This window comes from Strix uralensis, chromosome Z, assembly GCF_047716275.1.
Source record: "Strix uralensis isolate ZFMK-TIS-50842 chromosome Z, bStrUra1, whole genome shotgun sequence".
NCBI classification, from domain to species: Eukaryota; Metazoa; Chordata; class Aves; order Strigiformes; family Strigidae; genus Strix; species Strix uralensis.
Genome location: NC_134012.1, coordinates 58105677 through 58177765, shown reverse-complemented (window position 1 = coordinate 58177765; position 72089 = coordinate 58105677). Strand labels below are relative to the sequence as shown.

Below are 72089 nucleotides of genomic sequence, written 5' to 3'. Positions count from 1 at the left end.
TCAAAAAACATGCAGCTCTCAAAAATCAGTCTCCTCTGTACCTCAGATTCTTTCTATTTTCAACATCTTGGAGTTTTTGCCTTAGTCAATGCTGCAGGGTAATAGATTATAGGCCTTGAGTCTAACTTCATGTCATCTTTATGTCCTAACAGAACCTTTATTAGCTGCTCCTACTGTCACAAAACCTCAACTCTCTTACAGTCTTCCCTCTCCTTGAGGGAAATCTCCACAGCACAGCCAATGATAATCATGTAGTTATTAAGACAAGTCTTGTAATGCCCTGAGAGAGCTCTGTGTGCATGTGACCTAAGTGTGCTCATGTGATGTCCTTGTCTATGTACGTATACATATATAGGGACACATGTAAAGACAACTTCTGAATACGATGCTGAGAAAGCAGCAGAGTGGTTCATCTCACCAAAACCACACAGCTTCTGACCACTGGGCTGAGAAAGCATATATGAATTTTTGAAAGAACCTAACCACTGCAACAGCCTGATGAAACTCACATGGAGCTGCTGTCCAGCCTTTCAGTACAGAAGAACGTTCAAAATCTGAATTTGCCTTCATTCACTGTGAAAAATGACTCAACAAAACCTACAGCTTTTGAACTAAGGATGTGTGGAGGACAGCACTGTTAGCTCCTTCACCATTGAAAGAGAAGTCTACCCTCTATCTTGGTGGTAGATGCCTCATCCCTGAGAACATTCAAGGTCAGGTTGGACAGGGGTCTGAGAAACCTGATCTAGTGGATAATGTCCCTGCTTATTGCAGGGGAGTTGGACTAGATGACCTGGTCCTTTGCAACCCAAATTCTTCTATGATTCTATGAAAAAACTGTGGGGTTTGCACCCAGCAATAACTGAGTAAAGGTAGACAATTTAGCTTCATATATTTTATTAAAGCCTAAGGCCTGGAGAGGTCTTGATTTTTTGTGCTATGAGGACCTCAAAGCAATGTTTAGGAGTCTGTAAGGCCCTTCCTCTTTTTTTTTTTTTTTTTTTTTTACAGCAGGTCATGCTGTAACAACTGCCATTTTCATTTGAGAGAATGACAGTGAGAATTGTCATTTGTCAGCAAGACATGCTATGGAAGCATACCACCAAGACATTTCCTATGGGTTCTAGATTTGAGGGAGTTATAGCAGGTTTTTTTTTTTCCCTGAAGATATATATTGACTAGTCTGCGTTTTAAAAAGGAGACGTCATACCCAGGGACAGAAGACTTTCAGGTACAGTTACACTGTTACACTGTTCTTAGCATCTCATCTGTTCTATGCTACTGCCAAATAAAATTAATACATTTATTTTTTCTTCCTTGTAAAATATAGAGGTATTTTTATATTATTCATAGGAGGGTGTCATAAAGTGTTTGTTTAGCAGAACATATGAAAAATTGCGTGAACCTATGAAATTTATGTAAGGTCATACCAACAGCTGAAAAAAGCAGTTATCTGAGTCCAGAAATTGAGCTTAAGAGAATTTTTCTCTTTGCTTCTCACAATGCACTTGTTTCCCAGTGTGATAAGAGAAACACCAGTTCTCTTTGATCTCTTCAGAGATCTGACTCTAGTGTGCTCCCAGAGCTGATACTGAGACAGACCAAAACAAAGTAGAGGATGTGTTGGAAAAGATCTAGATGTTTGATAGCCTTGCCTAGGCTCTTCACAGCATTGATATGAGTTTCAGTTGTCAAAAATATAGAAGTCTGAACTCCTTGGATGGAAGATGCCATGCCATTACAAAGCATTATTCAGTTCCTTGCTGTAAGTATCAGGATTTTGCCTCTTAGTGTTTACATACTTAGAACCTTGTAATTCAAGACTTGTAATGTTTCAGAGCATGACATTCAGCATAGCAGATATTGAATTCAAATTAATTTGAAATACTTTTAAAGTTTGGTCTGAGAGTTGACTTATCAAGAGATAAACGATTCATTGTTATATTCTCCAGAAGCCCATGATGCTGGTGCCATGGCAATCTGTGCTGCACCCCGATGATGATTGGTATTTCCTTTAGCTGTACTTTTTGTTAGTTTGATCAGATGTTGAACTGTATTGAGTTTTGATTATGGCATGAGTTATAAGCATGATTCAAAGAATTAAAACCTTTCACAAGCACAACATGTAATTGGTAAGAGCCTTTTCACTATTTTTAGTTTGACTGTCTCATAGCCTTTTTGCAAAAAGATTATCTTACTCGTTTCTATTTTACTATTTTGTTTTCTGAATTTGTCATGATGACACTATGTCCCAGCTACGCACATGTTATGTTGCATGAACATTTCTTAAGCTATCCTGAAGACATTAATTCCCGCTTCCTTGCACCCTCACAGCTGTTCATCAGCACGGTGATATGGGTCATAGACGACAGAACTCATCCCAGTTCAACACTTCATTTTTCACAGACCTCCCTCAAAATTGATTTCTTAATCAGTTCACTATAAACTCTTGGAAGAAATGTCTTTAGAGGTTTGTGTGGTGGTTTTTTATTGGGTTTGGGGTTTTGGGGTTTTTTCAATATAACTTCAAGGCCTTCTTTGAATCTTTCAGGTAACTTGCTTGTTTCTGCCTGAAGTGAAAATTTTCCCTGCTTCTTCCCACATATTTCCTCAGATTTTCTGCAGAAGAAATTTACTTTCTCTCTTACAATATTAATTGAGCAGACTTGTCCTGCTGTGTTAGCCTCTGTATTTCATTAAGTAACCACTTTCACTGTGTTGTGAAATCAGTAATTAAAATATTAATCTTTAATTTTGTGTTTGTAGTTCTGACTAGTTCTTTTAAGATAATGCAAATGAAATGTTGTTCAGGCTTGCACAGAGTAGGAAAAATCATAGACCTGATATGTTGCTTCCTCCTCCTCATTTCTAGAAAGGAAGTGGTTTCTACCTGACTTTTTCTTTTCCAGGCTGCATGATGTGCATTAGAATAGCTTTTCTCTTGTTACTCTCCGTGATATGAAATTGCATTATCTGTTCTGACGTTTTGTATGATTTTGCACTTGAGTTTCCACAGAAACCATATACTGCATAAACATGATGTTGATGGTTGACTTGGAAACTGGGTTATCTCATTTTCTCTTTTCTTGAAATCTGGACCCTTTTTTGTCTGCTTCTCAAGTAACTACATTGATTATGGTCTACTAATCAAGCTAACTTTAAAATCAGCTGTCTAGGAACTATTAACATATGATCAGGAGTACCCATCTACAGGGACGATGTTCAGAAGGAAAAGCGGGGGAACCAAGACTTTACATTTGTTGATCTTATCATCAAACAGGCTTCAAACACCAACTACAGATTTATGCCCAGAACTGCTATTGCTTCTAAACTTACACTAAATATTACCTCAATTTTTCCATTTGAAAAGTAGTTCCCACCATAACCATTACTCTGGAGTAGTCTACAAATACCACTAAGCCCTCAGTGAGAATAATGTAAAGTTCTGTAAGTAAAGATGACCTTTGCTGGCCAGCAAACATGTTCACATAACCATTTTATTCTTTCTTTCACAGACCATGGATTACTGTACATAGTTTTTTACTGCACTGCTATGAATGTCTCTGTTGTTCTGCTTTCAGCAAAAGAAGTCAACAATTAAGCAGACCAAGGACTAGAGCATTAAGTGATAAAATGAACAGTCAGCTCACAGAAATTAAGGTTCACATAAATCCAAGGCTTGAAGAGCATAAGGATGCTCTCAGTATTTCCTGTTGCTGAAATATGGCTATACTATGGTTATATGGTCCTAAAAAAGCACAGCTCTGTCAGTCTAGCATTGTGCCTATCCTAACAAGCATCCCAAAAAGTGACATGGTGGTGTTGTTTCTAGAAGTCTGCTGGAAGTCTGCATGGAGTCACACAGCTTTTCACAGGATTGGTTTTCTGGCTCTTACCTCCAATAACTTTGAGATCTCCACACCAAATCAATGTGAGCAGCAGCATATTCATTGCTGCTTGGCTATAAACAGTCATGTCCAATGTAGTGTGTTTCTTTTCATGAAATAAGAGTTTTCAAAAGTGCTTGTTTCCTTCCTATTTAATTTTAATGCCAGAAGATGCAAAATGGTGAAAGAATCAAAATTCTAAAAAAACTTTTTAAAGTGTCATGTAGTTCTTCAGTAGATTTGGAGATTTAAGCAGAGTATTATTGTTTTAAGAATGTTTTCTCATGATTTAACCAGCATAAAAATTTGCTTGCCTCCCTTTCTTTACTTTATACATATTTTTTCACCTTTTTTCATCAGCAGCCTCTCTGCTTTTTCTTAACATCTTGCAGTTGCTCTCTCCATCCCAGTTGGATGGGCAGTACTACCGTCCTAATGTTATTCCCTTCCCTTCAGGCATGGCGTTTCAATCCACTGGGATACATTATTACCAGTCTGACATACCTCTCTCCGGTGTGTTTCTTAACATTATGAAAAGCATCTGCTCCAAGAGTATGGTGCAGTCTGCTGGCTCTGGGCAGTCTGGGACCTACCTTTATGATTTAATGATGACTCCACTCTTTACTCAGAGCTTCTGAGATGCCAGTTTTGTCCATATCCCCTTCTAAAACTACACACTGTGGTTCACTGAGAAGACAACTAACAGATCAGATTGTAGATAAAGCAGAAAGTCTGGGCAAGTTATAATAGGCTACTTACTGAATGATTTACTTCTCATGAATTTTCATAGTATTGAGGAAATGCTCTAGCAATGGGATACTTCAGTTGTTCCTGTGTCACTGTATGAACAACTGAAATATCACATTAGATTATGATGCAGGGACTGAAATTTTAGCCACCATAACTTGTTACTTCTTGAATCAACTTGTTAGAGAATGCACAAGAAGTGAAAAAGTTGGATTAGCTATAAAAAATCCAATCAATGTGACTCAATATATGTCTTAGACTCCCATAGAACTTACCACAGGATGTTCAAGTGCAGTATTCTTACAGGAGGGGAAAAAAATCTGCTGAATTAACATTTTATTTAAATGGACTGAGTGTGGGTTCATTGATAACATAAAATTAATAAAACTTGTTAGAGGGAAATTGAAATAACAGGTCAAATTATAAGACACTTGCAACCATCATGGATGTATGTTATTTACTAAACCAAGTAAATGTGTATGGCAGATCAAGAAGGACTCTAAAGTCAACACATGCACACACAGAAGCAACTGGGTTCAACAGCCAAAGAACGGTTATCAGTTGTGAGACAAGGGATTTCTTTAACACAGGAATCAAGCCCAAATGAGAGGCATAGTCACCAGTGAACTCTTCAGAAATTAGCCACAAAAACTCTGTAAGGCAGACAAAGAGCAGAACAACCATCTAAAGACATGAAAAAACCCCCTAACAAATATTTTTCATTTATTCTGGAAATGAAAGTATGCCAAGGAAGCTGTGGAGTTAACAGACAAAAAAAAGACGTAAAGGAATGCTCTAGTGAAAAAAACCCACGGCAGTTAAGTATTGTGCCGTTGTCTAATACAGTTTCATACGCAAAAGCCATTTTTGGCAGAGGAAAAGTTTAAGAAAATAAAATTTCAGCTTTCTCAAAAAAATGCTTTGAATGAGAAACTGAACAGCAACAAACTGTCAGGTCCAGCTGGTATTCACCCAAGAGTTTGAAAGAATCAAGATGTGAAATAGCTGAGATAGCAGCAGCAGTGTGCAATTTCTGATCAAATAAGCCTGCACAGAAGGACTGGCAGGTGTCAAGCATGACACCAGATTCTCAAATGGGGCTACAGGAGTGGACCAAAAATCTAAATACCAGCGAGTCTAATTGCAGTGCCAGGTAAATTTGTAACTATAATAATAAAGAAGAGAATCTATGGATAGCAGAGATAAATGTTATACTCAGGAAGAAACAGCATGGCTTTTGTAAAATGGACCATGCCTCACCAGCATAGTATTTACTCTGAAGCAAGCATGTATGTAAGGTGAGTCAGTTCATATAGCACAGATTTACAAAAAGCTTTTAACAAGGTCTCCTGTGAAAGTCTCTTAAAGAAACTAAGTTGTCATGGGAGAGTAAGGTTGATTAACAACCAGCTAAATGTTGAGAAATAAATGCCAGGAATAAACTGTGAGGTTTCACAATAAAAGGACATTTTCAGCAAGATCCTTCAGGAATTCATGTTGGCCCTCTCAAATATGACCTAGAAGAAAGGGTTGAATGACGAGATGACAGCTTTTACAAATGGTATAATAATAATTGACATTTTTCAGAGCAACTTCTGGCATCTAGTCTTATGCTTGACTAAGGTTTGCACAGTATGGAGTGATAGAGTGCTAAAATGGCAGGTGCCATTCAATAGTGATAAACGAAACATAAGGTATATCTGAAGAAATTTCCCTACCTGTGTTTTCTAGGTTAGGTATAATTGTTCAGATCATAGATGTTAGAGCTGTTAGCTCAATATGCAGAAACATTCAAAAAGACAAATAAAATACTGGTACCCATTAAGAAGGCAAGGTTTATGCATAAAAATAATGTCTTCCAATAGGTCACCTGGTGTTGTTTGTTGCAATATTATTGCTACAGTTACATGAGTTGGAAAAGAACAATTGTGTAGATTCACGAACTGCATCATGAATACCAAGTTCAGTTCTGGTTCCCTCATCTGAAAAAAGACAGATGGGAAAAGAGCAGAGAATGGAGTCTCTGTGACAGGAGACTTAACAGCTCTTCCACCAGTAAGAGGCAACTGTGGAGGGTAATTCATAAAATTCCCAAGGGATGGGAAAAGGGGTGTCTAGGAAATGAATATGCACTGTTTCTTATAACAAAAGGGACATGAAACTCTCATGCATCAGATTTAAAACAGACAATGGAAGTGTTTTTTTACAAAACACATAGTCAAGCTGTGGCATAAATTGCCTCAGGAGCCATGGAAACCAAACATAGGAATGAACTCAGACAGGGCTTAGAGCAATTTGTGCAGGATAGGTCCACTGGGGCCTATTGAATGTCACTGACTGAATGAAGCCTCCATCTGAGGAAGTCCTTGAACCACTGACTGTCAGAAACAGGGTAGTAAGCTTAGGCAACATCCACTTTGTACATGATTTGTTTCTAGTACTCTTTTCCAAAGCATTAATTACTTGAGACAGGATAATAGAATCATTGCAGCATTATGGACCTCGATCTTGATCTTCTTTTCTTCTGGGTTTGTTTCAGGCCTATGCTGGGCAAAAGCACTCTCAGAGATTAGGCTTGGTCTTGGGCCCCTTGCTGCCATTCATGAGATGTTGGAGGTTGGTAGTAAGTCTTTCGACAAGACCATAGTCTAGCTCATGATGGATGTAGAGAAATTTTTTTGGGGGGTCTCACTGCTGTTTTTCCATCTCCACAACTTCCCTGGAGCTCTTCCCATTACAGGAATTTGCCCTCCCCAGCTTCTCCAGCTTGGCAGGTACGTGACTCAGCTAAGATAGGACCAGGCCATCCACTCTCTCCAAAAGTCCATGAATCCCAGGATTTTTCCACTGGGAAGCACAAAGCCTGACTGACACTGTGCTCAGAAGGGTGTACAACTCATGGAGCACCTTCCTGAAATGGGGATTTGCCCTGCTACACAAAATGAACTCTTAAAGCAACAACAGGCATGAGGAGACACAAAAGGGTTGGTCCAAGTAAGAAGTAAAGCAGCTCTCAGCACAGCCAGACCTCCAAGACCATGGGAGTAAGCTCAAAATTCAGGTATGTCTCTATATGGATTCAGTCCATTCCATAAGTGAATTATATACCATAATTTAAAAGTGTATGATCATAACTCACAAGAGTGTCAGCATCATAGAGCCTTATCTTCACACATAACATCTCTTGACCATTCTGCTGCCCACAGTCCCTACTGTTTGGATTTGTTATACTAAACACTATCTTTCTCCTCAGACATTCACGGACATTTATATATGTCTTTCTCGTACTTTCCAATTCTGGAGGCATTTTCCTCCAATATTAAAGTTTCTTACACTTCCATTTTAATGATGGAATTATTTTGTGTTTGAAGATTAAAATGTCAAATCAAACACACATTTTTAAAATAAGAGAAAAAAACCCCAAGATTTGGAAGAGAAAAATGTGGCTCATTTCTAAAGCAAAGAGAAACATTTATGAAATTTGTGAAATCCCCAAAATTTTTTTCTTTTTTTCTAAGGAATTGAAACAGCTCTCTTCTAACATCCTTTGCACTGGAGGCAAGGAAAGTAATAAACATAATACTTATTTTTAAATATCCCTGGAAATTAACTTCCCTTTTTTAGCCTCTGGCTCTATCTTCACTTCATTTCAATTAAATTAAACATCTAGCCACAGTTTAACTTTTATTTTTAGGACTGAAGAAAACAAATGCTATTAAACCAGCATGATTCAGTAATGCAAGACTACAGGAAAAAGAAAAAGCAAACAGCATAATGCAATGTCTAAACTCAGATGTCATTTTCAAAGACAAATGAAACTGATAATCTCTCAGCTGCAAAGCTGAGTCTAGTTTCTGTTAAAGAAAAATTTTGACCACAAATGGTCAGAAGTCTAACTGACCTTTAAAAGTAGGTTGAACAAATTTTGGTTGTTCAATCCAAATACAAGAACCCTGAGGGGAAATAACATCCCTCAAGAGTATAGAAAACATCTGCAAAGAGCAAAGAAGTGGTGTGTTCTCTTTTTCCCAAGTGGGGAAGATAACGTTTAATGGCTTTAAACTATGCTACAGGTGGCATAGCACAGACATTAGAAAACATCATTTGAATAGTAGCACTACAGAAGCTTGTCTTGAACAGTCATTTATTTTCATAACTTGATGTAATCAAGCACCTGCTGACAGGCCTTCTGTCAGAAATAGTGTAGATATAGTTGATTGTGCCTTGAGGAAGGGTTTAAAAGATTATCTCTTGACAGATGTTCTAGCTGTATGTATTTTTATGAATAATGAAGTGTTGCCATTGTTTATATTCCCTTCTTAAGTACTAGGTATGTGCTTCTTTCCCTCATTTACTAACTGCTAATAGATTTGTAGAAACAGCTCCCTTTGCATGTTGTAATCCCTGCCAATTGTAATTCATTTGGAACCTCACCCATTAAGATTTAATTGTTAAAAATAATCTTATTCCTCTATACTTGGCCTTAGTTATGATAAGTATCAGCTCCAGAGAGACCAAGGCAGAGTTCTTGCTGTAAGTAGTACCATCAAAAGAGGGAAGATAACCACACTACTGTCCTTACTTGCCATTGATTTTTCCTCTCCAGACAGCTTCTATCCCAGCTCCTACATTAAAATCTTCTTTGACAAAAGCTAACTGTCTTTTTTCTAGGTAAATGTTTTATTCTCTGCCAGGATTCAGCAATGGGGGAAAAGGCTTTCTCAGAATGGGACAGCAGTCTCAAGGGATTTCTCTGAAAATCACTCTTGTAATATGACAAATTTTTACAGAGGGAGACTATCACGAGCCCCCTACTTACTAGCTTTCTAGATTTGATTTTTTTTTTTTTTTGAATGCTGAAGATCAGAGATTTGCAGACAGTTCATGTTAAAGTTGTATTAAATATGGCTTTGGCCTGTTCAGGGTTTTCCTCTGTTCCCCACATATGGGCTTATCCCCCACTGCAAAACAGGATTCCCTGCAGGCAAGGTGGTGTTGCCTTGGGGAGGTACATGAGACAGTGATTATTGGAAAATCTGTGGTATTCGATCTGTGGTTTTCTCTTTGTTGCTCATCTTCTCTTAATATATAGTCAATAATGATCTCAGACACTACATGAGGTAGCCTGTCTTCTCTCCTTTTTGTACTCATTCACCACTACATCGAAAAATTGGGAGATTAGGGTTGAATAAAAACATCTGAGAGTGTATGGCTGAAGCTTGTATGACATTTCTCTTTGTAGGCTAAAATGGTTATACAGAAATTAATTTGTGGTTAAAGAATGAAGAAATTTTCCCCCACGTTTAACTCTGATTCACCATATTACTCAGATTTATTTTCTTCTATGCTTAATTAGGAGACTGAAAATTGATGTTTCTGTTGATGGGCAAATCTCTCAGTTTTCATTTTGATACTGATCTAATCAGATTTACCAAAATTACTTCACTAAATGAAACAAGCACAAGTATGAACACTCTCATTTATGTGCTCATTCTATGTAGCCTTGATAACAATAACTTCATAATGGGTGCTTAAAAATCTTAAAAATGTACTCATTGGGGGCTACTTTTCCTCCTGTTCTTAACAAATGACAGCTTGAGTATGATTTGCTTTCTTTTGTAACGTCTTCCCAAGAAATTTTTTAAGACCTAAATCTCCTTCCAAATAGCTGATTTATTTGTAGTGCAGTGTTAGCAAGAGGGGTTGAACACAGTCTTTTGAGTGATTTAGTGGCTGAGCTGTAAGATACCTTGTTATTTCTATATGTATGATGTCATCAACATTTTCTTTCCCCTTCTGTGCAACTACAAAGTAAAAATGTCATAAGAACCTTATCTGGAATTATTAGTAAAAATGTAACTAAGTCCTCTTCACTGAAGTAGAGTAATTCCCCATTAGATTTGATCCTTGCAAGCTAAAAAATACAAGTCTCCTTCAGAAATTGTAGGATGCACAATTTAAATATTAGATCTCAGAAGTTCAAACTGCTCATCTCAATTTCTTTGAAAAACCTCATGAAACAACATTGTATCATAGTCTTCACAACCTCACAGATCATCTGCCCTGTCTAGCTCTAGGAGTTGTGGTACTCATAATCTTATTTCTGATAAAAGTAGCCATGTCTGGAAACTGATGGAAGGCAATGTCTAGACTTTTTAAATTTCTTATTTATTTCCAGTATTTGGCATGATATACTTGGATGTCTGTTGCAACATGGGAATGTGTAAAATCTTAACATGTGCTTTCTCTCCCATATAGCTGCATTCAGGCCAGTGGTTGCTAAGGCACACACTTTTTTCTTCAAAGTTAAAAGCTAAAGGAAGGATGAGAAATTATACTTTCAGTTAACTGAATTTAATTCTTAAAAGCTAAGTGTGGAAAATTGTTCTGGAAAATATTTTTTCATTCTATCCAATTTATCTGAACCATTTCTGTTATCAGTGACACATCAAAATAATGTATATATTTTTTTTTAATTTGCTATGATAATTAGTGTCTCACTGTATAAACATAACCTGCATACACTTAAAGTGGTTTTGCCAGCTTTTATCAAATTTAACAAAGCATTTACCAAAACCACAACAAATACTGTCTCTGTCAGAAAGATACGATCTATAATTGAGTCCTTTCTAAAGACCGATGGAGGTTTATAATCATTGGAAACAGATTGGGATCTTCTATATCAGGAATTAATTTTACTCTTTAATTTCCTGTGAATTTCTCACTCAACTTACTTTAAAATATTTGAAAAGGCTCAAAAAGTCAAGCTTAAAAAGTTCACTTTAGTAATCAGACAGCAAACTCAGGTAGCACTGTTATATGCCCACCCCTAAGAGAATAATTTGACTGCCTGGGATTAAGTATTAACTAAAGGCAGTTAATGAAATCAAGCTCCCTATTTTGAAGCTCAGATTCCCTTACATGTTTAATGCTGGCTTGGAGGTGTGCTCAGAAGCATGACACTGGGGAAGCTGGGGTTAGAACCTGCCACCAGTCCAAAACTGGAAAGAGGAATCAAAATTCTCCACTGTTCTTGGGATGGCCTGATTTACTAGTCTCACTCAAAATGCAGTTGAACAGAGCTTGCTAATCAGGCCAGCATTCATGCCGGAGGAGTGCAAAGCAGGAAGCAGATGGTGTTTGAATGTGCTATTCAGGTGGGAGGACCTGAGTGATTTACCCTATTCATTCTGAAAGAGGTTGGGCACTTTGGTCGCCCGCAACTAGGACATTGTCTTAGCCCTAAGGTTTAGGTAGGACTTGTTCCTTAAAGATGTTTGTCTCATTATTGACAACCTAGGTGGGCAGCTGAAGCACTTTTGATTTCTCTGTCAGAGTGAAGCATGAGATTTTTAGGTCTGTGTTGTAATCAGGACTAAGATGACAACTATCGAAATCAACCAAAAACTCATAAACTAGTATGTCACAAACTCAAATAAAGTCACTATTTTCAGGGTGTGCAGAGTTTCAAAATCACAGAATCACAGAATTGTTGAAGCTGGAAGGGACCTCCAGATGCCATCTAGTCCAAGCTCCCTGCTTCAGCATGGCCACCTAATGCCTACTGCCCAGGACTGTCTCTAGATGCCTTTTGAATATCTTCAGGTATCTGCTGCCTCCCTAGGGCCCAGGTTTAACATGTGATGAGAAAACTTCATACCCTGGTACAGCCCTTGGATTATTAGCCATTGTTGATTTTTCATGTAGGCAGCAATGAAGTTGCAATAAGAAGTCCAAGGACAATCAAGAGGGACTTCAGGGCCTTGGGATGACTGGTTAAGGAAACAGGAGCACAAGTAGTGTTCTCCTCTATCCTTACAGTTGCAGGGAATGGTGAGGAAAGAAACAGGAAGACTCAGCAGATCAATACTTGGCTCCATGGCTGGTGTCACCAACAGAGTTTTAGGTTTTGGGACCATGGGTTGGACTACACAATACCAGGCCTATTGGCAACAGAGAGGGTACACCTGTCTTAAAGAGGACAAAGGGGGTTTGCACAGAAGTTAACAGGGCTCATTGCAAGAGCTTTAAACTAAATTTGGAAGGAAAAAGGAATAAAACCAGGCTCACTAGAGATAAGCCCGGGGTGGCACACCAATGTTAAAGGGACAGTTTTAGCAAGGTCCTTCAACCTGCTCCACAGTGTGCTGAGTACACTGGAGCACATTTGAAATGTACTAATGCACACAACACCCTAGCCATCTTAGTGGAGGTAGGGGTTGGAGATCCACACAGCAGCAAAGACAAAAGACTTGTTGATGCATTAGAAAGCATAGAAACACCTGAAAACAGTTGCATAGCAATTAGGACTTCTCCCTCATAAAAGGTGGCAGGATCAATAGCCCAACTGAAGTGCATCTACACCAATACACACAGCATGTGCAACAAACAGGAGGAGTTGGAAACCATTGTGCAGCTGGGAAACTATGATGTAATTGCAATCATGGAAACATGGTGGGATGACTCATACAACTGGAGTGCTGCAATGGATGGCTATAAACTCTTCAGAAGGGGTAGGCAAGGAAGGAGAGGCAATGGGGTAGCCGTGTATGTTAGGGAGTGTTTTGACTGTCTAGAGTCTGATAATGGTGATGAAAGGGTTGAGTGTTTATGGGTAAGAGTCAGGGGAAAGGCCAACAAGGCAGATATCATGGTGGGAGTCTCTTATAGACCACTCAACCAGGATGAAGAGACAGATGAAATATTCTGTAAGCAGCTGGAAAAAGTGTCACAAATGCTAGCCCTTGTTCACATGGGGGACTTAGCAAATGTCTGCTGGAAATACAATACAGCAGAGCAGAAACAGTCTAGGAGGTTCCCGAAGTGTGTGGAAGATAACTTCCTGACACAGTTGGTGAGGGACACAACTAGGCAAGGTGCCCCACTGGACCTGTAGCTTAGCAAACACTTGTGGGTGATGTATGGTTGGAGGCTGTCTTGAGCACAGTGATCATGAAATGATAGAGTTTTCAATTCCTGGAGAAGTAAGGAGTGAGTTTAGCAGAACTGTTACCTTGGATTTCTGGAGGACAGACTTTGGCCTGCTTAGGGGCCTGGTTGACAAAGTCCCTTGGGAGGTAGTCCTGAAGGGCAAAGGAGTCCAAGAAGGCTGGACATTCTTCAATAAGGAAATCTTAAAGGCACAAGAGCAGGCTGTCCCCACGTGCTGGCAGGGAAGAAGATCGGCCTGTCTGAACAGAGAGATTTGGCCAGAACTCAGGAAAATAAAGAATCTATGAACTTTGGGAGAAGGAGCAGGCAACTCAGGAGGACTACAAGGATATTGTGATGTTATGCAGGGAGAAAATTAGAAGGACTAAAGCCCAATCAGAGCTTGATTTGTTTACTGCTGTTAAAGACAGTACAAAATGTTTCTATAAATACAACAACAAAAGAAGGGCTATGGAGAATCTCCACCATTTATTGGATGCAGGGAGAAATATAGTGACAAAGGATGAGGAAAAGACTGAGATACTTAGTGCCTTCTTTTCCTCAGTCTTTAATAGTAAGACCAATTATTGTTGGAGGACAGGGACACAGACCAGAATGAAACCCCCATAATCCAGCAGGAAATGATTAGCCTATTGCTACCACCACTTAGACACACAAAAGTCTATGGGGCCAGATGGGATCCACCCAAGGGTACTGAGGGAGCTGGCAGAAATGCTCACCAAGCCACTTCCAATCATTTATCAGCAGTCCTGTCTAACTGGGGAGGTTCCACTTGACTGGAGGTCAGCAAGTGTGACACCCATTTACAAGAAAGACCAGAAGGAGGATCTGGGGAACTACAGGCCTGACCTCAGTGCTGGACAAGGTTATGGAGTAGATCATCTTGAATGCAATCACATGGCATGCACAGGAAAACTAGGTGATCAGCCAGTATGGGTTTATGAAAGGCAAGTCCTGCTTGACTAACCTGATCTTCTATGACAAGATGATTCACCACTTAATGAATGAGAGAATGGCTGTGGATGTTGTCTACCTGGACTTTAGTAAAGCCTTTGACACCGTTTCCCACAGCATTCTCCTAGAGAAACTGGCTGTTCATGGCTTGGATGGTTGTATTCTTTGCTGAGTAAAACACTGGCTGGATGACCAGGCCCAAGGAGATGTGGTGAATGGAGTTAAATCCAGCTGGCATCTGGTCACAAGTGTCATTCTCCAGGGCTCAATACTGGGACCAGTTTTGTTTAATATCTTTATCAATAATCTGGATGAGGGGACCAAGTGCACCCTCAGTAAATTGGCAGATGACACCAAAGTGGGCGGGAGTGTTGATCTGCTTGAGAGTAGGAAGGCTCTACAGTGGCATCTGGACAGGCTGGATCAATGGGCTGACCCTAATTGTGTGAAGTTCAAAAAGGCTAAGTGCTAGGTCCTGCAGCTGGGTCACAACAACCCCATGCAGTGCTACAGGCTTGGGGAAGAGTGGCAGGAAAGTTGCCCAGCAGAAAAGGACATGGGGGTGTTGGTCAACAGCTGGCTGATTATGAGCTGACAGTGTGCCCAGGTGGCCAAGAAGGCCAATAGCATCCTGTCTTATATCAGAAATAGCGTGGCCAGCAGGACTAGGTAAGTGATCATCCCCCTGTACCCTGCACTGGTGAGGCCGCACCTTGAATACTGTGTTCAGTTTGGGGCCTCTCGCTGCAAGAAACACATTGAGGTGCTGGAGCGTGTCCAAAGAATGGCAACGAAACTGGTGAAGGGTCTGGAGAACATGTCTTATATGAGGCAGCTGAGGGAACTGGGGATGTTTCATCTGGAAAAAAGGAGGCTCAAGGGGAGATCTTATTGCCCTCTACAACTATGTGAAAGGGGGTTATAGTGACATGGGTGTCGGTCTCTTCTCCCAGGTAGCAAGTGATACGACAACAGGAAATCTCCCCAAGTTGCACCAGAAGAGGTTTAGATTGGATATTAGGAAAAATTTCTTCATCGAAAGGGTCATCAAGCATTGGAACAGGCTGTCCAGGGAGGTGGTTGAGTCACCATCCCTGGAGGTATTTAAAAGACATGTAGACATGGTGCTTCAGGACATGGTTTAGTGGTGTTAGTCAGTGTTAGGTTTACAATTGGAGTCGATGATCTTAAGGGTCTTTTCCAACATAAATGATTCTACAATTCTAAGTATAGAAACTCCACAAGCTCTCTGGGCAATCTGTGTCAGTGCTCAGTCATCCTCACAGTGAAAAATTCTCTCCAGATGTTCAGAGGGGACCTCTGGTCCTGTCACTGGGCATGACTGAAAAGAGCCTGGCTCTGTCCTCTTTGCACCCTCCCTTCAGGCATTTATATATGTTGACGAGATACCCCTGAGCCTTCTATTGTCCAGGCTGAGCAGTCCCAGCTCACTCAGCCTGTCCTCCTAGGAAGGATGCTCCCGTCCCTTCATCACCTTCATGGCCTTTCACTGGACTCTCTCCAGTCCATATCTGTCTTGTACTGGGGAACTTAGCACTGGACACAGTACTCCAGGTGTGACCTCAACAGTGCTGAGAAGAGGGGAAGGATCACCTCCCCTAACCTGCTAGCAACATTCATTCTAATACACACCAGGATATTATTTTCTGCCTGTGCTACAAGGGCACATTTGTGGTAGAGAGTGTTTGACATGTTTCACTAACATGTTAATGTCTTTGTTCAGTTTGTGTCCTAGAAACAAACCAGGCAGATATTTCATACTTCCTTCAGAACTTCAAGAAAGCCCACATGAAGGAGTTTTTAAAACACTGGGGATGTCCAGACAATAAAGCTATGTGTTAATGAACTGCCAAAACTTTAGCAAGACTAACAGTGACACTTACGTTAAGAACATGAGAAATGTCTTGGGATCCATGAGCCATCTGACTTCTCCAAGGGCTAACTGGAGAATGAAGATAAATCTAATTACATATCATAGCTGAGGGTATAAGGAAACCTGTGTTTCTGTTTTTTCCAGATTTCAGTAAATATTTCAGAGAAAACTGTCACTTGCAAAGTATGATGCTGAGATAGATCAGTAACAAAATCCCTTTGGAGGGCTATATGACCTGTCATGGAACATAAAGCTTTTCCTCCTATCAGCCAGGAAGAGAAAAGTACCTTCCAACACATGTGATGGAAGATGGCTGGTCTGAACCCTGAGAATTCTGGTTTGTATTCAAAACATGGGCATAAAAGGGAGATTTTGTTCTTGTCCATGGCTTTGCTGGAGCTTCAGAAACGTTAGATGTGGTTTGGAAGTCTGGGAACCATGCAGACATAGGAAGAGTAGTTTAGATAAATGCAATGCTGACCAGAAAAGGCCACAAGAAAAGATGAGCAAACTTGAGAAGATGATGTAAAAAAGCACTCTAAACCAGGAACATCAAACCAGCAAAATGGTTTGGAAAAGATTTAAAATGGTTTGAAAAACAGGTTTTTGAAAATGACCTCCCAACAGCTCTTATGAGATATTCCCCATGACTGCACATTTGTATCTGTTCATAATGGGAAAGTTGTGTGCAAAACCTGGCCCTCTGGAATTTGTACAAAATGACAGAGTTTATGCTACTTGAGCTAATACCTGTCTGGACTTAAATACAGTTAATAGATAATGTATTAAATACCAGGAAAGTTTTTTTATAAATAAAGTATACAGCTATTTTCTCTGCAACTATAAGTGAATTAAATAGTTTAGAAGCTGATTCACACTGAGAAAATTGTTCTAATGCTGAAGACAAAGTATGATATCATCAGCACTCAGCAGGGAAAGGGTGAAGTATTTAAAACCCACTTTACAACTTCTGTTTTGGGGAGCTTTAGCTATCAACATTCTTGTGTACTTGAACCAGATTGTCATTAATTTTCTGAGTGTTTCTGGCAATTGGAAAATATTGAGGAGAAAAAAAGATCATAAATTGTTCTATAAGGGAGGATAATAAAGGAGAGAAGGACTAACAAAAGATTTCAATATCTATGAGAATGGTTCCAAAATAAAATCTGCTGTGCAAGTAATGAGGAGAGGATGTATGTCTATTAATAAAAAGAAGATTGAAGCTATGCATGACTTGACAGCTTTCCATGCACTCCTGAAATAGAATTTTTATAGGGACCCATTCATAATGTTTGCTCCTGCTGCAAAACCTTAGCACAGAGTCTCAATAGCTGCTTTAATGGCTCAAAACTACTTCTGATTTTATAATTTCAAAACCTGAAAATAGTCTTCTTAATTACCCTTAGATTAATACTTGCATTTCTAAAGGAAATTGAGCAGGATGAAATTATTTTCAAAGTTTCAAGTTGGTAGAAATAACTTACCAGGATATAAAATATAAATCTGCACACAGTTATGTTTCCAAGAAATTCCAGATCTACAAACAACTAGGAATGTCAATATTATATTTTAACAGAAAGAAGGATGGATAGAGTTGGTATAAGGTATGATATTACAATGACTGTATAGCCATTTCTGCTACAGAGCTGGTTCTTAGTGCAAATCCAGTAGGGAGACCTGCCTGAGCACCTTTCTCTGATGTTCTAGAGAAGAAAAAGGAAGTTCTGAGACAGCTGGAACCCTAATGGGTTCAAGCTCCTGCTCTGACGTCTATCATAAGGTAAGAACAGAGGCACAAGCTCTTCTTTACTTCTTTCTACACCTTCTTTCCACAGCCTCCAGGAAAAAGAGATTGCACATACATTCCTTGGAACTAAATAGAACTGCACAAAAGGAGTAATTTATTCGTGCCATCTGTTTCTTCTCCTAAGGGAAACAAATATTACCATTCAGGCAGTTGCTATTATATAAATGAGAAATATTACATTTCAATATGTGAAATATCTGTTTTAAATATTTCTGGGCAGTTAACATCTAAATGTTTTCATCTAAATAGAAGTTATATACTGTTCAGCTTCAGCACAAAGATAGTAACTTGTAAACTGAGAAATTAGAAAATACTCTTCGATAATGATGGCTTGTCCTTCAAAAAACTTAACTTTTTAAAGAATGTTTCTATCTGAAAAAGTTACCACATCTAAATTCCCTAATGCCTCCTAGTTTTTTATTCTTGAAGTTACATATATCACCATATTTTACTGGAAACAATGTACTTAAATTTATACTCTGCAGTCTATTTTTCCCAGTGAAATATGTTACTTTCTGGACATCATTTGTTACCATTTGTAGTATCTTTTGCTTTGAAGTTAAGCTATTAAATCTATATGCTGTACTTCTATTTATTAATGTTTCCTTTGTGCTATTTCACCTTATACAACATTGCATTAATCTTTCCAAAGGCTATTGTCATGAATATTTCTGCCTAGTTTTCAGTAGCTCTCTATTTTGAGACCATGTGTGCATATAAATATAACAAGATCAGGGTGAATTTCAGTTTCTATTTTCTTTTTTTTTTCTTTTTTTCTTTTTCTTCTTTTTCTTCTTTTTTTTTTTTTTAATAGTAAAAGTATATTTTGAACTGAAAAAGAAAAAAGACCTGTTGTCAATTAATCTCTGACTGAGTTATTCTTGTGTGAATGGTTGTGTGGCACACATGAAGGCTGGCACACAGCATGTTAAGTACCTGCTTGATGTGGAGTCTCAGACAGCAGAGTCCCCTCCACTTCCACAAATCATGGCTTTGCTGTTTCTTCATCTTCTTCCCACAACTGGAAAATCAGAGTGCAGCTCTTTTAAAACAATGCTGGAGTTGAAAGCAGCAGCTTTGAGTTATTTCATGCTGCGTAACACACAGTGAATCAAGACTCACAAGACCAGGAAAAAGGTTAGCCCAATCTTTCATATCATAAGCCACAGAAATGGCTGGGTTTACACAAATGTCAATGCCAGAGGGCCATACGTTCTGTTCAGAATGGCCCTTAAAAGTGTGATTAAAAAATTGGTTGACAACTTACAAATAGTTATAGCTTTAAAATGCCAAAGTGAGGTGGTTCCAGTTGCTCATAATTTTTGTTGAGACATTAAACAGACATCCACTTACATGAGTAAGCAGGCATTTCCCAGTAGCAACCTTTCTGAACCTGCTCATCTAGACTGTAAGAAAAATGTCTCCCAGTTTAGTTTAACCTATCAGACCCTACTGCCGTCTGCAGCAGGAACTGGCTCCCAATTTCCTCTTAGTCTCCACTGCCCATGAGGTGTCACAGAGCAGCTGCAGTCAAACAAATATTTGGTTTTTAATTCCCTGCAGGTCAGGGCCCTACCACCAAAGAGCAATTCCCAGTAAGGCATCCCACATCTCCTGTGCCATGGGGAAGGAGACAGAAAAAATCCCCATCATTTTTCTTTCCTCCACCTACGACCTCCCTCTTTCCCACTTCATTCTGAGTGAAACAGCACCCTCACTGTGACAGCAGAGGATGTAAGTTTACTCAGCAGTTAGTTACTTAGGGGCGTTTGTTACATGGCCATCCTTCAGGCTGCATTGCAGTCAGTCAGTACTGTGCTGTCGTTTGGCTCCTGTCATGCTTCCCATGGGATGAGGTTTCTGTCTCCTGAAGGGAAGAACCTTCCCTTTAGCACTGCTTAAACACAAATCTAAATTCAAAGTCTCATTTTCCTGTCCATCCCACTTACTTCACACCCTGCTTTGAATGCTGGGCACCTCTGCCCTGCAGCTCTCAAGACTATGCACACACCTCAGCTCTTCTTTGCCTGAGCTCAGTGTTCACCCCCTCTGCCAAATTAAACTTGTCTTGTGTTCAAGCTCTGTTTCGATGCCTCTACCACATGCTATGTTTCCTAATCACACAGAACTCATGTGAGAAGTGTTTTGCTTCAGTCAAGTCATGACTGCAACTGACCCACACCAGCAGCAGGTCTGAACTGGTGCTTCTGGCTTGGGAACGGGTGTGAAAACCCTTATTACTTTTCTGCTCATGCCATCTGTTAGCACTAGCCCTCTGTCCTTCACCCAGCCTGGCTTGTGTTAACAGATAGCATGAGCAGAAAAGTAAGAGGAACATTAAAGATAGAGAGATGGAAGACATTTGGATTATCTGAAAGCAGGCTTTTGGAGGGAGTAAGAAGGGGTGGCAGCAGGGTTGAGAGAGCACATGGCTGCCTGTGGCCAGGCTGGGACTTGGGGAGTAGCTTGGGGCCGTCAGGCAGGTACTGCATGGAGATGTGGTGCATACCCAGGGATCAACAGGGACATGAAACTTCAAACAGGATGTAATATGTGAAAAACATGAAAGGGATATATGCACATTTCACCTCGACTCCAGCTTTGTTAACCTCACACAAGCTACAGGTTACCTTATCCAATGTAATATTCTGGTGGGGTGGTTCTGGCAGGAGGCAAAAGCTCAATTTCCAGGCTCCATCTCCCCCAGGAGTGATGCCAAAGAAGCCGTCATGTCTGAAGAGGAAGCAGCAGCTCCTTGCATCATTGCCCTGTGCTCCAGGGTGCGTGGGAAATGCTGATGCCCTCCCCAGGTGCAGAACAAGCAGCCTGCCTCTCTCTGCTGTTGGGCTGGCGAGGGAGGGAAGGAGCCATGAACGCAAGAACAAATAAATGAACAGATATGCTTTCAGTGCAGGTATTCCTCCAGCTCTTTCAGGCTGACAAGTAGGGCAGCCCAAAACAGTGTCCTGTAAGGTGCTGACATGTGTTGTAGCTTTCCTGGGCTGTCTTGAGACCAAGGGTCATTTGCAGCAATTTGATGCAAACCCAAGGCCATGAGATGCAAGGAGTCCTTGACATTATTTCAGATGTTATTAAGGAAGACTTCTGGGTGGAGGGCTTCCTATAGGAAGTGAGTATGCCTGGGATATGCAACAACTGAGCAGCAACACTGAGGATTACAGTTCTGGGTGAAGATACTTTAAACCATGAGTAAAGTGAGAGTTAGACATCCCCTTGGTTCTAGTTAGCAGGAATTTCCATTTGTTTTCCATGGGGCTGTATTACATCTGTCCCTTACTCGACAATCTTTCCTGGAAAAATATAACTCAGCATTATTTACATAGAGCAGATTTCTGGCACAATGCTCTTTTTGAGAGTAGGGGGAGAGAAAATTCAGCTAAATGCCAGGTTCCTTTAATAAAAAATAAAGCATATTGTAGCTGGGTACAAAACTGATCAGGCAATTATGAAGAAGCTTAATTTTGTTCATTTCTGCAGCCCTAGAAATACAACAGATTAATCCTGTTTTGATCTGAACCTTCCAGTACTGGCTATTTCTGCTTCAAATTTTTACCGAATCAGCCCAAAGGCACAAGCTTGTCAACACTGCACTTCAGTCAGAAACACCAAGACAAGAAGACGTTTTGTAGCAAGCTGTTTGTAACATTAAAGTTATGTTCCTCCTAATAGTGAGTATGATATCTCAGTATTATTACTGCTTAATTTAGAGCTTCTCATTCAGTCATGTGTGATTTAAATCAATTACTAACTTTACTAATACTTGTGAGAAAAAAATCTTAATAATGTCTTTTTTTCTTTAGAGTACCCTTTAATTACACTGATAATGTTAAATTCATAGCAGTGTTTGTCTCGTTATATTCCTGTTAAACAGTGTGCAACTGAAATGTTCAGAAGCGTTTTATAAAATTGTCATTGCATAAAGTTAAACCAAGCCACAAAGTGCATGGAAGAGGAAATATAGGAGAAGGAACAGGCTACTGTTGTTTTTTTAAAGACTATCAGTTGTGTATCAGAAAAATGAAATGTTATTTAGCAATCAAAGTTTCCAGTTGGATATATATCATTCTTCAGCTTCTCCAGAAGCTGTGGATTCAGTGACTGATCAAGGACAAGGATGTCCTTTCAGTTTCACTGCTTTCAACAGTGGTGAGACTGACTTTCTCAAGAATTCAGAGTTTTTGATTCACCTTGTTGAATAAGGGCCTCAGGGTTTCTCCCTTGATAAACCATGTGAATAATCCAACTAGGTTTCTACTGAAATAATTCTTGGATGAGACAAACATCAGATATTTGGTAAAATATTTCAAACATAGGGAACTGATGTTTCCTGATCTTTGCTAGCTGGAAAATCTTTGAACAACCTAGCTAAATGTGGTGGATTCGAAGCTAGAGTTTGAAGGAAAAATGACTGAGTAAAAGGTCGGTTGAGTTTCCTAACTCTGCTTTGGTGATTTAAAAAAGTTTTTCTGATATGGTCAGGCATAACCAGTTGTAATGACAGCCAGTGGATATCCAATGCTGATGTAAGGCGGTGTGCTGGGTTTGTCTGTGTGGTGGGAGTTTTTGGTAGTGAGGGAGGGGGCTACAGCAGTGGCCCCTTCTGAGAAGCTTCTCAAAGCTCCCCCAGCTCCAAGTCAGACCCACCTCTGGCCAAAGCCAAGCCAATTAGCAATGGTTGCCATGCCTCTGCAATAATGTATTTAAGGAGGGGAATCTGGGAGGAGGAGGTCGAATTTTGAGGAGAAGTTTTGAGGAGGACACCTATGCAAAACTGAGGTCAGTGGAAGAAAAGGAGGAGGAAGCGGGGGAGATGTGGCTTTGCAGAGACTCCCTTACAGCCCATGGTGAGATGGTAGTGCACTCCCTTGCCACCCATGGAGGTCCACAGTGGAACAAATGCTGACCTGCAGCCTGTGGACATCCCCATGCTGGAGCAGGTGACTGTGCCTGAAGGAGGCTGGGACTCTATGAGAAGAAGCCCCCGGTGTTGTAGTTCAGCACTGGGAGGATTGTAACATGTGGGGGGAACCCATGCTGGAGCATCTCATGAAAAGCTGCAGCCCATGGGAAGGACTCATGCCAGAGAAATTTCATGGAGGACTGTCTCCTGTGAGAGGGACATCATGCTGGAGCAGGGGAAGAATGTGAGGAGTCCTCCTGCTGAGGAGGAATAAACAGTGGGACTGACTGCACCCTCCACTCCCTGCCCCCTGCACCGCTGGGAGTTGAGCAGGCAGTGAAATCAGGAGCAAAACTAAGCCTGGGAAGAAGGGAGGGCTAAGGGAATGTGTTTTTAAGATGTGGTAATGCTTCTAACTGTCCTACTCTGTCTATTAAGTGTTGTTGTTGTTAGTGTCTGAATTAAATTGATGTTCTTTTTCTTCCCCTAATGAGCCTGTCTTTTGCTCATGACCGTAATGGGTGAGCCACCCCTCCTTGTCCTCATCTTGCTTTCTGAGCCTTTTGCTTTATTTTCTCCTTCCCATTCCTGAGGGGGGAAGGGGTGAGTGAGCAGCTGCATGGTGCTCAGTTGTCCTCTGGACTCAAACCACTACAGGCAGGTTCATTATACTGCAGCAGCATGCCAAGAGTTATTTCATTACCAGTTTGAAGTGATGTCTTCCGTTTGCTCAGATTTTGCATGCACACTGGACTTGACTGAAGTATTTCCACATGCTTCTTTTCAATTTCTCCTCAAACACTACATTTCAAAGTGTAGGGACAATAAGTAACAGTATATTAAATTTGAGAGTGAAGAATAGCAGAGTTAAACTGGAGCACTACTGAAATAAAGGGGTAAAAAAGATGGCAGCACTCTTAAAATGACCATTCATTAACTCGGGAAAAGCAAGCTACACTTCAAAGAAAGTTAACATGTTAATAAGGTACAAACAGGCAAGACTAAAGTATCTGAACAACCTTAACTCAGATAAGATGAGAACCCCCCAAATCATGACATGGTTACAATTCTGGTATTTTCGCATTTGTGGACCAGAGTAGATGCAACTGAAGTCTTAAGACATTTGTTTATAACTTCTCATGGGATCTCAAAAGATGAGGAGTAGGAGAAAGCAAGGGAGGCATTTGACATCAGGTAGACTCTTCTCTAGCTAGGAAAGATAAAAGCTTACAAGTAAGCATTTAAGGGTGAATTTGGAAATGGTTGGAAATGGATAAGAACAGAAGGGTAAAAGACTTAGGGTCTGATATTGGAGATGTGGAAGCAGGAGATGCTTGTACAGGTGAAATGGAGATCGCAAGACAACAGGGGATGTCTAGTCAGCAGCTACCCAAATAAATACCATCATCACAGCCTATTAGATCAAAAGGATTAGATCTTTTTACAATAATGTGGACATACTCCTATGCTTTGCCGACAGGTCTTTTGATCTCTGGGGGAAGCTGAGAAGTATCAAAGGCAACAACTGCTACACTCTCTCAGAGCTGTTTTGTAAATTGCCAGTCACCAGCCAACCTCAGGCACTCCTGACAGCGATACACACACCTCTTCCAAGTGGCATGTGGAGGTCATCACCAGCATTCAGCTGCTGCTTTTGTTCAAGAAGGTAATCTAAACACACGTAGGGACAACTAGCCAGGCTTGTGTGTCTGGGATCAGGAAGAAAAGTGTCCAGACATCAGATGGGAATGTGGAAAAAAATGTGGCCAACACACTGAATTTCCATTATGTTGGAAATTATGATACTTCAAAAAAAATTTTACATCATTTTCTGAAATAAAATTGTTTTAACAAAAACATATGAAAAAATGTGAGGTCTTTGCACTTTTACCCCCATGCTCTATGTGGGGGTTTCTTGATGGTAGCATAGGGCATTTTTGCTTAGCTAGCTTGGTGCTAGCTTAGCTAGCTGGTCACCAGCAGTTAGATGGTGATGGGCACCACGGATGTGTGCAGTACCTTCTGCACCTGTGGAGCGGCCAGCAGGGAACTCTTCAGCCACAGCCTGATCCATGAAAACAGAAACCTGAGCAGTGTTTGCCCAGACAGATGGAGGATCTTCTGCATATGTGGCTGCTGGGAAGGGTGGGCACGTCACAGACAGGCTGCGTGCATCTGCCATGCCCCAGGGCAGCCTGTGCCGGGCACTGAGGCTGTGACATACACCATGCGTGTCCTCAACCACGGATTCACTTCCTTCCCACTTCCCCAGCTTCCCTCAGGTTATCACTGTCTCCCCCCACCTCTCCTTTCCAAGTACATAATTTCATAATTTAAGAAATTCCCAAATCCTACATATCCAACATATAATTATGTTAAACATCCTGGATATGACATCATTTCTGTAGCAGGGAGGTATTTTAGGAAGTAATATATTGCTCATGTGTACTAAAAAAAAGCGTAAGGTTTGCCTTTCAGCTGCATGTAGCAGGGTGTAACAATAAAAAATTGGCTCAGCGAATACAAGTCAAACTAACAAATTATAATGCCAGTAACATAATAATATTGATCAGAAATGTCTACGAAAGACAGTGACTTCTTGGCTTCAAACTCTTCCTCTCCCACTGAGGGCTGGCAGCAGTCCCACCCACACAGATACCATCTCAACCTGCAGCAAAATAGCAAAAGCTATTTCTCAATCCCATCTTTCTGCTGCTCAAGCACAGTCATAAATATGAGGCCTTCAAGACAAGAAGAAAGCAGGAATTAGGGAAGAAAGTAGAAGTGCTGGAAGTATAAAGCTCGATGAGAAAAAATGCCTCTTGTCACAAGTTATTTCTCTTAAAGGAAACTACTTTCAAATCCCTCAAATCTGGCCAACAGATCAGGTTCAAAAGCTACTGTCAGGAGTGAGGCCACAGCATTCTTATAGCTGCAGCAAATAAGAAAAGTTTTGAATTGCTATAGCTATAAAAATGGATAGATCTTTCAAAATTCCTCCCCCCTCCCCCCCCTCCCCCCCGACTTTCTGGTACATATGTCAGTAATTGAGCCTGTACCTCTGAAGAAGTTAAAGTAGAAAACAAACCTTAAAACTTATTCATAATAATTTTCCATTTCTGAGGTTACTGCTGGGTAGAAATTATAGACTGTTAAAATTGTTGACAGATACCATTTGTTCACAGAACTTTTCACACACAAGAAATGTGATTAAAAAAAAAAAAAAAGGAAGTGAATTCCTTTTTTCCTAACACTCATTTGAATTTACTTGCAAGCATGTTTTAAATGTCAAATTGTCTTCTATAGCCATATGCATTTCTGTTTCCTTTAAAAAACACCTGCTTCATTTGCTGATCTGATTATATCTCCACTGTCTGCTGCCACTTTGTCCTACTGCTAACTTCAGAGACACAACTTCAGAAATAAAAGCATGTGCATATTAACAGTGATGGAAAAGAATTTCAACCTAGTGTTATCTGCATTAAAACAAGTTGTAGCCTTTACCTATCTATACACAGGATTACTATGTCCTGTTTAGCAAGGACAAATAAACACTTTTATTTAACTATTCACAAGGTTGTTGTGTCCTGTTCAGTAAAGACAAATGAACAATGGAAAGTAAAAAATAACGTGTTCCTGCTCCTGTGTTACACTGAATTCATGGCAGGAACAGGTTTTTTGTCTGTTACGCTGCTCTTTTTCAGGAATACAATAAAACTCACCTGAAGTGACTTCCTTTATGCTAGGGTGCACCTCTGTTTATGCAGCTGTAAAACTAGAAACTGAAAAGTATGTGGAAGAATTGTATTTTTATTAACTTGCTAACTTTTATGAAGTCCATTAACAATTTCAGACAAAAAAAAAATCCAGAGAAAGATGAAGGCACACGGCTTTGCAAGTTAAGAAAACCTCAAGAGTTTCTGGAATATGAGAACAAGACGTCCTTTGGGAAACTGGGATTGTGGTGGTTGTTTGGCAACACTGTGCGAGTGATGAAGGGAAGCACCCTGATAAGACTCTCTCAAGTGCTAAGGGGTGCCCGAGCTCGGCTAAAGCTCAGCGCACCTGCTTTGCATCTGCATCTCAATTAGGGCAATAGGTTTTAAAGAATCGATTTTAAAACGTCGGGTTTGACTAGAGTTAGATTTATATCCACACACAGACAGGGTCAAAGGACTGATGCTACACTTTGAACCAGAGGCGAAGCCTGAGGAGCGCCGCACCCCGCCCCGTTCTGCACCTCCCCGGCCGGGGCCGGGCTGGGGCCTGGCACCTTCCGCCGTCCCGCTCCGAGCCCCGGGCCGGGCAGCAGGCAGCACCCGGCGAGGCTGCGAGGAGAAGGACAGGAAGACAGAAAGAAAGAAGGGAAATCCGGGAGGGGGGCGGGGGAGAACCCACTTAAACGGACAGGCACGCAGTATTGACTAATCTGCTTTGGCTCGTCCCCCGCGCGGCTGGCCAAAAAAGCCCTTTCTTTCGCGACGGTGGCAGTCCTCCTGGGTTTCCCTAATGACTCATGCCGGAGAAGGGTTCCCCGAAAACGAACGTGAACTTTCTCTGAAACTGAGCCGAGGCTGAGCTTAAAGTGTCCGCAGCCGTTCCCGCAACGGGACGAGAGGCACGGCTAGGTGCGGCTCAGCTGGGCTCGGCTCAGCAGTGCGAGCCCCGTGCAACCTGACCCGTCACGCCCCGAGGGCCGCGCCGCCCCGGTCGGGGCTTCCGCAAGCGGCTCCCGGGGCACTTTCCGTGAACGACTTTCGCGGGACCAGGGAACACCCGGTGGGGAGGGCGGCAGAGGCGTCGATGCCGGCCGGCTTGCGAGAAGGGGCTCCGGAGGCTCCTCGGGACGAGGGAGGCAGAGGGGTCATGCCGCCTCTCGCCGGCCTCCACCGCATCCCGCTCGCCAGTGCCAGGGGAAGCCTGGCCTCCGACGTCCTGAGCATCCCGGTCCCCAGTGTCCGGGACAGCCGGCTGCCCTCTCAGCTAGACAGACTGTCCCCACGGCAGAGCAAGTGCCCCTCGTCTGCACTCTATGCAGCCTGTGAAAGTGAAGGTGCTCTCCGGGGAAAGTAGTTTGTAAGGTAAAATGTTCATTTTTGAGAGAAAATAAAGTTGTAGGCGGCACAGGGAAATTACCATACTCTCCACCCGGTCCCGCGTTAGCGCGTTAAAACGATGCACTGGAGATGCCCCTGCGACCTCAGTGTGGAGGGTGTGAGCGTCCGTATCTGGGCAGTCCATCTGTAGGTGCCCTGAAGCTTTTTGTCTCGCCTTTGAAAGAAAAATGCGTGTTACTGCAATAGCCCACGATGGAGGTGGACCCCACGCACTCATGGGGAGGGCTATTCGCACTTGTTTCACGTAAAATTGGCTGTGTGGAGTTTTTTGTTTTCTTTTGTCTTGTGTTTGGATGCTGCGTTTGGTTATTATTCATTATTCCGGTTTTCTTTTCGAATCAGTGACATAACTTCAAGTCTGAATAATTATTATTTACAGTTCTGGAAAGAGGTTCATGAGACGTCCAAATGAGCCCCGGTTATGGAATTGGAAACCTTCATTTCCGTAGGCGTACAGGTACATATATGAAGCCAGCAACGATCTGAAGCCCAGCAGGAGAAAAACAACGTGTAACGAGACCATGGATAATCACAAGGGTAACCAACCAGTTTTTCTAGTGCTCCCGAAGCACCGTCATCCCTCTCTTCAGATCTGTCCTCCGTGCCTTGTCGGGTCACGTAGCGGTGCGGGAGAATTAACCTTTGGCTTTTTCTTACACAGTCTTTTGTGGCTTGATCATCTTTCTTCAGATCGCCGACTTACCGCGGGGATCCACCTACAATTTCAGCCTCTGTAACCACGACGAGATACAAGAGGATCTCCTAAACGTTTTGGATCCAAACATGACCGTTAAACAAGAGGTTGGTGGTTTCTCTGGTGGCATCGGAGGGAAACTGTCGGGACGGCACTGCCTCCACGATTTTACCCTTGACCGCCGGCAGCTACTTTCTGAAAATCTCGATTAGCAAACCGGGAGTTGGCTAGTTTAGGAAACCAGTGCCTGTGAAACAGGACGGGGAAGTTATGTCCTACTCTCCTCCGGCGACCTTCCTAAAATGTGCTTCGCTGAAGCTGGGACTGGCAGGGACGGAGAGCAGGAGCCCGGGCGGCTGCTGCCAGAGCGCTACCCGACTCTTCCCGGCGCCTTACAGACCCGTAGGACTGAAAGTCGCTTTGTGTAATGCTTCACCGACGCTGAAGATGGTGTCACGGTTGCAAAGGTGATAAGTGGTTCAGAAGCTACGCGGATGGTTCACACGCGCAGCCGACGCTTAGCGGAAAGATCAGCCGGCGGCTTTGGGGGCGGCGCACCGTGCGAGCAGCCCTGCCGCTCTCTCGGGCGGAGCAGCCCAGAGCCGGCTGCCCCGCACTGCCGCCCCCCAAGTCCCGCAGCCGCGCGGCCCCGGGATGGAAGGGAGCCGGGGGGCGGGAGGCAGCGCGCCGGAGCGGTAGGGACGTCTATAAGGGGGTGTCCGAGGCAGCCTGGCAGCCGGCGACGCCAGGGGCCATGGCTTTAATGAGCATCCCCTGTTGTTATTTCCCTCCAGGAGCTACAACTCGATTTTCACACCTGCGAGGACGCGCCCTCCCCGCCGGCGGGCCCGCAGCAGTCTGAGGTTCGCCCGGGTGCACGCATCCCCCGGCGGCTAGGTGGCATTCCCTTTCCATGAAAAAAAAAAAAAAAAAAAAAAAAAAAAAAAAAAAAAAAAGAAAAAAAAAAGAAGGGAGGGGGAGAAAGGGGAAAAAGGGGGAAAGAAGGGAAGGGGGGGAAGAGGGGAAAAGGAGGGAGAAGGGAAAAAAGGGGGGAAAAGGGAAAAAAGGGGGACAGCGGGGAGAAGGGAGCGGAGATGGGGAGTGCGGCGGGAGAAGGGGTGGATGGATAATCTTTTTTTAAGGATGCGCGGGGGCGCGCGGAAGGGAAAGGGGGTTGAGGGCTGACGGCTCCGGCGGGGCCGTGACCGGCCGTCTGCCCGCAGGGCTCCCGGCGGGCGGCGCGAGCGGGCCGGCTGCTGGAGTGCGTCCTGGAGAGAGCGTGGGGCTGCGGCCAGCGGCCACCGCTGTGGCGCAGCACCCTCTCCGTCCTGCAGCGGCACTGCCCCGGCTACCGGCCGCCACAGGTGGGTGCGGGACCGAGGCCGGGGCGTCGGGGCAGCCCTGCCGCGGGGAGCCCCGGGGGCAGCGCCGGGAGCTCCGCCGCGGCCGGCGGCGGGACGCCGACGCGTGTGCGGTGGCAGGCCGCTGCCGGGGAGGCGAGCCCAGCCCCGTGCGACGAGAGCAAGGCTCGGGAGCTGATGGCGGTGTGGAGAAGCTACATGAATTTGGGATAGGTGGCTTTTGGCGGGTGGCATATTTTTTTCCCACACCACCGGACTTTGCTGAATATTTATTGTCCGCCGTGTAGCCATCGCAACGAAATCATCCTGCGGGATATTTTTAAAATATATATAATTTATTAAAAAAAACCAAACCAAACAAACACCATCGGAAGTACAGAGGTTGTTCGCGCGAGTGGCCAGAACGCCCCGTGGTCCCACCCCCGCCGGGATGCGCCGCGGGAGGCCGGTTCGCCCAGCGCTCTGCTGCCTCGCCGCGCACGCGGCGGGGCTGCCCCACACCCGAGCCGAAGCCCGGCCTGGTGCTTGGTGAGGGGAAAGCGGGGTGGGGAGAAGAAGAATAAAAGGAAAAAACGAGCAATGGTGGCTGTGGGGAGTATTCGTAGGGGCGTTCGCGGGTGACGGCCCTCTGCGTGGTCTGGCGGCCGCCGCGGAGCCCGCCGGTTGGCGGCGCTGACACTTCCCTCCGCGCCTCGCCGGGCAAACCCGCGTCCGCAGCGTGGCGGCGGAGCAGCGTCGCCGCCGGCGGAGCGCGGTGCCGCCCCGGTAGCGGAACTGTGGCCGCCGCGGGGAGTGCCGGGAGGACTGGCCGGAAACGGGAGGGCGGAAGTTTCCGGCGGGCGCGCGTGGGAGAGATGGCGCGTGAGGGTGGCGGGCTCTTCGCCGGCTTCCGCGTGCTCGGCCGTTTCAGCGGCCACGTTCCACACGTCCTGCGCTACCACGGCCGCCACCGCGAGTTCTACCTGGCTGCCGCTGTCGGGCGCAGCGTCCACACGTACAACGTGAGTACGCGGCCCCTGGCCCCCCTCTCCTTTCCTCGGCCTCCTTCCCGCGCTGGGCGGCCGGGCCGCCCCGCCGCTGGCTGGTGTAGTGCCCGGGGGAGGCCGGGGCCCCGTGGGGCCACCCGTGCGGGCCCGAGGCCGGGCCGGGCCGCCGCCACTCTCCGCCCCCCAAGCCCCGGCCTTACTGTCCACAGGCGGTACGTGTGAGGAGGGCCGTGGCGCCCCGATAGCGGGCCTCGGCGGCAATCGGGGCTGCTCGCCGGCGGGTGGCTGGGAGGAAGGGAGACTGCTGGTCAAACAGGCCGGGACGGGCTTGTTTAGCCGTGTGGGGCAGCCCCGGTGGGTTTCTTTGTGCCCTGGCGGGTACAGTAAAGTCCATCTATCGAGTGGAGGAACAGCCAACTGCTGAAGCTTTTCCTTTGTTGCTAGATAAAGCAAAGCTCACCTGCAGTTTGGATAGCTGCAGTTTAACGTTTGAGGGCTACAATTTCTGGGGGCAGTCCATTAGGCCACGTTAAAAGTTCACCTGTACAGAAACAGGTGAGCATAATTCAGTTCTGTAAGATGAAAGCTTGTGATATTGAGTCACTTCTTCCCGTACAATGCAAGCACTTTCAGTGTACAGAAACAGTAACAAACCAGAACTGAATAGAGTGTTTATAGTGAACAGCAGAGTGCAGACAGCATAGATCTTCCAGTGCCTTTGTGGTGGTCTTTTAGTGTTCACTCTTGTCAATCTTCCCCACAGACATTGAACCAAACTAGTAATGATCATCACTGGGAAAAGATGACTGTTAATGAAGCAAATTCTCTGTGAACAAGGGTAGATAATAACATAGTGTGGTTGTAGTGGAAATAAAGTAGAAGCAGAGATAATGTGAAAACAAATTTGCTCAAGCTCTGCAAGGTATCTAAACGTGTGCTTAGTTTTCTGTGCGTTAGGGTAAAGTATATCAAGAAGCACAGCTTACTGTTGCTGAATGGTTGTCTTTTGGCAAATACACTGTCCCATTCCTTTTGACCTGCTATCTGTGGGTTTTCCTGTAAATGCTGTTATAAACTAAGATGAATAATTTTTCTGTCTTGTGAGGCATGCAAATCCATTATCTCATTTAGGTTGGTTCCTAGAATTTTTAATTTCTCTTTACAGCAAATTCATTGCAACCAATCACTAAAAATGCCTTTTTAACATTTTCATTGCAGGTGAAGAAGCTTGGTATTGTTGCTGTGAGTAAGTATGCACAGATTGTTCATTCCTGGTTGTTTGGTTTTTAACACATCTGACATTGGCACTTGATTCTTGACTCAGAAATAGAAAATTAATTGTTTGTACTGATATATATACTGAAATATGTTGAAAAGAGCGTCAGAAACATGGGATATCAATTTGGAAATAAGAGTGCTGTTGCAGCTGTAACTTAGTTCTCTTAGGGATATACCTTGTGAACCTTCTGTTTTTGTCATCTTGTTTTTCCAAGAACATCACTAGGCCTTAAGGAGTGAGCAGTGAATAAAGCTGTTAATTCCAGATCCCTCTTTTGGTTGTTTTTGTGATTACTAGAAGGCTGTGTTGTAGAAGGAAAATCATTACAGGGACAGAGCAGGTGTGGATGGGACTAAAAGTCTTCAGGGAGTGTTAAAAATTGGCGGACTGCTGGATATGAATCGATGGCTTGACATCCAGTTGGCAGTTGGTAACAAAGCGTAGCACCCTAGGTGTCGACAGCAAGGCCAGTGTTGTTCAACATCTTCACCAACAGCCTGGGTGATGAGGCGGTATGCACTCTTAGTAAAAATTTGCAGACAATACTATGTTAGGAGTAGTTGCTGACATCCAGAATGGCAGAGCTTCAGTCCAGGGAGGTGTTGCAAAATGTTAGGTGTGGGCCTAAAGGAACATTGCCAAGTTCAGCAAGGGCAAGTGCAGAATCCTGCACCTGGGACAGAACAAGCTGGGAACTGACTGACTGCATAGCATCCTGCTGAAAGGGAGCCGGGGCTGTGCTGGTGCCAGGTTGAACATGGACCAACAATGCAGTAACCGAATAAGGCAGGCCGTGTACTGAGCCACATTAGGAACACGGCCATCGGATCAGGGAAAGCTGTTATTCTCCTGTACTTCATGCTGGTGAGGTCATACCTGGACTGTGATACTACTCAGTGTGGTTCTTCCCCTCCCACTGCTCCCCTTTCAGGAGGGATACTGAGGAACTGGAGGGTGTCAGTGGCCAACAGCACACAGTATGAGAAGAGACATTGGAGTAACTGGATTTGTTTGGTCTGGCAAAGGGAAAAATACAGGGCGACCTAGAGGCAGCCTGTTACCTGAAGGGCAGTTACAAAGATGGCAGAGCTGAATTTGTGGTGGTATTGGTAAACAGAGTAACGAGGGGCAAAAGTCACAGGTTACAGCATGAAGGGGTTACAGTGGAGGTTAGGAAAAATGGTCTTGACTAAGAGGAGATTGTAGTTCAGTGTATAACTTGAGTGATCTTCTTCCCCAGAAGTTTTCAAGACTCAGCTGGGCACTCTAGCACTGGTGATAATCCACCTTTGGGAGCTGCTGAGTGGAGGGGCTGAACTAAATGATGCGGTCCAGAGGGACCTTGACAAGCTTGAGAGCTGGGCCCATGCAAACCTCATGAAGTTCAACGAGGCCAAGTGCAAGGTCCTGCACATAGGTTGGGGCAATCCCAAGCATAAATACAGGCTGGGCAATGAGTGGATTGAGAGCAGCCCTGAGGAGAAGGACTTGGGAGTAGTAGTGGATGGAAAACTGACTGTGAGCCAGCAATGTTCACTTGCATCCCAGAAAGCCAACTGTATCCCGGACTGCATCAAGAGAAGTGTGGCCAGCAGGTCGAGGGAGGTTATTCTCCCCTCCTACTCTGCTCTCATGAGACCCCACCTGCAGTACTGTGTCCAGCTCTGGGGCCCGCAACATAAGGACATAGACCTGCTCGAGCAGGTCCAGAGGAGGCCACAAAGATGATCAGGGCCCGAAGCACCTCCCTTATGAGGACAGGCTGAGAGAGTTGGGGTTGTTCAGCCTAGAAGAGAGGAGGCTCTGGGGAGACCTTATAGCAGCCTTCCAGTACTTAAAGGGGGCTACAGGAAAGATGGGGAGGGACTCTTTATCAGGGAGTGTAGTGATAGGACAGGGGTAATGGTTTTGAACTGAAAGAGGGTAGATTTAGATTAGCTATAAGGAAGAAATTCTTTATTGTGAGGCAGGTGAGACACTGGAACAGGTTGCCTAGAGAAGCTGTGGATGCTCTCTCCCTGGAAGTGTTGAAGGCCAGGTTGGACGGGGCTTTGAGCAACCTGGTCTAGTGGAAGGTTGTCCCTGCCTAAGGAGGGAGGTTAGAACTAAATGATCTTTAAGATCCCTTCCAACCCAAATCATTCTGATCCTGTGATTTCCGAAGGTGCGTTTCAGTCAACATTTAGATGATCCAGTGAAATGGACACTGTCTTGAAAAGTAGGTTTTTTGCTTCTGTATACCAAGTTTTTACACAGTCCTCATAAGCAAAATATTTCTCATTAACAGAGCACTTACAAACTTGAGAATAAGTAACTCAACACAACTGGGAATAGATTTCGAAGATCATCAGTGAACAGTTAAAGCTGTAGATGCATTAATGTAACTTCTGTTTTCAACTTACAAAATTGTAAAAACATTGCATATTCTGTGAAATCCTTTTCAGTGAGCTACATCTTCTTACAGACATAATAATTTAAGCTTTTTGAGAAATTGAGGTGTGTACATACAAAGTTGGGATTGAAAAAGGTAAACAATGTGCCTCTGTGCAGTGTTGCTGGTTTATTGATGTTATGTGGTTGGTGCTCTGAATTTTTTAATTGCGGTGTGCTTACAACTGTCTTGGCCTAAGCAGACTCGCTTACAGCTCATGTGGAATACTAGGTATCTGTAACCTGATTGTAGGCCTTAGTCACTTCAGAGGTGGTATGGGAAGATGTCTAATGTGTTCAAACAAATGAAACTTCTCATAAAGTGCAACCTTTTTTATTTCTTAGCTTAGTTCCTTGCATTGAAGCTGTGCTGCAGTACAGCAAAGGGTACAGGATTATTTGTGTTGGATAATTCAGAACACAAAGCAACATTGTAGAGAAGGCTGCTGTGTGATCATGTAAGTTTGTATCGTAGGCACGCTCCCACAGTGACTGATTTTTGATCTGATGTTTCTCTGTACAGTTGTTAAGTGCTGTGATTTGCATTTTTATTTTTCCCTAGACTGAGAATATTTTTCCCTAAAGTACTTTCTTAGTTTTCTGCCATTTGGGACCGCACCAGCAACTTCTCAGTGTGGTCTGGACCTTTCACTCTTTTACAATTGGAGCTAGTAAAGTAACAGATCACAATAGTAAATACTCTTTCTGAACCAGTCACAAGGTGGGGAGAGAGATGTATTCTTAGAGCAGTAAATTCCTGGTGTCTTTAGCTGTAATCAGGAAATGGGTGCGGGAGTCACTAGCTTCCAGATCTGCAGAATGGCTTAACCTAATAGGCATTGCTAATACTGAGACTGATTTATCATCATTTATCATCTGCATTTCCAGTCCAGTGGGCTGTGGGACTCTAGCAATCCACAGAAGTCTTATGTTGAGATAACTTCTTTATAAGCCCTCATGAAGCTAGTGTGTGCCTTAACTTACAGTGATAATTCAGTAATGTATTATTAAGTGTTTTTCAAAAGAACCACCTTGTAATCTGTCAATCTGATGTTACTTACATTATTGTTACTGGTGTGCTGTTACTTATGTTAATATTTGCATTCATCTAAAATGTGTGCATTTCTCTAAGAAATTCAACAGAACATTCAACAGGAGAGCTTTCTTGTGGGGCACCATGCTAAATCAATAGGCTTTCTCTTTTGTTATGAATCTGAAACTTGTTGAACTTTTCTTCTGTTTGATTAACAGGTAATGCTTTGCCACAAGACATTACATGTTTGGCAGCAGACCGCATGTTGATATTTGCTTCATACGACAATATTCTCCATGCTTTTGCCAGGAACAAAGAGGTTTTTATTAGTTTACTTATTGCTTAGTAATACAAAACAGTTGTGTAGTGTTTGTGTTTTCAAGACAGTTAATTTTCTACAAATGTCTGTTTCCGTAGATGTTTAGTACCTTCAGTTTTAAGGAAAAAAAAATGTAGAAGGAGAAATAAAAAGCTTAAAATAAGAGAATAAGTGCAAATTCTGTGATGGCTCACTTGTGGTTTCTGTATTAATAATTAAATAGTTAGATAAAGAGAAAAAAATATTTTTTAATTCATATAAATTAAATGAAGTAAAATTAAGATAAATAATTAAAAATATTTACTTAAAATATTTTTGCTAACACTTTTAAATATCAGAGAAAATTATGTATCTTCCACTTAAAGTTGTGTGGCCTTTCCATGTATTTTATTTAAACTTGTTGCTGACGTGTTAGCTGTCCTCAAGTGTTATGTTAACGTGATATGCTACTTGAGTTGCTTATATTGAAAACATTTCTATTTTGAAATTATAGGTGGTTCATACGTATGGAGGTCACAAGGCAAGGATACACCTTCTGCAGCCTTTTGGTGATCATGTCATCTCTGTGGATGTTGACAACATTCTTATTGTTTGGAATATACAATCAGAAGGTGAGAGACACTTTATTTTTGTTACTGCTTTATAGGACAGCATTGTTAAACATTCAGTAATTTTTTAAAAAGGGTTTTTTTAATGCACATGTTCAGAAGTAGTTTATTCTTAAAAAAGAAAAAAATGCTTAAATTGCACTGCTACTTAAATGGTAATCTGAAGTCCTGATCCTGCAGTAATTTTTCATCAGTGGATCCTGCATCATATGCAGTGACCCATAAGGTTCCATATAGGTGTAAAGAGATACACTTCTATGGAAATTGCATTTTAGTGTTCCATTTTCTGGTAGAGACTATGGTACAGCAGCTTTGGCACTATCCTTGAAATCCTGTAGTTCCTTGATACTTACTAGTCTGAGTAAGACTGAATTCTTAGGAATAATCTTTTGATTGTGTCAGCATCTTCTCTATATGTAAGGTGCCTAATGAAATCCTGCTTCAGTGCACTAAAGTTTTTTCTTTAGAAAGCATTCTTACTGGTGTGACCAGTGTCATACCCTGGATGCTGGGTCTCGAAAGTGGCCACAGGCAGACTTTAGAGATTTGAAGTTGCTATAACAAACAAAAGGCATGCTAATCAGATGAGGTGTTTTGCTCAGGCAGGAGCAAGAATCCTTCAGAAAGATATAAATCACTGCAGTTTTGCCAGCATTGTTGTGTTAGGTAGGCTTATAGGGAAAAAATATACCTTCAAGCCAACAGATGTTATAATGTAAACAAGTTTAGTCTGTCCTGTTACGCTAAAGGTAATCCTTTAATGCAAGAAACACCAGTTATGGGATTTGTACAGAGTAAACATCAGTTCTGCCTTTACATTTGCCAAGGAATGACAAGCCTGCAGATTTGTAGGGGTAGCCACCCTAATGCTGTTTCTTACTTTTTTTGCAGAGGAGTATCTTCAAGTGGATTTTGATAAGGCCACTTTTGCAGTTTCTGCAATTCTGCATCCCAGCACCTATTTGAATAAAATTCTTCTTGGGAGTGAACAAGGGAGCTTGCAACTATGGAATATAAGATCCAAGTAAGATTCTTATTAACTTGGATATACTTCATGCTCCAAGTAGTTTCATATGCAACTAATAATACTTCTAAGTACAGTAGGTTTTGATCATGGAATCTTTTACTGAGTCCTTTGGCACAAGTTTTCAGTTGGTCTATCTCCAGGAAGAAAGAATGCTGCTGCTCCCTGTATGCTGATGCCTTTCAAGTTGCGTGTTGTTTACTCTCCCTGCAAAATGGCAGGGATTGTTCAGGATTTTTTTTTTAATTACACGGGTTTTTTTGTTTGTTTTTTTTTTTTTTTTAATTTCTTGGAATCACATAGCTTTTCCATGAAAATAATTAAAATAATAGTAAATGCATGTTCAGGCCTTCTGCCTCCCTTCTTCCAAGCTTAATTTTTCAGTTGTTGTGGGTCCAAGGAGTTCTGGCAGGTAGTGTGAAGGTAGTTACTAGCATTTGATCCTTATACTCAAATAAGAGATGTGCAGACATGTAGCTGTCTCTGAGCATGTCCCAGTAGAGCACTGTATGCAATGGCAGTATTTCATGCCTACCATGATCAACTGCTTTTCTAACTCGTGAAAGTTACAGCTACAGTGAACTTCCCTGCATGTTAACGTACATACTTCAAATACATTTTAAGTCAGCTTGCATAGTTCTGTGTTTTATTCTCATAATTACCGTATACTTTCAGTGCTATTACGGCTAATTTTTTTGTTTCATATTGTAATCTTTTGGAGATACTGTATATGCTATATAAATCAGGAAATAGGAGTAACCTAAAAATACAGAGAAATAAATGTCTCTACTTAATAGTACTCTTACGTCTCTTCAATGCCTGTCCCAGCAACTGAGATGCAATGCGTCCTAGGTGACAAAAAGTTCTTAGATGACTTAGTTTGACTTTTAATTTGTCTTTTAATTGTGTAAAAACTGGTGGGGCTGCTACTGCTCTTTTAGCAATGTCAGTGGGTTAAGTAATTTTTATTTTTGACTGTTCCCTACATGGAGTATTTTGTAGATAGCTATGGCCACAAGTAGACAAAAAACTAAATTGGAAGAACTGAGGGGAAAGTTTGATGGTCTCTGACAAGAAAGCAAAGTGAGAGGTGGTAACACATGGCTGCAAGCAGTCTTTTAAAAACGAATGACAACTTATATCTGTGATGACGGAATAATTTTTTAATCATGTCTGTTCTTAAATACTGTCTTCATAATTTCACCTTTAATACGTACTGTGTGACTGCCTTGTCCTGCCTCACATTTTGGCTGTTACCATTTCTGAAAGAAACAAGATGGGGTGTGCTTGTAATATGTGTTACTGTTTTCATTTAGGGAAGTTACTCTGCAAATGAAGGATTTGTTCTTATTAGCAGTTTGACCAAAACTGGCTTTTCTGTTGGTGTTAAGAATTCTGAAGAGGTGTGTTCAGAGCAGAAATACATGGGGAGAAGCTGGCATAGAAGGGGTCTTCTTCCCTATTCATGTGACGTAATTATGTCACCTTTGAGGTATTAATGCCTGACACTAACTTTTTCAGTAAAAATTAACCATAAGTTTTATTCTTAACTTTATTTATTAGTATCACAGCTTTGTTTTTCTTTTAACTGATTTATAGTGCCAGAAAGCTGATGTACTTTTCTGTGTAAGTGCATATAAAGCTTTTGTTGTGGAAAGTTCCCAAGAGTTAATTGATTTATGGGGTTTTTTGTTTGTTTTCCAGCAAACTGTTATACTCATTTCCAGGATGGCATTTAGCAGTCACAACTCTTGAGCAAGTTAGTATCTTTGGTATCTTATTTTCTTACATAACTGGTCAAAAATAGCAGACAAAATACTGTTGTTTAAAATTACAGCAAAAAAGATGACTTGTATTCTCTTAGGTAATTTTAATAATCCTCTCTTGAGCATTTTAGGCATTGAGAAGAGGTAGACTTGAAGGTTTATTATCTGCCCTTCCTCTAGTCCTAGTTCTGTTGCATTTAGTTTCTTAGTTGTTCTGTGTTCATCATGTCCATAGTATTTATTCACTGAGTGATGTAATGAATTCACAGAAAGAGTTTGTTTGCAAGATGCATGCGTATCATGTAACTTCTCTTTCACTGGTAGCTTTTTGCTAAATTTGTTTTGCTTTGGAGGTTAATAAAATGTAGATTTTGCTTATTAAAGAAAAGATTTTGTAATTGTATTTGCTGTATCTTTGTAGATATAAAAATTAATTAAAACTTTTTGGTAGCATTGATGACAGCTTTGAAAATGGTCTACAGTTGTCCTGGATAAAAGTTGTAAATATGGGGGGGTGTGGTAGGATGTATAATGGTCTACCACAACTACTGAACACTTAAAGTGAGGTGTTTTGCTGGAAACAGAATTGTTTCATCCAAGGGAGACTGAGCACAGAATCTTGCATCTCATTTTTTTTGTTTAGATTTATCAGATGTTCAGTTGTGCATTTAAGGTAATATAGATAGAAGATCTCATTCGAGATGACTTATTTACTATTTATCCTGGACTTAGATACATTGTTTTCTATGTATTGGTATTAGTAGTGTAGCAACAAGCTTTTCGTTTTTCATTTCAGTAGCTGTTCAATTTTCTTGCAGGCTCCAGCAGTGGATGTTGTTGCAGTCGGTCTTGTATCTGGTCATATCATTGTACATAATATTAAGTTTGATGAAACTTTGATGAAATTTCAACAAGACTGGGGTCCCATCACAGCAATATCTTTTCGTACAGGTAAATCTTAGCATTGTTAGTGAAGATATGTATAAGATCACTAAAACTAAGTGGAATGTAGGAAAAAATGTTTTGATAAAGCATTTCGGAATCAAAATTTGGGCTGAGAGTTTTAGATTTCAAATGCTGCAGATAATATAGAAAAGTTACCAGTAACTAAGGGAGATTATGCATCTTTATCATACTGGCTGTTTTATAGCATCTTCTTGTGTACTGACTCAGTGCACAAGAATTGTGACATACAGTACTTCTTTTTCAAGGAAAAGTAAGACAGTTTGTATTTACAATGTGCCAGGAGCTAACACAGTACAGAGTTCTCAGAGTTAGTGCAGAGTAGTCAGTAAACTGTAAGTTAGTATCCAAACCTACTTCTCAGTAGCATCTTCCCCCTCCAAAACAAAGTTAGAATGATAATAGTTGGGTGGCTACTGATTGCATGGTACTGGGGGAACACTGTTTATATTCACAGGGTTTGGTTTTTTTACCTAACAAGAATGTACTGATTATGAAAGCTAGTTACTTCAATGTTGATGCTGCCTACAGAGCTTTTGATACTGAATCTAATCGCTCATTTGAATAGACAAATTTGCAAATCTTAACATAGTATAGATTGATGTAGACCCTGTTGAGGAAGAATGCCACTGGAGAGACTTGTGGAAAGACTTGTGAGAAGTGGAAAGCATGCCTTTTGGGTCAGCCATTTAACTCAATGTTAATAAAGTTAAATAGCCTCCATTGCCTGCTTGAACGTGTGACTTTCAGATGTTCTCTAATGTCTCTGTATTCCTGTCTTTATAGTTAGGAAATTTAGTGTAAATATAACATGGTTGTTTTGAACTCATGTATTTATTTTAGTCTTTGAGTATACTGCCCTTCATTTAAATTAGAATGAACTTAGCAATTTTTCGTATGTGTGAAGCTTTACTGAAAAAGAAAACCCTACACCTGTCTGGTTTTAGTTATCTATGGTGTGTGTAATTGCAAATTGGAAACTGGCTTTTTCTTTTGTTGGAGCAAAAAGATTAGTTACCAATTATGCAAGATATTTGGAATGTTATTTTGATATGACGAGTTTTAAAACTTATTTGAATACTTGTATGTTTTTAGATGTTAGTATGATGTGTTTATCTCCTTAATATTAGACAGGGTAGAGCAAATAGAACAAAATCAGAAATTCTGTGAATTGTAACTATTTCTTAGAATGATAAGATAAACATGTAATCAACTTCTGGAATTTATTTTTTGCAAGCTGTTGAGCCAAAAACTTGAGAGGATTTTAAAAAAGGACTGATAACCTCTAGAGTGGTGATACAGCAGCTCTCATCCTGAAGTGTGAAGGCTAGTAAGTCTGGGGAAGAATCTGAGGTATAGAGTAACTTTTAAAAATGGTACAGGTACAATATCTCTTGTGCTTTCAAGCAAAACCTCTAGCATCGGCTGCTGGATTTAGATATATTACCTGATATGAAAAAAATCCTGGTTTTATTATCAGTGAGCTTTGTTTCTTTTCTGTTTTGAAATACTAGAATATTTCAGTTAAAACATACCCTATTTTTAGAATCAGAGAAAATTGAGAAATTTTTTTTCTTGTGATTGTAGCCTTTTGTTGCATTGGTTTTAAGATGCAAGAAATCAGTAAGGATGAGCTGAATATCAGTAAACAAACCTTTTGAACTTTTTTGTTTTGAGCAGATGGACACCCCATAATGGCAGCTGGTAGCCCAGTTGGACATATTGCTTTGTGGGATTTAGAAGAGAAGAAACTCATGTGTCAAATGCAAGATGCCCATTCCACAGCAATAGCTGGTATGTCGTTTGTCCCTGGAGAGCCACTTCTTATTACTAATGGTGCTGATAACGCTATACGGGTGAGTTAAAATAATTGCTGCTATCTGCTGTTATGTTTTTTTTCTCTTGTCCTCCAAAGTGTAAATGTTTAGTTTGGATTGAAGTAGCAGTTCTCAAATGAAACAAATGTAACAAAACTCAAGTTACTGAAGTTGAACTCTCAGTTGATCTGTAGTGGGGCAGTTTAAGGGTTTAATACCAGGATGTCATTGCTTCATATATTGCTTCCTGATAGCCTTGAAGAACAAAGTTTTGGATCCACTTTTCTAGAACAACATATTCCTGGTGCACTATCTTAAATCTTGATCTGTTTTTATACTGTTCTTGGTCGTGGGCAGTTACTGTTGCTAAAAGTCTCTTGTGCTGCTTGTCCTCTGATGTCAGTAGACTTTGTTGAAGGGGCAGAATGAACAGTAGGAAACAATCAGCTGCAGTGTTGGAAACTTCACAGTTTTAGGATCAGGGATGAAAGCCAATGTGTGAAGTTTGCTGCACCAGCTCCCAGCTAAGCCTTTTCCACTGCCAAGAGGTGTAATTACTGACAGGGCACATGTTTATCAGCTTTGTTTTTCTGCTCTTTTCGGGGAGGCAGGTGTGGATTTTTGATGGACCTGGTGGTACAGGACGTATATTGAGAAGTCGAATGGGCCATAGTGCACCACCAACAAAAATCAAATACCATGGGCATAATGGAGAGCAAATTCTTAGTGCAGGTATGAATTCTCATTCTTACTCTTCAGGCTGATTTCCTGCTGTGATAAAGAAAACAGGAAGAGCTGAGTGGTTTTGTTTTATTAATACAATAGATTATATTGTATGTGTATTTATGAAACATAATAAGTGATTAGTGTAGACAGTATCATTTGTTACTGTATCAAATTGTTTCACGGTTTCCAGAGGAATGTATATCAGCACGTAAGCCGAAAAGTAGTTACGAGCAGAAAAGCTTAGGGGCTGCTCTTGTCGTCCGCATTTATACGCATGATGAATAAAAATTATTTCATTATTTGCTAAGGAACTATCAGCTGGTCAAAATGAAAACCTCTGACAACTAGGGAAATTCTTTTCTGAGAGGGGAAAAAAATAAGCAGCATAATGCATTTAGTAACTTAAAGCAGCCACTCTGCTTTTCCCACTAGTTTGAGCAGGCTTTGTGGGTCGCAGTGTCTTTGTAATTTGTTACAGCTTAATTGTGTCTGTAATACATATTCCCAAGGTCACTTGTTACCAAGATACTCATCTAAAAGTGTAAAAATGCATAAATGACTACCCTTCATTAGGAACTAGCATATTTAAAAATCTATAAATAGACCCCTTAGGAAATGAAGGGGTCAGACTGTTCTGTGGCCTAGAACACTTCAGCACTGGAATGATAAAGACTCTTCACCTAATCTTTAATTGCGCTGAGGTAATGAAACCGTCTACGCAGACAACATTTGAAAACATTATACCACGGTTTGAAGAATGTTACACTTAATATGGCACAGTGATACACTGTGCTAAAACCACCTGTGCTAAGATCTCTTGCTGGTTGTCCAACTCATAACTTGGATTCAAGTAACTCGTTACATGACAGTAATTCAGCTCACACCAGGTGAACCACAGTAACAATCGAGGGCAGCTTAACAAATTCTCACATTTGTTTTTGCAGTTTACTGCTTTGTTAACTGTACTAAAACATATGGAGAGGGTACAGAGGCAGAAACAGGCATCTCCACATATAACTTTGTAAAATTTCACTAATGTCACTGGCTTTCATCCTTCTTAACATTTCTTCCAGTTCCCAGTATATATATCCTTACTTCTGTATCATAGCAGCATGTAAAGGTTGCTTGAATACTACAATTGTTCCATTGTCTTTCAGATTCTTTAAGTTCACTTTGACTAATTTCCTGCTTCCTTACTTGTTTGGCCTAGTAAAAATGTTCTGTGATTCTTCTGATTTTTAAAAATCATCTCAGTACCTTTAGTTTTACATGCATTGTGCAATTCATTTTCTGTTCATTTCTGGTTCTGCCTTGTCCATGTCCCCCACAAAGTTTTGCTAGTTTCAAATTTGAGCTTTCTGTCCATCTATTAAATTAAATTCCTGTCAGTTCTGTGAATATTGGTCACTGGGTAGAAGAGGGAATTCTCATTAGTGGCCTGGTTTACAGGAAAGACGGACAACTCAGCTTTTGTCATTTTTGTTTGGGTTAGCTTACTGACTAACCTAGGTGTAGTTCTTAACCAGCCACAGAGTGTGTAGATTAGACAAAGGATAAAGAAGGGAATATTGTAGTTGGTGAGGGAGTATGTAGGGTCATGGGAAAGCTTTGGAAGTATTATGGAGGTACCTGAGGATGTAACAGTTTATTTAAGGTTTTAATCATAGAAAGCTGTGAACAGCTGATATTGTGATGAAAAAAGGAGAGTGGACAGAGGAATTGAGCATGGAGAAGATGTCCATAAAGGAGGTGTCATTCTGATCATGTGTGGGGCAAAGTAGTAGGAATGGAATACAGGCCATAGAAAATTAGGCTCCATTAATTCTGCTGCTTATAGTGTATCTGTAATTTTTCTTGGACCAAAATCTTTAGTAAAGACTTGGTTATGATATTTGAGGTTTCTTACTGCTTATTTTCTGCTTTTCTTGCTCAGATAGCTTCTGAGTAAACAGAAAGTTGATTTTTGTCCTTCACTGCTCTCTGCTAATATTTTGTCAGGTCAAGATGGGACACTGCAGTCTTTTTCAACAGTTCATGAAAAGTTCAATAAAAGTTTAGGACGTGGTAAGTATTTCCGTGAAAGTACAAATACTGGTGAAAAAAGCCCTGAAAAGTATTTATGTAAACAGGAGCTAAAACATTAGGTAGGCCTTATTTTCATTGTAACTGTTGTATGAAAACTATTCACTGTAGTTTTTCTGCAAACTCAGTCCTTCTTGATGTATATAAAGTGTACTCTCAGATTTGTTTGTAATTTCTGTAGCCTGGCAGTGTATGTTATTTCCCCATGAGAAATGTTGGACATGATTTTTGTATTAAAAATGTGTAAAGCAGTAGCTGAGATTTCAGCATGCATAATTACAACTTTTTACCTCATTCCCCTTCTGTTCAATTGACTAAATTATTAGTTAGTTCATATTTCTTGACTGTAGTTCCTTTGCATTAAATCAAAGTTTAGTTTAAACATATCTTCCACACAGTGCCATGGTTAAGGAACACTTTCTTGTACAATTCAGAGAACAAGGCTCAGAAAGACTAAAATAATTCTTACTTTTAAATATCTATATCTATATATTGATATATATGTATTTAGATAGGTTTGACTAGACAGACGTAGATTAATTGATTATATATATCCTTTGGGCATAAATTTGAAATTCCTGACTCTTTGGTTATTGAAAGGGCAGGGTGTTATATATTGCTTTATATAGTCATGTCTGTATGACCATGGTTTTAGCTGTGATGGGGAGACCTCTGCCTCAGGATGTCAGCACAGGATCCTGGAACAAATGGGTTAACTAGTACATCAGTGAATGTAGTAGACTAGTGATTTATTCAGCATCATATGAATTTTGATAGGGACTCTATTGTTCTTAGCTCTTCAAGTCCTAGGTAAGGGCAATGCTGTGTTAATGTAAGCCAAATTTTTAAAAGTTTAATAGGAACTTTACATTTAGTAAACAATCCTTTTTAAACCATTATTCTCAGATCTAGCCATGAGATTGAAACACTTTTTTTTTTTAAGGTTCAATTAACAAAAAGAAATCAAAAAAGAAAGGTCTTAAGCTTGATACAATGGTACTTCCACCAATTACAGTCTTTGCTTCAGGTAAGTAGTCTTTGAGATACTTTACAGAGCTCGTCATGTTTTTATTGTGTCGTTTAACCCTCAAGACACTACTGTTTTGAAAGCCCACGCTGTATCAGGATCAGGCTATTGAGATTCTGTGGCCCTTCATGGGCTGTTGAGTGACAGTTTCAAATGACATTTTACTTAGTAAACCTTTGTATTATTTCAAAAAAGAGCATTTTATTTCATATGTATTTCTGTAGAACTGCCTCTTGGCCTGAAAATCTCCAGCATGGGAGCCAGAGTCTTCTTGTGTACATATTATTCCAGGCTGGAGAACCAGGAATTAGAGTTGGATGAAAGTCTTTGTCACCTGAGGAAATCATAGTTACAGTGCTCGATTTTGGTTCCTTAGTTCTTTTATTTGAGTCACTGTTCAAAGTCAAATTTCAATTACTTTGTTCATTTGTAATATAGTAAGCAAATAGTGAACCTAACTTTTTGAAGCAGAATTGCAATTACCTTTGCTTCATCAAGATGTGTTTCTTTAAATTAATGACCTCCTTTTCAGACTTGAAGTCTGTTCTGTCTTAAGTGTAGCTTTTGCTTTGTCTTCTGAGGATGGTTAATTGTTTCATATGTTGAAACATTTGGATTTACAATTTTGTGTAGCTGTTTGACAGCGTGGTATTTATATTGCAGACTTCAGTGATACAGACTATCTGTACATGTTGCAAATATGTGCATGTGTGTGTGTGTATATATGTGCACTTTTAAAATTAATATTAGACCTGCCTGGTTGATTTAAGGTAGTAGATAGAACTACCTTAAATGTGTTTAGAAACATAAGAAAACATTTATTTAAGAACAACTTAGAGTTGTTTCTTTTTTGCTATATTGTCTTTGGTGAAGTGAACCAGTTTGTATCTGATTGTTTTATTCTTTGAATTTCAATTTCAAGCTCTCAATCTTTTTCAATGTATGAATTCCGGAAAAGAACTCAAACCTGCTCATTATTTACATCCCCACATATCATATTTGACTACGAAGTTTAGATACTGAGCTTTTGAAGAATGATTTTCCTGCAAATGCAGAAGTCTTTTGTTATGTGAAGCTGATTTAGGTCTTAAACCCTGCTTTAAATTGTTAATCTAGTGACTTCTGCTGTTTCAGCAGCTGAAGAAACAGTTTAGAGAGTTAGCTGGAAATGTGTACAGATTGAGAAGTTTAAGCCATTTAAGTATAAATATGCTTTTCAAACTGCATAGACTCAAATACACAAAGACATGAAATACACACAAAAAATACTTGTGGTTTTGTTAGCATTTTAGTTACACTAGCATGTGCACAAGGGTTTGCCAGGTGGTTTTTCTGAATGGTAGCCTTTTGACTCTCCAACAAGAACACTAAATATGAACTGTTCTGCCTAAAGGTATTTCAAAGTACTCTTTCTTGTGATATCAGAAGTTACTTGACTTTAGAATGATTGTTTCTAAAATACAAGTGTTACGTTGCAGAGGTGGCACATCAGAGTGACTGGGATAATATTGTTGCCTGCCATCAAGGGTACATAACCTGTACAACCTGGAACTATCAGAAAACTTCCATGGGAGCTCATAAACTGAGGCCAGAAGAATTTAGCAAACACAAACCTATTGATATATATGCAACAGTAAGTTTACTTAGGATAATGCTTCTTCAGCATTACAGTGTATGCTATTGCATTATTTAGATGTGTTTTAGTTGCTTTGCAAAGGCTTTCTGCCAGCTCAGTGTGTCCTACTATCTGTTTCGTAATGCATATGGTCTTAAGAAAAATGCCACATACTCATTTTTTCCTTAAACACCCAGGGTAAATGCAGATTTTAATTTATGATTCAGGTAGTTGGTGTTTACCTTTAATCTGTCATAGTGATGTTGAGTTGACTATATGCCTGTGATGATAAACTTAACTCTGTGAATGCAAATTACTGAAGATACTTTTGGCAATATGGAAAAATGTATTTCCAAATTGCAGACAGAATATTCCCTCTAAAATGTTTTACAACTTGAGCTGGACGCAATGAAAATCAAACACTCAATAAAAGAGAGATATAAATGTTTATTGAGGCTTACAGACTTTCAAGACAAGTAGTTACTGTGGTGTTCATGTGCTAGGCGTCATTACTACTGCCGTACCTTGTGATAAATTGTTTTCTGACCTTATGCTTAGTGGTAGACTAAGATCAGTGCAGTTGTAAATATCTGGTTTTCTTTTAACTAGTAGAGTTCTTAGGACTGTATCTTTCCAGAGACATCTAGACCATTGTTACTTTGTTTCTTACTACTTAAACTCTTGCTTTAATTTGGCATGCTTGGACTTTATCTTAGGGATTGAATTTGTGGATGTCTTGATTATATAGGTTAGTCTTTTAGGTTACAGTATTGATATTATTAGATACAACTTATGATGGATGTCACTAAGTCTGTATTTCGTTACCCTTCATAAGCATGCACTGCTGTATTGTTACTTGTTGACTATTTGCTTATTTTAAAAGCTCCCTTCTACTTTTTTGAGATAGTCTGTTGTTTGTTCTGTGCAGTTTTCTGTGAAGAAGTCTAATAAAAACATACTAGTTTCTTGTATTCACATGTTACATACCTGCTAAGAACTTTGCTAATTAGATATACACTTAAAGAAAAGTTGTTTTCATAGGTTTTGGTTTTTTTCCCCCTTGAAAGGCAGTTGACATGACCTCATGTGGGAACTTTGCTGTAATTGGGCTGTCAACTGGACGGGTAGATGTGTATAACATGCAGTCTGGCATTCACAGAGGTCTTTACGGCAAAGAAAGAGGTAAGAATTGCCACACTTTTAAAATACTGACTCTTAACAGAACAGTAACAACCTGGTGTTCTGTCATCTAGGAAATTTAACATAGCTTCTAAGTTGAATTTGGGAATCTTTTAAGTTTCTCTGATTACTCTAATTGTCTTATCTTGCACTGTAATCAGAAATAATTTGAAACCTACTGTGAAGAACAGGATCCCTGCTAGTTTTAACAACTCTGATGTTAGCATATGTTTGTTTCAATTAACACAAAACTGTCAGTTACCGAAATGGTTAGCACTAAAATGAGATCCTCTGGTCTCAGCTCTTTTTGAGATAATCACATTTCTAGTAATTGGCTTCTTGTTACAGGGTTCTATATCTGAGATAAATTTTATCATCTGTTTTGTGCTCCCTGCTTAATAATGAAATAATACTTTACATGCATGGGAAATTGAAATCGTAAGCAAGCCCAGTTCTTTGCATATGCTATTATTTTCAATTACCCAGCTGCAAACGTAGGACTTAACGTAAGTGACAGTGAATGCATACATATTTCATGTTGTGTATCCTCATGTATGTTGGCTGCTGCTTTGTAAGTCTGCAATTTATACTGCCCTTGCGATCTGAATTTTTTTGTTGTAGAAACAAGGAGAGAGTCCAGATGAATCCTTAAATCTTACTGGGTTTCTGAAAGCCACAAGAAGTGGTCTCCTGATAACATCATTGCTTGATAGTGGGATGAATTTTTTAAGTTTGGTTACTGGCCAGTAGCCCTAGGTGTAGACTAAGAAATAAAATTGATCCAAAACCAGAGGAGCTATGCCTTATCTTTACACTGCAGTGTGAAGTAGCATAGGAAACTCCCAGATGTCATGCCAGAACTGAAGCTCTAAATTTTGTTTGAAGTGGTCAGGCCCCCTGGAGAAATTCCATAAGTGATTCAAAAAATCTCTCAAATCTCACATTTAGAAAAAGTCCTCCAAACTAAAACCAGAAATAAAAGCTAGTATTTGGCTTCAGTTACTCACAACTTTTTATTGTGTTCTAGGTGCTTACTTGAAAACAATTTGGTTTCTGTACTGATCAAGAAACTTCTAATTTTTGAGCAGTCTTGTCAGGTGGCTTTAGAATTGTTTGTCACATGCTTACTGCTCATTTAGTGTAACTAGGCAAAGACATACAGAATAGTGCTTGACATTCTGCCAATTTCTATGCTATGTTTAAGTTCTGAAACACAACTTTCTTTTCCCTTGATTTGCAGCGCATGAGGGGGCCATTAGGGGGGTAGCAGTGGATGGATTAAACCAGCTGGTAATCACAGCTGGTAGTGAAGGATTAATTAAATTTTGGAAATTCAAAACTAAAGATCTCGTTTACTCCACTGAGCTTTCTTCTTCTCCAAGTGGACTTCTCCTTCACAGAGACAGGTAAGAAACTGAAGCTATTTCATGTGCATGTTGTTTTGCTGTAAGTATGTAAGTCTGGGATGGCAACCAAATATTCTAATAAAGTTTAAATTTCTGATGCTTTGAAATACAACTGACTTCTAGTTGACAAAACAAAATGACTACCAGACATTTTATTAGACTGAAGGAAAGTAATGCTGTTTATCTGAGATTATCTCAGGATAAGAGATTTTTGGAGCAGTGTTAGAATGTTTGTTTTATTTTTTGTCTCTGAGTATTCACTATCATATGTGCTAATGATTCTTGGCAGTGGTATTCTGGGAATTGCCTTTGATGACTTCAGTATTAATGCTTTGGATATAGAAACCAGGAAGATTGTCAGGACATTCTCGGGACACCATGGACGGATTAATGACATGGTAATTGTTAACTCATTTTCTGTAACAGATGACATATACAAATACCTAATTCATTTTAAAGATGGTGATTTTCTCTGTGTAAGTTACTGAGCATTACATTCAGCTGTGAATAGTAAAGTTGTAGTTCAGCTCTACAGTAGTTTTGGCCATGTTAGTTTTCAAGTGAAAATGTATAATGTTCAAATGGCCACATATTTTTAGTGTGCTTTGGGATTTTACTGTAACTTTGCAACAAGCTAATTTTGGGTTTAACAAAATAAAGCATTAGGAATAATGAAAACAATGTTGAGGAGCAAAATTGTGCAACAGTCTTAACTGCATATATGGAAAGCTGAGCCAGGTAAATAAAATGCGTAAACAGGTCTGAGATTATGCAATGCACTGATATTCCTTATTTTACATCTTGTGTAATATGCTTTGTAGTGTTCATTTTAGCTTCTGATTTAATTCTAAATGCTAGTAAGTGTTTATTTGATTTTTTTCAGTTTTGTGCTCAGTGTTTTTCATCATTTAATGTAAAGGTGAGGACCAAAATGCTTTTATTAACAGCCAGATGTATCCTGTGTCATATATTTAAAACTGTTCTGAAATAACTTCCATTTTTGTCCTTTTCTTGTTTTCAGTATGGTGGTGTCAGTTCTGTTTTATGGCCAGACCATTTCATCCTGGTGTTAGGGTGCAGTCTAATCTTGAACTGTGTAAAACAGGACCTCCTGACTTGTCAGTTGTGCCATTAAATTGACTATTTTATTTTAGACTTTCAGTCCCGATGGTCGTTGGCTAATAACTTCATCAATGGACTGTACCATTAAGACTTGGGACCTTCCCTCTGGATGGTGAGTGAGTTAAACATGGAGCAGAAATTTATTGTAATCCCTCTTCTGTCTGTTGTGGCAAAAAGCCGCCTGGCTTCAATATCTGTCACCAACCTGTACTGAGTGATATTCAAAGTTGTCCATGGTGTAACAACTCAGTACCCAGTATTTTAGTTGTGTGTGACACTAGCAATATGTGCCTTTTCCTGGGTATACAGAATAACACTGGCCTGAAGATCTGATGATGAAACTTAGAGTTTTCATGTAGTGTAAATGAGTGTGAATTTGTTCTTTGTCTGGAAGCAGCACTGTAATCTAAATGGCAAGAGATTGCTTAAGGTAAATTGCTTTGTGATATGCTGAGGTATTCGTAGAGTCATAGAATGGTTTGAGTTGGACACAACCTTCAAACATCTAGTCCAGCTCCCCTGCCACGGAGAGGGATGTCTTTCACTAGATCAGGTTGCTCAAAGTGCCCCATCCAACCTGATCTTGAATGCTTCCAGAGAGGGGGCATCCACAAGTTCTCTGGGTGACCTATTCCAGTGTCTCACCACCCTCATCATAAAAAAATTCTTCCTTATATCAGTCTAAACCCTACCTTCTTTCAGTTCAAAACCGGTGCTCCTTGTATTGTCACTACAGGCCCTGCTAAAATGTCTCTTTCAGTCTTTCAGTACTGAAAGGGGGCTTATAAGAAAGGCCACTAGAAGGTCTCCCTGGAACCTTCTGTTCTCCAGGGTAGACAACACCAACTGTCTCAGCCTTTCTGCATAGGAAACATGTTTCAGCCCTCTGATTGTTTTCCTGGATCTTTTTTAACTTCATGTCTGTCTTGTTCTGGGAGCCCCAGAGTTGGGAGCAGTACTCCAGTTGTTTTGTAAATAGAAGCTTGTTCTCTGTTCCGCTTGTTTTAGCAACACACTAAGGATTTACTTCATTTATAATTTTCATTTGTGCATGCTTGCAATTGCCAAAAATACTCCTTTATGATCCACTGTGATTAATATTCTCCCAGAATGACATTCAACCAAGAAGTACACAAGTATACATAAGAAGCTCAGGAGCCCAGAAAAAACAGGCTGAAAAGTAACTGAATTCTGCCAATGCATTCTTCTAGCAGCACGTCAGATAGATTTTTAGTAATTTAAAGTAGTGCTACGCCGTGTGCAGCTCTGATCATACCTGGGGCTGAATGGTTTCATTTGGATTGATTACTTCTTTTGAGTGATTTGGTAAATAATCTTGTACACTGTAAAAGTTTTCATTTTAATGTGAAAAGTGTGTTGAATCTCAACAATTGACCCATTCTTGCATGATGAATGACACTAGTCTAAAATGGGACAGGATGGCCAGTAACTGCCTTCTTTCCAGTATAAATGGGAGGGAAATTAACACTGTTTGAACTTTCTAACCCTCTTTCTCTTCCAAAATGGTATGCCTACAAAAAATTGCGATACTAATTATAAAACTTAAAAAATGTTACTTGTATCTTTCATTTCTTTAACAGCATAACACTTTGCAGTAAGAATCCATTAATACTCGGGGGGGAGGGGGGGAGCGGGCGGGTTAAAGTACTCTAAAAGTAGTTCGTGTTTGCATGTAACACCTAAGTAAATATTTTGCCTCTTCTGTCTAAGTAACTACAAGAAATTCTGGTCAAGCTGAAATCTAGACAGGTACATGACAAACCCTGTTTTTGAAAGTAATTAGGTCAAATTGTTCTTCCAGAATTTAAAGGAAAAGTTTTCCCATAACTGTAGGCAGAGGAGTGTATTAAAAAGGAAGAACAGTTTTTAATAAAAAGCTAGATGCTTGGTTTACTTCAACTGTGGTATGTTTGCTTATAAATAGAACCGAATTATAAACTGTACATTCTAAAGACTCAGCTTTGATATTGTCCTTATAGAAGGATAGAAAACATGTTTTTAGATGACTAAGTCTTATGTTACAAAAAATACTGACTGACTTTTAATAGATGTCATACCATTTACTTACTGAACAAATTTTTTTTTCTTACTTGGGAATGCTGCTTAACTGTCCTTACTTTAAGTATTCCTAGTGCAAGTTTTTTATGTAGGGCTTTTTTGAGAATTGGGGAAAAAATTACCAATTTATGTAGAGAAAATTACAAGCAGGAGCCTTGGCATTATGCAAATTTTTCTTTCTGCAGTGCAGCTTACATAGACAAATTAAGGAACCAGCTGACTCTTTATAGTTTGAATGGAGTACTTGAGACAGAATGGTGTGAGAAATATACTGATATTGTGAGCTCAGCAGTTTTATACTTCCAATTGTCTCACTTTTGTAGTTAGGTAGGAAGTGTAAAGGTGAATGCCTTCAGTCCCCCAGTAGGATTCATTTGGCAATTACTGTACCTTTTGTGTAAAAATTACAAGCATGTCTCTCATTGTCCTATAGTGGATTGATCCCCCCCCTGCCCCAAGTCTGTAATTTTAATTGTGATTTAAATTCTGTAAGTAGAAAAATTTAATGTTAACTTTGTTTTGCAGTTGTTCCTTACAGTTGCTTTATTTCTCAGTTACTGACAAAGATTGTGGTAGAAAGATGGATTTGAAACTAAAAACAGTATTTATGGTAAATTTTCTAGTTACTATGCAGTGTGTGCAAAATATATTAGTGTAACTGATACATGTTCTGGCATTTATGGGTTTAGTGTTTGTATATTTTATGTTGAAAGCAGGTTATATTTTATGTTGAAAGGTTAATGTACAATTAATGTATATGTTATATTTTATGTTGAAAGGTCTTTTCCAACCTAGATGATTCTGTGAATGATGTGGCTCTTGCCTGATTACTTTTTACTTGTAATGTGGTCTAAGAGCACGCAAAAGGAATAAAACATTCCGTTCAAGTTAAAAAATGGCTTTTATTTTTAACATGGTTTGTCAGATCATCACAGGAGTGCTCAGTACCCAAGAAAATACATGCCCACAAGATTCTATATTTTAAACTGCTGTGTTACATCAATATTTTCTCTATGCTTAATGAACAGAACAGGGGCGTGGCTTACCACTTCTCACTTTGCTTTGTATTTTGGTCTGTAAACAAGAACAAAGCTCTGCATTTGGTCTTTTTGTTTCTCTCAGTGAACTGTTAGTTGTCAAACTCAACTGCTTCTTACAGTTTGAAGTAACTGAAATTTATACCTCAACAAGTGACAAGCAGTGCTATGAATATGGGCTTGAGTGGAAATCTACTAGGGTGTGCATCATCCAGGATTTGCGGCATCATCCAGAAGTGAAAAGTGGCTTATTGTTAAAATAGTCACATACTACTGAATATTTTAACTTTCTTTTGATGTAGTATTTTTTCAGTTTTCTGCAATAGTGAAAGGAATGATCAAGGCATGGTATATCAGACTGAAGATCTGTTAATGTCAAACTGTGGCAGATAATCAAGTTTTGCAGTGTACAGTTCATTCTTTAGGAACATTAGGTCCTAGTGTTAACCAGGTGTATGAAGCATCTTGAGAGAGGGAGTTGACCATTAATGGCAGAGCATTAAAAGATGAGGTCAGAGCAGCACGAGTCTGATTGGAGCTATGAAATTTATGGCCACTAAAAAGGTTAGTGTTTAGGCATAAGGAGTTGAATGTGGATGAATGGTTCATCATATTTTCCACAGAATGTGGGTGTCTTAAGGAGGGAGCATAAATGTATGACCTTTAGCTGATTTTAGAGAATTTTATAGAGGTGAGTTGTTTGTTGCACAGTGCTGTTCATTGGCTAAGTTTGTGTGTCGTATTTGAATACTTCTGATACGCTAATCTGTATGCATAATTTCATTGTCTTGCTTGCATTCAGTCGTATTTGTGCTGTAATTCAGACACGCATAGATAAACAAGTTCATCTTGCTGAGAATTTCTCTCTTGTGTTTTCTCACCTTAGCCTCATAGATTGTTTTTTGGTAGACTCTGCAGCTGTGAGCCTTACTATGTCTCCTACAGGAGATTTTCTAGCTTCAACACACGTGGATGATCTTGGAATTTATTTGTGGTAAGTATGTAATATATCTATTTCTACACAGAATTTCAGATGGGGAAGAATTCTTTTAATGACCTTTATTGCAAATAGAGAATTGTTCTGCCAAGTATTGTCTCCATGGTTTTGTCTTCTCTGGTTCTAATTAAGACAGGTATTCTGTATTGTGATTCGTAGATCTTGACATCTCTTGCAGTTAAGATACATATTCTGGTAATTAAATGATCTCTCTTTTCTGAATGTTTCTAAAAAATTCTTGTTCTGTAATTTTTAGTTTTTCTTTAATTCTTAGTATATTTTTTTTATCACTCTTGAAATGTCAATGGTCATGTAGTTTTACTTTCTGAAGGGCTTTTCTTCTTGTCCTGATATACAATGTTCTTTGAGACTTCTGAGTAGAATTTGGAGGCTGCAGTTATTTCTGTTTATTAATGATAGATCAGCACAGATGTAAAATATGTTTTAGTTCTATTTCCTCCTGATACACCTTTCAGGTTACATTTGTTGCCTGTAGTTTTGCACAAGGGGTGTTCAATTGTTAGACTTTTCGATGCTTAAGTAAAAGTGCTTCATTGTGAATAATGACAAGTGTTTTTACCTAGCCCTGGTTTATATTGACAGAAAAAATAATATACCACAATAAATTGTGTGTATATTCCAAACAGTATTACTCTGAAATTCTGTGAAAACAGGATGAATCATTTATATTTGCATAATGTTAATTATTAAGTACATGTGATGTTAAGTACATGTAAATATTAAGTACAAAGCAAGCTTTTTAGATAGACAATTTTACAATTTCAAGTAAATACAGTAACTGATAATGGTTGAAGTAATCATACCGCTGTATGTGTTAAAAGTTCTTATATGTATGTATTAAATATTCTTGGCAATAATACTTGGGCATAACTTTTATATTTCAGACTTTCAGATTATGTATATCACTATGTTCCATTTCTTGTTTATCTACTAGATGAAGGAAATTAATCTGGAATAGAACCTGGTGAATTGCCATAATGTAGCAGTATTAGACTGCAGTAAAAATTAAGTCTAAAATACTTGTTTTCATTCACCTGAAAATTGTGTTTAAAAAGTCTGTCGTTATTTTTCAGGTCAAATCGTTCTCTGTATTCACTTGTCTCTTTACGGCCCCTTCCAGCAGATTATGAACCGTCTGTGGTGACATGCCCTAGCACCTGCCCGATGCAAGGTAATCTTCAGATGAAAGAGTATTATTTTCAGTTTGGCATTATATTTAAAATAGAATATGGTTTGCTTCCTCAATAAAAACTCAATTGTGTCTTAGTATTCTTTGTCTGAACTGTTCCTATTGCTTCTACCATTTTTGGCATACTTACTCACATGTTAATATTATTTACTAAAATCTAGTCATGTCCACATCTTCAAGGAGATTTTGTAGGTAATAAAAACATCTGTGCTGTTTGCTGGCTTTCTTTAATCCCAGGCTTGTGTAAATACCTTCCGTTTTGACACCTGTGAGGCCAGTTTGAAATTAATGTTACTGTTTGGTGGAGGGAAGGGGATTGTTCTTTGTTCTACTTCCCTCCAACTTTTTTGTCTGCCTGTATGCCATGGTAGTTTCACTGTTGTGTATTGTCTTGTTGGCAAGAGAATTGGTTTCAGCTGACCTGTGATGTACCTGTGCTAGAAAGGCCTAAATAGCATTTTTGATACATTTAATAGAAGTAGTTGTTCTTCTGAAGGCCTCTAGATGGAGGTCTTGTCTACCCAAGTTTATCAGTGTCTACATTTAGATCTCCATCTGGAGGAGAAACACACCTAGCTATTGACCAAGTAAAAGAGAAAGGCACATACTTGATGATGGCTTTATTAGGCACATAATTATTTTTAGGGAGACAGGATTTCATCCCAAAAGTTTGAATATTTTAATCCTATAAACTGATTCTGGCTGAACATTTTAATTCACTTTCTGTCTTCAGCAAATGTAAAGTTCCTGTTTAGATATTTAGAGCTTTTAATGGTTTACATTTCGTTGTTGTTTTAGGCTTTTCTACCACAGTCATGGTTTCAGCCATGTAGTATTTTGCAAAAAGGAAGAGAAAGTAGAGGTGTTTGGTCAAGACCACATAGGATATCTAGAGAAAACCTAAAGACAGACTGCATAGCTTTTGTTGTGTGATGCTGTCCTTTAATGTTGATATTTTCTTCATTTTTATGTGCCACTTCAGTCATACCTATGAACAGGTTGCAAAGATTTTACACATTTATAACTCAGAACTAAAATTGCTGTGTATATATTTTAAAAGTTAATAAAATTTTAGAAGTAATCCATTGTTCTTCCTTTAGGACTTCTATAAATTGCTTTTATATCATCCACCTAAGCGGATAAATCTCTGTAGTCTTCAAAATCTTGCTAATATCCAATTCTGCATTTTAGCTATAATTGTTCACAATTTAAATTTAATATTTCATAGGGTTAATAAGGATTGCTTCAATAGCTTTTCAGCTATGTGTTATGCTAGCACCCATATATACAGCTGTTATGTATGTTTTTCAAAAATTGCAAAATAAATAATCATGTTCTTTTGATTTTTAAAAAAGTAAGTGTGAAGTATGTACATAAAAGATATGTGTTCTTGAAAGATGTGGATGTGGCAGGAGATGAAGAAACATGTGATGAAATGATAGAATATGTCTCACCTGAGCAACTGGGAGAGCAGCTGGTGACCCTTTCCTCATTACCAGAATCAAGGTGGAAAAATCTCCTCAGTCTTGATATTATCAAGGTAAAGATAGTAGGCACACCATTTCTTATCCACTGTAGTATTTGGATTGTATTTTTTAAGAAGGAGGTAAAATAAGGGCTATTTCTCCTGTAATGTAAAATAGACAGATGTCTTAACCATTCTCCTGGATGATCAAGAAATCTTGAGAAGGAGGAACTTTTTCATAACTTTTGCCATTACTATTTCTGAAATGTGCAAAATAGCTTCTGAAGGCAGGTATTTCCATATCAATGCAGATAATAAGTGTCTGTAAAGCTGTTGTATGTAATCCTTCCAAATCACTGTCGGACATCCCCATAACCACAGAAAGAGGGAATGCGCAAAAAATGGTAGTATACAGCCAGATATATTTGTCTTTGTTCTATGAGCTGCATTCACCTAATCACAAAATTTGATTATTTTTCAAGGTTTAGCAGTAGACAGCTATATGGTGGTTTTCACAATTTCTGGGATTTGGGAGAGGGCCTGTTTTTCTTCTAAAAAGTAGCTTCATATTTAGTGGTAAAATATTTTACTATGTAATTAGTTATCAGTTGGTCCTTACCGTTTTAATAGTATTTTAAAAATAGAACTCTTGACAAAAATTCCCCTTTGTTCTTAATATGATGATGATTTTAATTCAAATATCTAATTAACAGAAAAAAAATAAACCAAGAGAGCCACCAAAAGTTCCCAAGTCAGCCCCTTTCTTCATCCCAACAGTTCCTGGTCTTATACCCCGATACATTGCTCCAGAGGAAGGAAATGATACACAGGTAAAAACAAGAATCAATATAACAGTGTTTATTTTGTATATTTTAAAAGAAAATTCTTAAATGCTTTTTAGTGCTGAGTGACATCTTGCTAAAGACTTTAAAGTACCAGTTCTAACACATTAATGCTTGCTTTCTTTCTTGAAGTCTTTTATTCTGTCAGAAGGAAAAAAAATCTAATTGAGATGTAAAAAATATGTTTCCGTATTCATGTACACTCTCTTATACTTCCATGGTCTAGTCAAAGGTAGTAAACCTTGGAGTACTGGCACAGAAATCTGATTTCTACATTCAACTTGAAGAAGCCCTGAGCACTAATGAATGTAAGTTAACAAGACATTTCACCGAAAATGTAGATGCTAATAATGTTTTTGTATATACATGTGATTTCTAATGCCAGAATTGTAACTTGTGCAAGTAAAAAAATATGCATAGTACAGTAACAAAGGCAAAGAAAATGACCTGTTATGTATAAAGCTGTCTGATACATAGATAGCCAATCTAGATCAGAGATCCCTTGGTACTCCATCTTGCCTGCAGCATGGAGCTCAGTTCTGACTAAAACCCATAGAGAGAAGGTAATGTTCTTAAGATTGTTAGGCTTTTTTGGAGATTGTGATGATTCACCCAGAAAAGATGCTAGGTTAGGAAAGGAATGATCCTGTAAGGAATAGTCTGGTGATTCATTGAAACATTAAAAACATAATTTGTCTAGCAAATTCTATTTTCAAGGGCTACTTCACTAAACATTCAGCAAACTTAGAGCTTTAATTCATTGCTTTATAATTTAAAGCCTAAGAATAAATAATTGATGTAAAAATAAGCTGTTGTATTTCTTTTAACATTCAATTAATTTTGAAATTTATTCAATGAAATTGCCTGTGGAACGTGCCTGCTGTTTTCCCTGTTTAATTTGTGCTACTAGAGAATCACTGAAATTTAGATTTTTGGAAATGATTGCTAATATAGCTGGCTTGGAAATGTGAATGGAGGATCACTGGTAGCTTGTCCACAAAGCAGTTCTGCTGGGAGCTTTTTCTACCCCTTCTTAAACTCTTTTGAGATTCAGCTTACTCAACTGCACTTAAAACATTTTGTGTGCAGAACTTTATCACGATGAAGGTGTGGGTTTTATGCTGTGTTTTTAGTATTTCAATTGATAGTATTCATAGAATGATAGAATGGTTTGGGTTGGAAGGGACCTTAAAGATCATCTAGTTTCAAACCCCCTGCCATGGGCAGGGACACCTTCCACTAGATCAAGTTGCTCAAAGCCCCTTCCAACCTGGCCTTCAACACTTCCAGGGAAGGGGCATACACAACCTCTCTGGGCAACCTGTTCCAGTGTCTCACCAGCCTCACAGTAAAAAATTTCTTCCTTATAGCTAATCTAAATCTACCCTCTTCCAGTTTAAAATGGTTACCCTTCATCCTATCGCTACACTCCCTGATAAAGAGTCCCTCCCCATCTTTCCTGTAGCCCCCTTTAAGTACTGGAAGGCTGCTATAAGGTCTCCTTGGAGCCTTCTCTTCTCCAGGCTGAAAAACCCCAACTCTCTCAGCTTGTCCTCATAAGGGAGGTGCTCCAGCCCCCTGATCATCTTTGTGGTCTCCTCTGGACCTGCTTGAGCAGGACCATGTCCTTATGTTGCGGGCCCCAGAGCTGGACACAGTACTGCAGGTGAGGTCTCATGAGAGCAGAGTATAAGGGGAGAATAACCTCCCTCGACCTGCTGGCCACACTTCTCTTGATGCAGTCCAGGATATGGTTGGCTTTCTGGGCTGCAAGCGCGTGTTGCTGGGTCATGTTGAGCTTCTTGTCAATTCTGTTGTGCTGCTGCAGAGCTGCTCGGAGAAGAGTGAAACAGCAGATAAATACTTAGAAACCTAACCAAGCACCTACAGGCTGGCTATACTGGGAGCAAGTGCACTCCTTGATGCATTGCAGTAGCAGTCCTGTGGGCCTCCCTCCTGACTCAGGACACTGCTGATGTGTAACACATCTCTGTGCTTTCTATTTTACAAGCATCTCTTGTAAAGGTGACTAGGCTATGCAAAGAAATAGTATACTAGAAACCATCCTAGCTTACCACTGGGATGGAGACAGGGTTTTGTACCTCAGATCAGGACTGTGGAACATAGATTGAGCTGGGCACCTTCTCCGTGTTGTATGTGTACCAACTTCATAGTATGCTTGGTTTTTTAATATCACAGCACAAAAATGAGTTAATGCATCTGTTTAGTACTGTTAGTATCACAATTACTTTAAAACTAGCTCATGATTTTCATCAAATACAGAGAATCAAACATAGATGGAAACAGATTTATACCACCTAAGGTATCTTAGCTAATGCCTGATACCATTAGTTACCATGTTATAAGAGTTGCCCTTCTTAACAAAAGCAATGTTAATTAGAAGTAATTTTTAAAAAGTTCTTATCAGCAGCTGTGTTTGCAACCATATGTATTTTTATTTCTGCATTTTTAAAGCAAGTGGATGGAATTCTCAAAGATCAGGTAGGATTGTAGAAATCCAGAGGAAGGACATTTATAAGGAGGAGGAAAGAGTTTGTAAATTGCATGTATTTCCCCCAGCCCACCACCCTGAAATCCCAGGAAAAGCAGGAGGAATTCACTTAACAAAAGTAATAATTACCTTAGAGGCACCAGATGATCCTCTATTTAGCTCAATGTCAATAAGAGTAAACACTGTAAAGATTTGTAGTAAAAGTAGTACCCTGTGTCTTCAAACTGTTACTGGAAATATATCTTGGAAGTCCCAGGTATATATGTTCTTTCTACCAAGAGATATAAAATGACAATGTTATGTGGTTAATAAGAAATTTTGTTCAGCTTAAAAGACAGAAATGGGGAAAAAAATTATAGAAATACAAAGATGTTACTTGTATTTTTCAAGGTTAACTTACAAATAAAATATAACTGTCTTATTAGAGATGTACTTCTCTGTAGTATGCGATGGGACAGTAAGTTAAAGGCAGGGTGGCATTTTGTGGAAAACAAAAAAGTAAGGAAACATATAATCACTGCTTATGAATTTTGGAATCAATCTGTTCACATGAAGGATTTGTAAGATTTTCTGCAAATGTTACTGATAATGTATCTATCAATGCTTTAACACAGATACAGCTCCACTTAGGTTACTGAAAAGTTTGGGACCATCTAATATTGAGATAGAACTAAGGGGTTTAGCCCCTGAAGGTGGTGGATCAATGGAGGTGATGCTAAGCTTTTTGAGAATGATTGAGATGATGCTGCACAAGAAGTACAACTTCGAACTTGCTCAAGCATACCTTGCACTATTTTTAAAGGTAACAATTTTCTTATAAAATTGTATGTTAGTCCTGTTTAAAATGATGGTTGTCCAGTAAAAGGATGTAAAATATGTGCTTGAAAGAATTATCTTAACTGATTTTTTTTGGGGGGTGGTTTTAAATGACTACATGTATTGGATAATTTGACAACTCATATGGTCACAGTCAAGAAAAACACAAAAACCACATATTGTGAAGAGGATCATGCCAGACAGGTTTTACTTCTAGTATTCGTAACTTAGAACTGTTTATTTTTTTTAACATGCCTGACTTCTTACTGGTTGTTAATTGCTAAGCGAAGATATGCTGTGTCTTAAGTAAGAAAAGAATTCAGTGCACAGTGTTTGGGCAAGTAAAATAGGCATTTTGTTGGACTTAACACTAGACATTGCAAGCCTGACTTATACTTTCCATCTTAGTAGGCTGTCTTTCTTGTGTTACCTCTTAAGCATCACAGAGCTAGTGAAATTATTCCCAGGTGTGTGGAAGTTAGAAAGTTACTGTGATAAAATATAGTTACTCTCGGAGAGAAGGTGGTTCTGCAGAAGATTGAAACCCTTCTGATGTACAAATGGGTGCCAGGATACTCTGATTTATGAAACTGTGGGAAAGCAACTAATTACAGTTGACTCGGAAAAAGTTGTTATAAACATTCAGACACATATAATACTGTTTATTTAACTGCATATTTCTTAACAGCAATATTGCAGGAATTGGTTTTAAAGATAGAGTGTAATGCTGGACAAATATGACTTGCTCTTTTGCTTTTGTTAGTGTTAAATAGAATCATGGGACAGCTTCCATCAGAACAAGTAGTGCAGACGAATAGGAGTAGATCTGAAGAGTGAAACACTTAGGATAGAGGTCTTGATACTCATTCACCAGTGGCTTTTTATCATGTCTTTATCATTAGTCTGGGTTTTATCAGTCTGGTCCCATGGACTGGATATGATTAATAGTTGCAATATTAGATGTTAGAATTCATCTTTCTGCTTAGCTTCATACAAAAGAAATGTAGCTCTTGCAGAGCAGATTAGAGACAGCTAGGTAATTTGCCTGAAAAATGTACTCTTGATCTGAACTGCAGCAGAATAATACAAGCTCACCCTGTGACACATGAACACTGATACCTTTTTTTGTAGGTTACAAGTAAAACAGCTCTGAGGTTAGCAAGACTTGTAGATTTAAGTTGTAGTCAGGAAAATAACCATTACATCCATTAAGTGGTAATAATGTTTTTCTTCTCTGCAAGATTGAGAGATTTCTTTTCTTTATGCATTACCACTGTTACTGTTTATTACGTAGAGAGCCATCATCTCCCTGTATCAGTATAGAGTGTCCTGGCATCATTATTCTTGCTCTATGTAACATGGATAATTAAAATAATAGTCCTGATTGACTTCAGAGCATCTGTTTAGCCTTTCTAACCCAAAGAGGAATTTGTGAGGCAGGTTGGAAAGAGGAGAAAGTTACCCTCTAGAGAAGTGCGTGATTAGGATAGATTCAGCAGCAGTGGCAGAAGATCTAGTAAAGCAATAACATATTTAAGACATTTTGCTGCCTTATCCCATCTAATATGTAAGTGGGAGTAAAATGACTTGTAAAAGATCAGCAAAAAGAGGTGGCATTAAATGAAGGGAATTAATTGAAGGAAAAGAGTCCTTCCATTACTTGAGACATTTCTGAAAGCAAAGCATTGGAATTGAATGAGGAAACTAATTTTAAAAATTTTTTAATTATTCATATTTGTTTCACTAACTATTTTCATTTTCAGTTACATCTTAAGGTTCTCTCGTCAGAGCCAAACCTATTGGAAGAAGTATCCAGATTGTCAATGCAACTCGAGGAAACTTGGATTCATTTGCGGACTCTCTTCAGTCAGAGTCTGTGTGTGTTAACATATGTGAAAAGTGCTTTGCTGTAAAAAAGGGTTTTGTCTGCCTAAAATTCCCTTGGAATAATAGTAGAATTTATTACTAAAAATACTGGATTCCAAGAATTATGCTGGGACTTCTGATGCTGTATTTTATACATCTGTGTATGGCAAAGTATTTTAGAACGTGCATAACTGAGTGTTCAGTTGGAGCAAAAATTAATATGCACAGCTTAAATATTCATGTTGTTTTAGTTTGTGCTGTTGGTGAACAAACAGTTGAATGGCTATAGGTAATGAAGCTAGTTAGTTACCTTATACTTTCCTGACTGAAAATGTAAATCAGAATGAAGAAATTACTTGGGGGAAAAAAAAAAAGTGGAAATGTTAATTTCTGTGCAGAAGACCAAAACCTATATTATGCTTAATAAACAGTTATTGTTGATGCAAAAATTAAAAAAGTGTGCAAATGAATATAAAAATTGCATTCCTCTGCATTCAGAGCACTTTTCCTACAAAGTTTTCTTCTCACTTTGGCAAGCTGTGTTCACTATTTTGCCTCAGGCACCTATTTCAGAAGGTAAAGATTTCTAGCTGCATTACAAATTATGGAACTTGAAAAAAAACTTAAACCAAAAAAGCCCCACCTGTTTTTTATAACAGGGTTTCTTGCTCTAATTTTGGAGTCTCAATTTCTTACCAAAATTAGTACTATTTTGTGAAGGAGATAAAGGTTACCAGAATAAAAGCTTTGAGTTGTGGGGAATTTTTAATTGAATCAGGTGTTATTTTTATGAATTGATATTTAGGTTTCACATAATAAGGTTTGGACAGAGTTTAGGAACTCTTGAATCAGATTACCTTTAAAACTTAAACTTTCTGTTTGAGAGTACTGCTTCACACAGCAGAAGAATCTCCTGAACAAGGTCTTTGCTTTATTTCACATGCTCCAGCTACAGACACAGTCTAACAGAGCAACTAATACAAATGTATGCAATTTTGGTGAGAAAACTTGAAAGATGGGTTCATTGCATTTGGCAGAAGACTGAAACAGTACGTGGGTTTGTTGTTCGATATACGTGATACTTTTTTTTAAATCCCATTACTTATGCAGCTGTTTTTAATTGTGTATCCAGGGACAGATTATCTGCAAACATGTACATGCAGTGTAGAGTATGGAATACTGCCTGAAACAAGCAACAATTCCACATGTATCATGAGATCAGCATCCTGTTGGCTGCTCCAATCTGCAATAAAAGTCGTCAGGGTTATCAAAGGAGTGCAGAGGTGATGGGAAGTCAGCTTTTACAGCTTCTCTGTTGTTCTGGCTGTTTTTTATCCATAACTTTGGCTCATGTTAAATCTTGAAGAGAGCAGATACTATGACAGTTTACAGACTGGTATTCTAGCCAATTAGGACTGAGAATGTGGAGTCCATGGGAATGATGTACACCTGAGGTTTTTTTTATGAAGTTCACTACTGAAATTCAAGAAAATCCTTTGTACCATAGAATGACTATCTGGTGATACGGTTCTCAAGAACCCGTTAATCCCAATTTCTTGAATGGATCTGAAGCAGGCCCAAATCCCTCAAACTTCAGTGTAATAGATAATAAACCTCTGAGCATATAGCTACAGTAAAATCTAAGTTAGAAGATCTTAAAGAACCATTTTTTGAACCAAGAGATTAGAATATTAAAAGATTAGTAAGTCAGTAGTTACAGACCTGCCTCAGTAAGAAGGAACAGTAGATAAAGAACTTTCCTCTTGGATCAGAGTAAGGGTCTGTCAAGCCTAGTGTCCTGTCTTCAGGTGGAGCACGAAACAGATGCAAAGGGTCTAGCAAGAAGGTCATATATAAAGTGATCCTTTTTCAAGCACATCTCACCAGCTTTCATCAGACAGCTAATTTAGATGCTTCATGACCCAGCTGTATTCTAACAGTTGTGTTTAATATTCTGTGACAGACCTGTTTGTTCTCTGTGAGTTCATCTAATCTCTTTTAGAACCCATTTATCCTTCACAACATCCTGTAGTAATGGGACCTACAATTAAATAATAAGGGAGATAATGCATTTCTGTTTGTATACTCCAGACCTATTTCCTAATGTATGCCCCTCCTTGAATGTGAGAAATAATAATTGTACTCTAGTTTTCATGCTTCACTGTGTGTTAAAATGACTGATGTGCTGGCTCTGTGAGGGTTAGAGTATGCCAGTGTTAAGGGTCATCCCCCTGATGGATACTTTGGTGATTGGCAGTTACCTGAAATTACCCACAGAATAAATCAGAAAAAGGGAGAATAAAATAATGTGTTTATAGAAACATCACTCAGTTGCTATGTTTGTAAAGGGTATGGAAATAAAAAGAAACTTGCCTCCTTAAATTAGGTCCAGAGGATTCCTTCATCCTATGTTAGCCTGTAGCCAAGTTTCTAGTTGCCTTACAGATACATAACTGAAGGTCTAGCACTTACTGTCTCTTGAGTTTCCCCATGTTGGTCTCAGAATAAGACATGAATTTAGCAACTCATCCCATCCATTAGCACCCCAAACTCCTTGAGAGTTGTTCAGATTTACATGTCTCAGAAGGATTTTGTAAACTTATAAACTTGTAAACTTATCCCACTAAAAAGGTGGTATGACATTCCTCTCTTAAAACCAGTGATGTTCCCTACTGCTTTGGAATTGTTAACATCTCTTTGGCATGGCTGGATCTGAAAAGTCATCAGCCTGTTGTAAAGCAACATGTGTCTTCTGTCAGGTGGGGCAAAGTTCAAAGCCCAAGTAAATGTGTTCCCAGAGTGTGCCAGGTTACATTTTCTATTGAACGTAAGGTGTGATCGCACAGGGTTGTGCAGTTGGTTGTTGTTCACATTTGAGATTAACCTTTGTAGTTGCCTGTTGTTTGGGGTCGATGAAAGGGTGAGGGATGACTGCCCAATTCTCTCTGAAGAATTCCATTTCAACAAGATCAGGATAAATGTAAGTTATTTCAGCAGGGTTTGCATCTGTTTAATTGAGATGGTTTATCCATGGTGCTAGAATAAACAGCATCATCTGTACAGAAATCCCTGCAGCTCCCTTCATGTTTATGGCTGAGGATGACATCCTACTGCTGCATATGAAATGCACTTGATAAGAACTTGATGCGTTTTTTTCCTTCAGACTTCACAGGCAAAGCCTGCTTCCATTTTCTGTGTGTACCAGCATGCTTTCTGAAGGAGAGAAGCTGCCAACAACTTGGGAGCAATGGTTTAGAGTGCAGTGCTTTTGCAGTCATCTTATAACCATGGGACTGCACGGGACTTATGCCCAAATGCTGTTCAATATAATAGCATTGCCTGTCTATAAGAAAGCATTGTGATCGAGGAGATCCCTGACAACTGGATTGAGACTGTATTGCCCATTTTTAAAAGTGAAGTGGAGGATCCAGGGAACTATTGGTTGATCAAATTTATCTCAGTCTCCAAAACAACCATGGAGCATGTGCTGCATGTGCTTTTGGAATCCATCTCCAGTACACAAAGGGCAAGATGATGAACAAACAGCAGAGTCATAAGGGTAAATCATGTGTGACCAAGCTGGTTGCCTTCTAGGATGAAATGACTAATTAGGTGGACAAAGGATAAAATTCGATGCAAGTATAACAGTATGTAATTATTTAATAGTCTGTTATTAAATATTGAAAATTGCTACCATTAAAGTCAACAAGCATGCTGTCAGTTAAGATTTTACACATTTTGGTGCTTGTTCATTGTATTCTGTGTGCCATGTACCTTTTATACTGTGATACTGGGTCTGCAGTGTAGAGGTGTGAATTACTTTTGCCGTAATCCAGTATAATTGGCGTGACTGAAATTAATTTAGTCACATTCTAATTATGCCTAATACATTATTATTTTGTTAAATATCCCATAGCAAAGAAGCTTAATAAATTAGATGCAGCAATGTTGAATAATGCTACTGGCATTTGAGAGATTGGCAATGAGGCGTAGAAGAATAGACTGCCAAATGAGTTGAAAGTATTTCAAGTGAATGTCTGATAAGAAAAATTATTCTAAAATTGGTGGCTTCCACAACACATTTGACTGTTTTACAAGTTCTTGCCTTTTGTCCCTGGAGGTTTCGTTCTCGTTTATCACCATCGTATTGTGTCCCCTGCTGCAGCTATAGATATTTTGTTCTTTTTATAATAGCTTCTATAGCCTGACTTTTATAACTATTTGGTAACACAATTTGTGCTTGAGCAAAGACCCTCTTCCTAGGGTACAAGGCTCTTAGCCTGGGAACAGTGAGAGGTCCAAGAAACACTGTTAAGAGAGACAGTAAAAGTATGTAGTCAGCTGAGAAAGAGACACAAATTGCTGTTCTCTCAGGGCAAAGGTAGTGTCTAGAAGTGTATCTCTGGAGCAAAGACTGCTGCTTAAGCTTGGAGACAGTAGGAATCTCAAAATAGTAAAATAAACAGACTGGGATGTATCTTTACAGGAGCTGGAGGCTTACTGCAATTATATCTTACTTTAGCAAGGAAAACACCTGAGGTGGTGTAAAGAACCTGTGCAGTCAGAAGTAAGAAAGATTGTCAGTCCTTAGGAAGCGGATGGACCCCAGTACAGCAGTACTGGGCCCGGGAGAGGATGTCTCTGGTGATGCTGTCCTCTTTGCAGCATCTCCCCCAATAATGAAGATATCAGAGCAGATACCTGAATACCAGAGCAGGAGTTACAACAAAAAAACTGCTTGAAAGAGAGGAACACAGAGCGTCTTTTTACACAGGAGAAATTGGAGAGCGGTAAAGTACATAGCAGTGATCCTGCAGGGAAATAAGGATCTCATTGCTGAGAGCCCATAGTGGGTAGAGATGGGCATCCACATGTTCCTTCTCTTTCCTTCCTAGCAGTGGGATCATTGTGGCCATGCTGTAGAAGCCCTCTTTCTCCTTTACAGCAAGGTGACCGGATCTTGCCTTTATGCCTTAGTCCAAAAGTGGCCCCAGATGGCTAATAAACATTGAGGATATCATATGTGTGATAGTATGCAAGTTGCAAGATGTCTCCTGGCCTTCCTCAGGGTACCAGACAGCAATGATTTCCTCATGAACAGAAGAGCCAAAGCTGGAATTCAGCCTCTCAGAGAACTGTAGATAGTTTTCTATTTGAATTGGAATTTGTGCCTGTGTATTGTGATTGCCAGTGTCCAGATCTTAAAGGGCAACAGAAAGAAATGATGTAGTGGGCAAATACAGAGGTATTGCCAAAGCATTTACTTGATAAAATTATGTGGCAAATGTACTGATTTGTCCCCAGCATAAACCTATTAGTGAGATACACTGAATGTTTCTAAGGGTTGTCAAGACCTGAACAGATTTGTCTTTACAAAGGTAAGATGTATTTTTTCATGAAAATATCTGTTTCTGTGAGTTTGGAAAATTTGTTAACCTACTTTAAAAGTATTTAATTAATCTACTTTGTAAAGAAAGAAAATACTGAAATTGTCAAAATGAAAGAAAAAATCAGTGAAGTATTAGAGGTAAAATAATGAAGTAAACTTTAATCCTAAGGTATAATGATACGGAAAGCAGTATGTGCTAATGAAAGTTTGACAGTGTTAGATTCTCTGCTCCATGCCTATGAGAATATTTCTTAACTGAGCCTAGTGCCTGGCAGTTAAAGAATAAATCTTGATTATAGTATACATGTATAAAACAGGCTATTTCAACATGACTGAGGTGGTGCTGTTCTTCTGGCACATAACATTTCCTTTCACACTGAAAGGAGAGGCTTTGAAAGATCTCATAAATTTTTTCAAGCAGAACCATAGCACAGCTCAGATACTCATTCCTCAGCTTATTTATAATCTTGATATGTTGAAGGAGGAAATCCTGGAGCCCCATATCATTACAGATGTTACCCATAATCTTAAAGTAACCCACCTTTATCACCCCAGCTCCACTTACTGACAGCCCTAAGTGAACTGTCAATTAAAATGACAAATTCCTGTTGATCAGAGATACCTACAGTGAATCTCTAGCCACTGACAAGGAACAGGCTTCTATGCTATTAGACAGCCTGCTGTAGTAACAGGAAAAAAAAAAAAAAAAAAAAAGAATTATAATAAGCCATAAATGAATTTTCTACTGTCTTTCCATAATAAAATAGTATGTTAATTTGAAAGGGATTGGGCTAAAAGTTTAAATAAGAGAGACTTTTGCAAAGCTTATGAAGACAAGATTACTAAATAAAGCCCTTGAATCTTAATTAATCAGGATAGAGAACCACAATCAGAAAAGCTAAGTAACTGTTTTATTGCATTGGAGAATATTAAATGTAATAATCCATTGCTTTTAAATAGAAAAGGACAACTGACAGTTTTGAATGATATTCCAATCCCTGTTGTTCTGTTGAAATGAGTCGACATGCCACAGGCATGTGGCAAAATGTGAGAGGCAAAAATGCCTCTCACAAATATTAATCTAACTAGTTATTGGGAATATGTATAGATAGCAACAGACAAATGAAAACAGATTTTAAATCTAATAGAATATAAAACTCTGTGCTGGAGAATTGTATAATTTTCTTCCTTTTCCAATCAGCTTTTACTTTTTTTGGCCAAAAGAAACTCTAAAGATCTTCTCAGCTGTATCATCCTCCCCAAATCAGAAAAGCAAAGGTTTACTAGCATTAATTGATGACCTTCCCCATTATTTCTGCCAAACACCTCTCCATTTCTGTGGAACTGTCCTTGCAGTATTCACCCCACTGCTTCCATGTATCATCTACAGAAATTTCAATAGCTGAATAAAACATTGTGGACACATCTGGTCAATTCAGCATTTTCTCATTTATGTTCCATATTTGTAAACAAGACTCTTTACATTGCTTATGCTTTTCCCCTGTAATTAAAAGGTAGCATGTCTTACTAAAATGATAGTATTGTTCCTCAGATTGTACTAAGATAAAGGAAAAATCTTATTTGTTCCATTAATCTCTTTAATTTCTACTCTAGTATTCAAACTGTAATAATTATCCTTTGTTACAATCTGCTTCTATTCCTTTTAGAAACTAACTTGAAAGGCAAGTGCTTCTTTTCCCATTGTTATTTCGTTAGCAACCACGTTCTGAAGAGCTAATTCTCAGTATAAGTAGCACCTGCCATTTTACAATGTTGGTAGTAATTTCCACTTGCTCAATGGGAGGTCCTTTCATCCAAAGACTTAAAGTGCTTGGCTTGGATAAATTTAGCTTGACAGCAACCCATGAATATAGGTGTTATCAGAACTGTGTGATGTGTAGGGAAATGGACCATGTAGCACAGCACTGTGTAGAAATACCTGTAGAGGTTGGGTTCCCAGTTGTGGCTTCCAGGCCTAGTTTGGTGCTAGCTTGCTATCTCTTGGTTTTATTCATCATGCAGTCTTGATACATCTGTTGTTGCTGAATGTCCTCTAATAAGTCAGCAGAATGACCAAAAGCAGTACAGAGGAACTCCAGCTCTTGGCTCCTTGTCCTACCACTCAGTATTAGTCCTGTCTTGAGGAAGTTGCGGGTGGAG

The 72089-nt window shown here is 39.6% G+C and overlaps 1 protein-coding gene across 3 annotated transcripts; it reads left to right on the top strand.

Annotated features, from left to right (window-relative positions):
* The first annotated feature begins 29355 nt into the window (after positions 1-29355).
* On the top strand, positions 29356-64997 carry WDR36 (WD repeat domain 36). Of its 3 annotated transcripts, XM_074855069.1 has the most exons (24): positions 29369-29668; positions 29768-29836; positions 32539-32566; positions 36281-36381; positions 36875-36992; positions 37881-38013; positions 39718-39772; positions 40598-40730; positions 42423-42598; positions 43171-43291; positions 45284-45349; positions 46311-46394; positions 47873-48027; positions 49077-49191; positions 50429-50594; positions 50884-50992; positions 51749-51828; positions 55719-55826; positions 56924-57021; positions 58437-58579; positions 59218-59334; positions 59573-59654; positions 62473-62660; positions 64438-64997. In XM_074855069.1, exons 1-24 carry the CDS (start codon positions 29468-29470, stop codon positions 64585-64587), a joined length of 2796 nt encoding a protein of 931 aa, XP_074711170.1. In that variant the 5' UTR covers positions 29369-29467; the 3' UTR covers positions 64588-64997. The 3 variants fall into 3 exon arrangements, 2 of the variants coding, with proteins under 2 accessions (XP_074711170.1, XP_074711171.1); XR_012626964.1 differs by lacking the exon at positions 64438-64997 and having other exon boundaries at positions 29356-29668; positions 59282-59334; positions 62473-62539; XM_074855070.1 differs by lacking the exons at positions 29369-29668; positions 29768-29836 and adding an exon at positions 30999-31335.
* The last annotated feature ends 7092 nt before the right edge of the window (positions 64998-72089 follow it).

Coding starts and splice junctions, on each gene's coding strand:
- WDR36 (XM_074855069.1), top strand. CDS start 29,468: ATGGTTCACACGCGCAGCCGACGCTTAGCGGAAAGATCAGCCGGCGGC. Junction 29,837..32,538: donor CGGGCCCGCAGCAGTCTGAG/GTTCGCCCGGGT, acceptor TTTTCATTGCAG/GTGAAGAAGCTTGGTATTGT. Junction 38,014..39,717: donor CTATGGAATATAAGATCCAA/GTAAGATTCTTA, acceptor TTTGTTTTCCAG/CAAACTGTTATACTCATTTC.